Raw genomic sequence first — 72,089 nt, forward strand, 5'->3', positions numbered from 1 at the left:
GGGAATTTCCTCTGATTGATCTTGGTATGTTCCTCACATAAACAGAAATCAGGTTTCCTTTCTATTTGTTTGGAATATAGACGGAGGGGTTGCTATGGTAAACAAGACACTTATGTATGTTTTCCAATATATTCAGAAAATGAACCTTTGGGATTCGTGGAAAATGAAACCATATAGCTGACACTTTGTGATCCTGGTTTTACATCAGTGAAATTTCAGTCAAAAGCGAGCACAATATACACAAGCACAAAAACAGAAGAAGCACTTTTGTCGGCTTTACAAAGGAATGGTATGGCCACAACCACTTCTTCAAACTGATATCGCTCTGTTTTGATGGTTTTGCATGAAATCATGCAAATGGTAACGATGAGGCTCCTGTTGTGAAGCTCACGAAAAGCTCAACATTCAGCTATGAGCAAGCCTGGCACAGGTTAGCTGCTTTATATACTGTTCACAAAACCTGGCACTTCTTAAATATAGTAAGAAGTGTTATTTCTGTAGCTTACAATATTCCTTACATCAGTATATAAGATCGTCAAATATTGTCTTGATCTGCATAGTGCAAAATTTACAAATACACTAAATTGTTCGACATGCTTTTGGATTGCTCTTGTATTCCTTCTTGAACATGTAGCGACCAAATCCGTTATGCTTTGGTGCAAAATTGCTTCACTTTAGTAGTATGTATACGATGATGAGGTTTTGACATTATTAATTTGCAACGGAATAAGCATAACAAGGTCACTAGAACAAAGTGGTGGAAGCTTAAAGGGGATGTGGCTCAAACTTTCAAGGAGAGAGATATCGAGGAGGGCCCTTGGGCAGAAGAGGGAGACACAAACATCATGTGGAGGAAGATGGCGACATGCATCCAAAAGATAGCTTCAGAAGAGTTTGGGTTGAGTCAAGGAAACAGAAGGAAAGTTAAAGACACTTGGTGGTGGAACGAAGATGTCCAAAAGGCTATCAAGGAGAAGATAGATTGCTACAAACGCTTACATCATGACAAGTGTGCAGACAAAATAGAGAAGTACAGGATAGCGAAGAAGTCTGCAAAGCGAGCGGTTAGTAGAGCTCGGGGTCAAGCCTATGACGACCTTTATCAACGGTTGAACACAAAGCAGGGAGAAAAGGATATCTATAGGATGGCCAAGATACGTGAAAGGAAGACAAGGGATGTCAACCAAGTCAAATGCATCAAGGATGAAGCAAACCAACTATTAGTGAAGAATGAGGAGATGAAGAACAGATGGAAGGAGTACTTCAACAAATTGTTCAATGGAGGGAATGAGAGTTCCACAATAGAATTGGACGAACCATTCGATGACAACAACAGGGGTTTTGTACGAAGGATACAAGAATATGAAGTTAAGGAGGCGCTAAAAAGGATGAAGGTAGGAAAGGCGATGGGCCCTGATGGTATCCCTATCGAGGTATGGAGATGCCTTGGAGACATAGCGATAGTATGGGTGACTAAGCTTTTCAACACCATCTTTCGGACAAACAGAATGCCCGACGAGTGGTGGTGGAGTACGTTAGTACCAATCTTCAAGAACAAAGGAGATGTTCAAAGTTGTACTAATTAATCTTATTAATTAGTGTAATGTGGTGGGCCTTGGAAAAACACAAAGCATCAACAAAGTACATTAATCTTATTAAAGATATGTACACTAATGTTGTGACAAGTGTCCGAACAAGTGATGGAGACACCGATGACTTTCCAATTAACATAGGACTACATCAAGGGTCGGCTTTGAGCCCTTATCTTTTCGCTTTGGTGATAGATGAGGTCACAAGGGACATACAAGGAGATATACCGTGGTGTATGCTTTTTGCCGATGATGTGGTACTTATTGAGGAGATTAGGAGTGGTGTTTCGCAAAAGTTGGAATTGTGGAGGCAGACGCTGGAAGCAAAAGGTTTTAGGCTTAGTAGGTCTAAAACAGAGTATATGAAGTGTGATTTCAGTGCCATGGGGTATGAGGATGGCGATGTTAGTCTTGATGGGCAAGTGGTACCCAAGAAAGACACTTTTCGTTACTTAGGATCAATGCTTCAGAAGGAGGGAGACATCGATGATGATGTCAGTCATAGAATTAAAGCTGGATGGTTGAAGAAGCGGGAAGCTGCATGTGTCTTATGTGACCCCCGGGTGCCACACAAACTAAAAGGCAAATTCTACAGGACAGCAATCCGGCCGGCTATGTTGTATGGAGCAGAATGTTGGCCCACTAAAAGACGACATGTCCAACAACTAAGTGTGGCAGAGATGCGTATGTTGCGCTGGATATGTGGCCACACAAGGAGAGATCGAGTCCGGAATGATGATATACGAGAGAGAGTAGGAGTGACGCCAATTGAGGAGAAGCTTATGCAACATCGTTTGAGATGGTTTGGATATATCCAACGAAGACCTGAAGAGGCACCAGTGCATATCGGAATAATTAGGCATCCCGAGAATGTGAAGAGAGGTAGAGGTCGACCAACCTTGACGTGGACAGAGGCTGTGAAGAGGGACCTGAAGGAGTGGAATATTGATAAAGAGCTCGCCGTGGATAGGAAGGGGTGGAAGTGTGCAATTCACGTGCCAGAACCCTGATTTGTAGTTTCGCTTTTCCTCAATCGTTTGACCTTTTCTTGTGCCCCTTTAGATCTTGCTGGTTCTTGTGGGTTTTATCTCTTTTTATGTGTTTCCCCGTTTCGTCGTTTTTCGGTTCTCCTTTGCCTTTGTCTCCCTTTTCTTTTCTTTGGGGGTTGAGCTCTGAGGTTTTCATATGGGGTTTCATCTCTAGCCTACCCCAACGTGCTTGGGACAAAAAGGCTTTGTTGTTGTTGTAATCAGAATTCAGAACACTCCATTAGCTGAACATCTACAACCAAACATGCTTAGTCTGGCCCATTTGGAAAAAAGGGACAAGAAGCTATGTGATGACCTATGCTATGACTATCAATTTTCTCTTTGTGTATATCTCTATTCTGGGAACTTGTAAGTGAAGAAACAAAATAACAAGCACAATTTCTTGTAAAGTTCACCATAATTAGTAACGACCAAGCCTCATAGTATTTTTGCTATATCTCTCAATGACATATTTAAGCTGATAACTTGATGATGTAGTACTCTGTATGCATATCTAAACTGCAGATTGATCTACTTGAAAGTTGCAGCTATGGATGATGGACTAAGTGCAAAAGAAAGGATATGCTTTGTAAGTGATCTTGAATGAGAATATTGCCAAACTAATTGCTACCTACATGTTTCAATTCGTCTCCTGAGTTTTCTTCAGAAATATTAATTTTATTGGAAGTACCTGTTCATTGCATCTCTAAGATAAAAAACATATCGTTGAACCAATTTTTTTCCGAACGCGCAGGAGAACTGCGCCCCATTATATATTAAGCAGAAAAAAGGAAAAAAAGGTCTACAGAAGACCCTCCTTACGGAGGCCAGAAACAGGCATACAAATATAGATCCAATAGGGGATAAAAAACATACTACTCAATTCTTCCTAAGGCTCTGCCAAGGGTGCAACCAAATGAGCGAGGCCTTTTGCACCGGCTATTTCCCATCTTCTTTCCTCACCAGCAGCTCTGAGACTTAAAGATATACTTGGATTACAGCCATCAAAAATGCATTTATTCCGATGATTCCATAAAGTCCAAGCTCGCAAAATGATGAGAGAGTCAAGTCCTTTTTTTGTAAGACCATGTACTGCTCCCCCCGCCACTTCCCACCATCCCAGGAAGGAGTTTGCAGCCGGCTGTGGTGCAAGTGAATGAAGACCAAATTTCCTGAGTAAAAGGTACCAGAATTCTCTTGAGAAGGAACATTGCACAAGGAGGTGGTCCAAAGTTTCTTCCTCTTGATCACATAAAAGGCACTTCTCCGGTTGATTTAGGCCTCGCTTTGCCAACCTATCAGCTGTCCAACACCTCTTATGGGCAACCAACCATATGAAAAAAACGACATTTTGGCAAGGCCCAAGACATCCAAGTTCTTTTATAGGGTTCGAATGTCACAGATCCCAGGAACAGACCTTCATATGCTGATTTGGCTGAGTAGACACTATTCGGGGCAATACTGAAGATATGCTTATCCTCAACCTTGGTCTGCTGCTCGATGCCAGAAATCAAATCCCAAAGCTGAAGGTAATCTGTCAAAACCCCCACTGACAAAACTCCTCTGATACCAGAAATCCATTTGGCGCTAACAATTGCTTCCTGAACTGTCCTACAATTGATTACCCGCTTCGGAATTGTGCTGTACAGCCTTGGGAATAGATCTGCAATTCTTTTTCCATTCAGCCATTTATCCTTCCAAAATTTGGTATTGGTTCCATCCCCTACTTCAGTGGTCACTACTTTAGAAAAGAAAGCTCTAGCCTTTTTAGGAACTTGTATTTGAAGACCAGACCAGGGGCGGGAGTGATCAGTCTTTTCTAGCCAAAGCCATCTAAGTCGAAGTGCCCAACATAATTCTGGAAACTAGAAATACCAAGCCCTCCAAGGTCTAGGGGGCGGCAGACTTTTCCCCAGGCAACAAGACAATGGCCACCTCTAGCTTCTTTGCGGCCTCTCCACAGAAAACCTCTTCTAATTTTATCAATAGCATCCAAACCCCACTATGGGATATCCACTGCCATCGCTAAATAAACAGTCATTCTTGTATTGTAAGAACATGTTGAACTTGCACTCTTCTTCCGGCCCTTGTCATTAGGTCAGCCTTTCAATTAGGGAGCTGATCATCTATCTTATCAACAAATGGTTGGAACTGTTGCCTAGTCAACTTGTGTAAGGATAAAGGGAGCCCCAAATAACGACAAGGAAAGGTTGAAATTCCACATGGCATCAAGGTTTGAACTTCGAGCACCTCATCAGAGCATCTGATAGGATACTGATATAGTTACCCTGGCTACGGAGGTTGTATGAGTGGCTAATGGTTGGAGGGTTGGAGGAAGAAGTGTGAGAGATTGCCGTGGTGACGCCTGACCTAGGGTTCAAGCGCAACAATGGAGTTGAGAACAGCAGGGAGGCAAGACTCAATCTCTTTCTTTGATTGGTCTTTCCTGATTACAGACTAAAGGCATAGAGGGCTTATATATTGCCCTGGCCTAACAAGACTTCCTCCTTTTAAGGGGATCTAAACAAACTACCTTTATTTAAGGAAAATCTAAACAACTCTAGCTATCTTATTTGAGTACTTATCTGCTCAGTCTAGCTTATCTTCCCCTGGCTGCTTAGGCCGGCGCCAATATACTTTTCCAGTCATAACAGATACACATTTGACTTTTGCACATTATTATGTAGCCTAGAGGCATCTCCAAACAATTGAAGAATGTTAAGAGTAAGGTCTATATCTGCATGTGTTGGGCATAAGAAAAGGACCACATCATCAGCATACATGGAGACTCGATGGAGCTTTTTTCTACTAGAAAGCTGCTCAAGCAAACCATCATTTTCTGCCTTTGAAAACATGTAGACAAGAACATCCATAACTACAATGAATAGCATGGGTGAGAGGGGGTCTCCCTGACGGAGTCCCCTTCAATGCTTAATATGGCAACATGGAAATCCATTCAATAGAATCTAAGTAGAGGAGGTAGCCAGTAGGCCACATATCAAATCCCTCCAAATCTGCCCAAAACCTAGCTTCTTTATAACCTCAATCAGAAAAGGCCAAGAAACAGAATCAAAAGCTTTTGTAATATCTAATTTCAGCAGCAAGCTGGCCTTGTTTTGTTGATGAAGCAGCCTGGAGGTTTGTTGGACCAGCATGAAATTGTCTTGAATGAATCTCCCTTTTATTAATGCACTCTGATTAGGTGACACCATCACATTGAGCTTGCTGGCCAATCTATTAGCAAGCATTCCGGTGACCAACTTGGCAAAACTATGCACCAAACTGACAGGCCTGAAATCTTTAATACTATCATCTCCATTTTTTTGGGGATCAAGGTGATATAGGCTGTATTAAGGAGCCCAAAATTGGCAAATTTCTTGCCCCAAACAGCAGAGATGGCAGCCATAATATCAGGCTTAATAATTGTCCAGCAAACCTTGTAGAACCTTCCTGTGTTACCATCAGGGTGTTACCATCAGGGCCTGGAGCCTTATCTGAAGGAAGGCATTTGATGGCATCCCAGACTTCTTGTTTTGAAAAGGGGGCTTCCAGATCGGCTAGATCATAACTAGGCATTCCAAGAGCCTCCAACTCAATCGCCCGTTCCCTATCCATACTGTTCCCCAACAGATCGATGTAGAATTGGTCCACACAGGCAGCTTTCTCCTCATGACTGGTTAGGACTTGTTCCTCATCAACCAGCCTTGCCACATTTTTTTCTATTATGGTGACGGGCATGAAGGTGGAATAGCTTTGTATTAGCATCCCCATCTTTGAGCCATGAAATTCTTGCTCTCAGCCTTGCTATAGTTCGCTTGAAAGAGGATAATAATAATGCCTGTTTCTTGAGTCTGAATTTGAGCCAGAGTTCAGCAGGGCTGAGCACTCTACCATCCTGGGCTATTTCCAGCATATGTAAGATTTCTTTGGCAAGAGCAAGTTGGGATCTCACATGCCCAACCTGCTTTTCGCTCCAGGCCTGCAAACTTTTTGCTGTTCCTTGTAACTTCATTTCCAGGGTTTTAAAAGGACATGTAGCCGACTCAAAAGAATTCCATGCGGCAAGAACAATATCCTGGAACCCCTCGAGCTTGGTCCAGAAGGATTCAAAGTGGAAACGCCTTCTTCCAGAATTATTATCCCTAAGCCCCAGAATTAGAGGACAATGATCCGAATCCTATGAGGCAGTACTCTGAAGAACATTGGGGAAGAGCAACTCCTAATCCACTGAGCAAAACACTCTATCTAGCTTGACCAGAACCGACACATTCTGTTGGTACTGTCTGCCATGCAAGGGAATTTCTTTCAGGGCCATATCCTCAATTAATCTTCGAAATCTACCCGTCATTGCTCTGTTGAAATTATTATTGTTCTTATCTGAGTCTTTATAAATGAGGTTGAAGTCGCCAGCCAACATCCACGGTCCAAGACATTCAACCCTAATATCCCTGATTTCTTGTAGGAACATAATCTTCTCATTGTCTCCTTGAGGACCATAAACACAGGTCAGCCACCATTCATTCCCCCTTTCATTACAGAACTGAACTGATATACTATGATTATCTAGTCTTTTTTGACCAGTGAAACCCAAATGCTGCCTCCAAGCCACTAGAATGCCCCCAGGTGCCCCAACAGAAGGAAGGTAAATGAAGTCACTAAAGTTCGTCCCAAGCATGGAAAGAATCAATCGACTTGAAATAACTTGCATTTTGGTTTCCTGCAAATAGACCACCTCTACCCTTGAGGAATCAACAAGTTCTCTCACGGAGTCTTGGCGCACATAATAATTTAGACCTCTAACATTCCATACAATTTTTTTTGAAGGATCCATTAAATACATTAAAAAAACAACAAGCCACCAAAATATCAGACCTTAACAGAACACCAGATCAGGTGGAGTGCTCCAGCCAAACAAGGCTGAAAGGGCTTCAATATGACATTGAGACAGAGGATGAGTGAAGAGTTTTTTATACCCTTCGATTGCTTCTTGGCTAATTCCTTTAGATTCTGTGATGATTTGTAAAGTCCTCATAGCTCTCTTTGTTGATCTGCCCCCCAGGTCCTGCATCTGAAATTCCACCCCAATACCAGCCACCCGACGACTTCTTCTCGGAGCAGAAACAAATGGGGAGGGAGGTGGCTGATGTCGTTGTGTGATGTTGTCTGGAACCGGCAAGATACCTAAAGGCCTTCTGCAAATGTTGTTGACAAAATCCTCCCTACGTGATCTCCCCGCGAGCCCTTCATCTTCAACATTCTGAGCCAATCTAGAGGGCGCCAACAGAGCAGGTACCCCAGTTACATCACCGTCTTCCTCACAATTTTCTTCTTCAAAAAACTGATCCGCTTCCTGATCGTGCTGCTGTTGATGCTTCGAACTCTTCCTGAAGTAGACTTTCAAAGGAGCAGATACCTGAGCCATGATAGAAGACGGGGGGTGGGGGGGCTCCTCGGAGCTGGGGGGAGAGAAGGAATTGCAGCCGACAGAACCATTGCACCAGGCAGGGGCGAGCCAGGTCCAGGCCTCTCCAGCAACCCATTAGGCATATCCTGCTGGGGTGAAGAAAGCCTACCCAGGCCCAACGTCCCATTCACCAAAACGTCGGTAGCCAGAAGAAACTTACGAGGCGAGCTCAAAACGGTTTCCTTCTGCAGCCCAGCCAAAGAGATTTGTTGGGGCAAAGGTGGCCTAATAGAGCCCAACGACTCGGCAAGAGGAAAATCCACGTCACTAGGGGCCTGGTGGGGCGAGCTAGATCCAAAGGTATTCAACGGCCCAGCAGACACATCCAGCTGAGGCGTCCATCGAGCGATCCAGCCCCGCGGCCCACCAGGGCGAACATTGGAGGGACTCTTTAGCTTCTCCACCGACCTCTGGTCGACAACATCGGGAATAGGCATCTCTCGCCTGTCCGCCGCCATGCCTTCCTCGTTTCCCATCCAACGCAATGACTGCGTCTCGTGCCCCTCAGCTGTCTCCTCGTCTCCGTCTTTTCCTGAAACGCGAAGCGGTAGCGCCTCGTGCCCCTCAGCCGTCTCGTCATCTCTATCATCTCCCGAAACGCGAAGCGGCAGGGGGTCCTCCACCCTAGACACATGCACGTCGTGCGCACGGCCCAAGGGGAGCCGTGGGCCTAGGTGAAACTGGATAGGTCGCCGCGAATCCCCAGCATCACCGTGACGACGAAGATGGGGATCCAGATCGTTGTGATCCTGATCATCATCCGATCCCCAGAAGGGCGCCGGAGGTGGAGGTGGAGGAGTAACAGAGGTCGCCGTATGGAGGTCGACCGGGCGACAGGAGATAGCAATCTTATATGTTAAGCATCTCTTCTCATGAATAGCATCCCTAGGCTCAATGATATGTAAATCCAATTTTCTGCACAACCTTTCAGGGTTTAAACACCATGCACGCACCCAAAAGGATGCAAAATCTCTCCCACACACTGTATTGTGATGTACTTCTGTTATCCAACATGAGTTTCTCAGAATATGCTCCGCCGTAGAACGAAACCATGCATGCTCTAGGATGCCTCTAATCTCAATATCCACTAATTTGGACAGAGAAGAGGCAGAAGCATGAGCAAATCTCGACCATTTCTTGAACAACAAAGTGAAAAGAGGCCCCCGCAGTGCCTTTCCATCATTGAAAACCTTAGATGCAGCATCTTCATTAGGCAGTAACAAAAGGAAGTCTTCAGGCATTGTCTGATGAATCGTCATGTCCTTCACTGCATATCAAACTGGCGTGCAACTTCTTCCACAACTTCTGAGCCAAGGACCTCTGGCTGTGTTCCGGCCATAGAGACAAACAGAGCACGTCGGAGAGCAATTTCCTCCCTCGCCAGATCATCCGAGAAGTCCAAAACGCAGGAGGAGTTGAGTGCGAAGTCAATCTCCTTAGAATTGTTGACAAACAACAAGGATGGAGCCGGGACTACCGCTCCATCAACAGGAACCAGAGATATTTGCCGAGGGTGATCATCCGTCGTCATCTTTCCCCTTCCGCGCTTGGAACGGTTCCGCTTCCGCGTGGATCGTAAGCCTTCATGGCCTCCACCACTAGGACCTTCAGCAGGTGCAAATTCTGTCATCCTAGCCTCCTGCGGTGGGGAGATCCTTTTCCAGACCGACTTCCTCTGCCATGAGCCCGAACCATCGTTCCTTAAAGGAGCATCCCCCTCCATCCTTGTCAGACGCTGTCAGATAGGAATTCTGTCTACCTTCTTTTCGTGCTTCAGTCCGCCAAATCGCTTCATACGAGCCACATGTCTCGTAGGGCAAGAGCTCACCTGATGCCCGAACTCAAAGCATCGAAAGCATCGAGTAGGACGACGACACACTGCAGCAAGGTGGGAGGAGGAGAAACAGTTGAAGCACCTGCCTCGGAGATCCACAAGGGACCCTCGACGAGGAAGGTGCACATTCTGGATCTTCTTCCTGCGCTCAACCACTTGCCAACCAAACTCGTCCCGATGCAGTGCCATAGGCTGACTCTGCACCACCGAGGACACACCGACCTTCTCCTTCTCCTTCACAGCCTCTGGAGCTCTTGAGCTTGTCGCGGTATGAGAAGGAGCCTGGATTGGGGTAAGGAGGCGCCTAGAGCCAGACACGAGGGCATCTTTAAAGGAGCAAGGCGCCCGGGAAGAACCACCAGACGAGGAGTCATGATCAGCGTCACTCCAACGTTGTGTCTTTGAACGCCCACCTTGTCGAGCTCGGTAGCTGAAAGGTCCTTCGCCTTGAGAGGTACGCAGGGAGGTTGTTGGGGGTGGTCGCCGAGTCCGGAGTGGAGGTCAGCGAGAAGCCTTGGCTACGGTTGAGAATTGGGAGGTGAGGGGTTGGAGATGGCCGGAAGTGGAACATGGTGGGGGGGAGGGGGGTGGAGAAACCATTTGGGCCACCAATCGTTCACTGCGATCTCAAGCCAAGCAACACCATCGTTGAACCAATAATATGTGAATATGTTATCAAGCACTGCAACAAGGATTGCTATTTCCCTAAAAAAACAAACAAACAAGGACTGCTATCCTGCTGCTTTTCTCATTCCATTCTAAACTGATATTATCCTACCACTTTTCTCTTTCCATTCTAACTTCAGTCTCTGATAACCACTGATTGTTTATCATCTTTTTTATCATTCATTTTTATACGCCCAAATCTTGTTAGCCATTTCTTATGAGATGGGAATATCTTTTGGTTTACTTGCAGCTTAATTCCATGATGGATCTTGGAAGCGATGTTCAAGTTCGTGCTGCTGGAGGTCTCCTAGCAATATTAGACAATGAGAGACTTCTTGACACCATTGAGCAGATGGAAGGTGGAGCATCCATTGCGATCGATTCTGTGGTACAGATCTCATTTTATCCTCTGATGGAGATAAATTGAACACACTGATGTGTTGAGATTTAATTATATCTTCTGTCATGGGCTGGGCTTATGGCCCCAGATGGCAGTATGCCAGATCAGATCCGACCTTATATACTTCTGCTGCCCTGGCCGACCGCCCGTACCCAACAGATTGCCCATGACAACTTTCAGTGGCAGTCTAGTTTGTAATCAACAAAATTATATACATAATTTATTTCCTACTTTCAAGGATATAGTTACTCTCACGTGTGTATCTCTAGATTTATGGTGTATATGGTCCGACGAAGTGTATATAGACGGAGTATATGATCATACTAGACCATCTATAGCAGTATGTATGTCAAATATGCAAGTATACATAGAGCATATGGCATGTTGGGATTAGGGTTACGGAGGTCATACGAGTGGTAGGTTTGGGGTCTAGGGCTAGGACCCCGATGCTTGGGCGCCGTCGGGCTATTGGCGGAGAAGCCGCGGTATTGTCTACGCGTGAACAGTAACGCCGATGAATAGTAGATGAGTTGGGGGGGAGCATGGGCAAGATACTTGCCTGTTTGCTTCTTTCTTTAACCAAAGGGGTATAATATATAGGCTGTGATAGCAACCCCTAACAAACTAACTAACTCTATCTAGGAGTTCCAAACTATTTTTTTTCTCGAACGCGCAGGAGAACAACGCATCATTATATTGAGAGAGAGAAAGGTCCGAAGTGGACCACAGTACAATGCCAGAACAAGGCACAAAAAACACAGGAAAACAAACAGAAAAAAATTTTCTATCCTTCTAGTTTTGATTAGCAACCACTCTTCCCTCTTCCTCTAGTTTTGAAATGAAATTTCTTTTCTTCCTAAATCGAGCCTGCATATGGAAGAATTTAGTATTTGCATCACCCTCTTTTAGATACTTGATTCTGGACCTCAAACGTGTAATTGTTCTTTCTATAGAAGCATAAACAAAACAATGTTGCTTCAGCTTTCTTAGCAGCCAAAGTGTATCTTCTGATAAAACTCTGTTGTCCTGCGCTGTTTCCAGCCTATGCATCACCTCCCGAGCAAGGTCCAACTGGTTTCTCACATTACCCACCTCTTTATGCCCCCACGACTGCAAATGTTTAGCGAGCCTTTTAAGCTTTTGGGACAGCCTCACCAAAGGGGGCAGGACGCCAGAATTGGCTGATTCCAGGAATCAGCCACCACCTCCATAAATCCAGGAAGTTTGGGCCAGAAACCTTCAAAGTGAAATCTGCGCTTCCCCCTACAATCCTCTCTGAATTTGAGGGTTAAAGGGCAATGATCAGAGCATTCAGTGGCGTTGCTATACAACAAACAATCAGGAAAAAATTCCTCCCAACTAGCAGTGCAGAAAACATGATCAAGCTTCACTAGGGTGGGTTCCTATCTCTGATTCGACCAAGTAAATTTCCTACCAATCAAAGGAATTTCCTTCAGCTCCATGGAGTTAATTAGGCTCCTGAAATTACCCATCAAAGTCCTATTGATATTGGTATTATCCTTATCCTTTGGCTTAAAGATCAGATTAAAATCACCACACAATAACCATGGCCCAACACAAACATCCCTGATCTCCCGTAATTCCTGTAGGAAGGATAACTTGAGACTGTCCTGATGAGGCCCATACACACCTGTGAACCACCAAGAAGCACCAGACTCATCCTGAAATTGCATTGAAATTGAATAATTTTTTTATAACAGACGCAACTGAAGAAAAGGAACCATCACGCCAAGCAATCAACAACCCCCCTGGATCCCTGAGCTGGTTTGGAGACAAAGTTACTGAAACCAGACCCAGGGATGGAGAGAATATCAAAATCTGATATGGCACTTAATTTGGTTTCCTGTAAACAAATAATGGAAGGCCTAAGGTCAACCACCACTGATTTAATAGAATCTCTTTTAGCCCGGTCATTAAGGCCTCTCACATTCCAAATCAAAAAGCAGCGATCCAACTCCAAACATCAAAAAGGCCTAGCATTGCCCAACTAGAGGCACTTCCCAGCCAAAAAGCGTTGCCACAACAACAATATGGTTACTTGAGAGCCCATTCTCGAAGAGCTTTGCATAACCACTGGCATCTTTGAGAGAGATTCTCATTTTCATCACAGAAACCCAGATGTCTGCAGACCTGGGTAGCAGAACTAGAACCCAACTCTGAAGGAAACTTAGCCACTCTCCTGCTGTGCCTGGGTATGAAGTTACTTGGCACGGTCCTCTTCCTCCTACTGGTGATCCGAGGGGGGGGGGGGGCAGCAATCCATTAATCGGTTTAGTGACAACACTCTTGAACTCTTGCAACGGCGATGAAAGCTCACCCGCATCATCCTGAACCGGCTTCAAACTAATTTTCTTTCTCCTGGTATAAACCTTGAGGCAGGGAGGATTATCCTTCCAAGCACGTTCCAACTGGTTGAATAAAACCGAAGACAATCTGCTCAGAGATTCTTCTGTCCAAACATTGCACTGTACAGAAACCCCAACCTGAGTAAAAACATTCACACTGACAGGATGAGCCCCAACCTCATGATTCCCAGGAACAGGCAGTGCAACTGAAGAATCAGCAATAGGATTCAGATTATTCCTCAGGGGAGAAGAAGGCGCCAAATAAACAGTCGATCCCTCACGTGACCCATTTAAAACACCAGAACCTAGCTGATCAACAGGCACCAACACATCATCCGAAGCAGCCAAAGGAATAGGAACATTGGAAACTGGAGACCCAGGAGCCTCCACCTCTGCAACCGAGACCAACGGGAGAGTATGGGCATCAACTGGATCCCGAACCACGTCCGGATCAATGGAGACATGAGATCCAGGAGCCTCCATCTCTTCAACCGATGTCATCGGGAGAGAATGGACATCAACTGGGTCCAAATCCAGGCCAGGAACAGATACCACCGAGGTAGAGGGCACTCCCAGCAGGGGGGCACATGTGCCACCCTCTCCACCGAGGCCGTCAGAGGGGAAATGGCATCGACTGGTCCGCCACCCGCCTTCGCCGAAGTAATGCGCGGACCTAGCCGAGAGAGCGCAGAGACCCTAGCAGATGAAGTTGGGGGATCTTGCAGGTGTGGCCTCCGCCTACGGCGATCACGATCATCTTCACCAAAATCAGGTAGAAAGGGGGGTGACTGGTCTTCACCCGAAACGCCCCCAGAACTAAGAATCTTCACTGCAACCTTGAACACCATTGAACGTGGAAACCAAGACCCATCTTCAACACTGACCCTTGGTTCAACGGCATGGAGATACAAAACATCAGGCAGTGATTCCGACGAGAAGCACCAAACCCTCAATCTGAAAGCAAACATATCTGTGTTATCTGAAGAACCCAAGAGCAATCCCTGAACCAAGCAGTGAGCACTAAGCAAAGCTTCTGCAGTCTCCAACTCCCAGAGAGCAGGAATCCCCTGGAGTTCGATGTCGACAAGCACGGGCAAGGCACCTCCACCAGAAGCAAACGCATGATGCGACCATCTTCTAACATGTAAACGGAAAGGGGGCACGAGAATCGACTATCCATTTTCAACAACTCGCTCCGCCAATTCCACCGAAGGGAAGAAGATGAGGAAGGAGTTTGGCGCAGCACGACAGAGATGGAGCGTATCTGCCTGAAGATCAAATTTCAAGGCCAGCGCATCCATAATCTCCATGGCGCAACCATGGCCCTCCTCCCCAACAACCGTGACGATCAGCGCACGACGAAGCTCTTCCTCCACGCGATCAATCCTTCCCGAACGTCAGATGATACATACGTTATGAGTGGACTGTAACCGCACCCTATAGGGTTTGTGCCCGTGGGCACGCGAGTAATCTGTGTCCATTGCCATCCCTAGCTGCCGGGGTGAAGGTAGCAGCCGCTGGCCCGGCCGACGGTGCCCGCGTAGGGGATGGCGTAGCCAGTTGTCGGGTACCATAATTAGGGGTACCCAGATCACAATCCTAAAGTGCCTAGACGCTTGAGTAAGAAGGGGTCATAAGCAAACACGCTCCCAACCTTACAAAGGTCCGAGGGACCTAAGTCGCAACTCGCGCGAGGCCAACCCTGGGCGAGTGCCGCAGTCACGCCTCGCCCGAGGCCAACCTTGGGCGGGAGACATTCACGGCTCGCCCGAGGCCAACCCTAGGCGGAAGCTGCAGTCACGACTCTCCCGAGGCCAACCCCGGGCGGGAGACACAGCCACGACTCACCTGAGGCCAACCTTGGGCGGGAGACACAGTCATGGCTCACCCAAGGCCAACCTTGGGCGGGAGATGCAGTCACGGCTCGCCCGAGGCCAACCCCAGATGAGCAGTGCATTTTCGACTCGCGCGAGGGCGTCTCGTGCGACGCTCAGGGAGCTACCTGCCTCGGCCAACCACTTCGATCCCAGAACGTGCGTCTGTACGTTCACCTGCCCCGCCGAGGGTACCAAAGTCAACAAAGGACGACACGACTACGGTCTAATCTACCTTTACCACCCACGACGATGGTTAGGGCGCAAATACGGGGCACTATTCCCCCACATCGACCAATGTTTCAACCACCCTGACTACATGTAACATCTAATCCCGACATCGGTCTTAGGAGAAATCTCCAGCTCGCTCGAGCCCAGCCTCAGCCAATTGCCCCAGCAGGGGAGCACGTGCATTGAATGCCACCTACTCTCCCGCGAACCTCGTAGAAGACCATGCCAAGCACTGTTTCAACCACTCAGACTCGACACACTTGGGAAAACGTCTCATCCGAACCCTGTACAGGCTAGGGCTTGGACGCATGCCCATGCTCTCGAACCCATCCTCGGTTCTCTACCGAGTCAAAGGAACATGCTATAGGGATCGGGCGTCCTTCTTCTGACCAAAAGACGACACAAGGACGAGGGCCATCTCGCTACAGGGATCTGACACAAGGACAGGAGCCATCCCGCCGGCCATGCCGCTACAGGGCTTGGACACATCTCCTCTGACCACAACAACATCATGATCACCACTGTACTCCTGGGCCTCCTTGCGACTGTAAAAGGAGGAGCCCGAGGCCTTATATGGTAGGACTTCATGGCACACGACTCACCTCACTCCTGATATTGGCACTCGCCTCAATCATACTTAGAGACTTGGGACTCACTCCTCTCGACTTGCTTGTATCCCCTACTACGGGCACTTAGGTGCAAGATAATACAAGTCTCCCTCCCCCGTTGGATGTAGGGCCTTCTCTTGCCCGAACTAGAATAAACCTTGCGTGTCTTCTTGCATTAACCATCCGGGACAAGAGCACACAACACAAATGTACTAGTTGGTTAGGACCCTCGGGTCAAAACACCGACACCGGTAGACGCGTAGATGAGTTGGCCAGTTGGGGGCAAGCATGGGCAAGATACTTGCTTGCTTATTTCTTTAACCAAAGGGGTACAATATATAGATTGTGATAGCAGCCCCTAACAAACTAACCAACTCTATCTAGGCCTTCTAAACTAAGGCTTATCCATTTAAACAAACTAATTGATACTTATCCATCTAAACAAACTAACTGATGCTTATCCATCTAAACAAACTAGCTGATTTTATTAGGGCTGTTGGGCTGCCGGTCATAACATGGCACTACTTATTTTATATATTACTGTAACAATGTTATGATAACATATTAAAAATATGGACTCTTGCGCAAAAAAATCACACGGTAGAATTTAAAGTATCTTAAAATAAATATATGGACATACTCAAAATGATAAATAATTATGGATATATATATATATATATTATAATATTATGGAAATATGCATTGAACACATTTTTAACAGGTTGACTTTCTCCTACCTATTTTTAGCTAGCATTGAATGCCTTGACTTATACTCACAGAGACAAGTTCCTTAAACTTGATGCAACTGCTCATGAAGCACTACAGATTTTTCAAGTAGATAAACACCCTAGTTACATGGGAATTGGAAGGGCTAAAGAAGGGTAAGAATTTTTCATGGATTCAAGTTTTTTTGTGCTAGCTTTTGGCTGGCATCCAATTTTTAATAATATTGACGCACCACAGGTTCTCAGTTTTTGGCATGCTCAACAAGGTAAAATCTCTTTCATGTTTGTTTGGAAGTAAATTATTTTCATAGTTTCTAGGCAATACCATGGCTAAAGGAATGCTGTAGTATTTTATACTATGAGGTGTTTGGTTGCGTTTTTCAAAACCATGATACCATGGTAATTTTGGAGTATTGGAAGCTACACTCTAACCCAAAGTTTTCATAATATGGCTAGCTTTTGTCTAAATACCATAATTTACAATGTTGTATCCAAACAATAGGGGAGCTAGCCAAGACTATGGTATTGTCATAACAATTGCAAAGTATAGTATTATAAAACCATGGTTTTGAGAAACATTATTACCAAACAAGCCCTTCTTTGTTTACTTCTTTTCTGAAAAGCACTGACTGTATTTTGAATTTAGTGTGTCACGCCAATGGGAAGACGCCTCTTGAGGTATCTCTTACCTCTGATAATAATGATTGCAATAATGGTAAATCAAGTTTGTATAACTATTCCATTTTTGGTGTCAGGGCATGGTTCCTACGTCCTATAATTGATATTGATGCCATAAATAATCGCCTCAACACAGTATCCTTATTCACTTTCTCAATTCTTGATGCCCAATTGCCCACTAGGCACCATTAGTTTTCTGTACTGTTTTCCTAGAAATGGCAGATAACATTCTTTCTTTGCTGTGAAGAAGTAATGTCTGCATTGCGTGAGACTTTAAAGTCTGTCAGAGATGTTCCCCGCATGCTTCAGGTTGTAAGCTGGCAACACATACAAATTTTAATGTGGTGTTATTTGTACCTTCTTTGGTTGTGAACTTATAATACAATCATAACCCTTTTAGGCCTTTACTATGTCAATATGTCATAGAAAGACCCTTTTCAAAGATAAACTGAATATTGATCTTATAGCTTTAATTATGCTCTCTTTATGAAAAATTGGCCTCAAATTCTGCTTCTGAGTTTTTTTGGGTCTTGTGGTAGTTTCACCCTACACTTGCTTCCAAATTTTTCCGTGGTCTGATTTTCTTTGCCCACCCTTTTCTTGCTATAATATTGTGAATTTAGCATAAATAGTACACATTTTGTTTCTCATAATGAATAGTGAATGAAGACATTGTTTTGGTTTATAGATTGTAAAATTAAAACCTGATATTGTGCTTATTCTTATGAGTGTCTCCAAGCATGTTGATTCAGGTTTAGAGCTCTTAATACTCATGCCTGATATTTGTTTTTTCTGTAGAAGTTCAACTCTCCAAATTCCTTCTGTACAAGCAGTGATTGGAACACATTTCTTAAGGTACCCCAAAAATCTTGATTCGAAATGCCTACATTTTAACCTGAAAGATAGAAGACAGATGTCTTCTAGTTCAATAGTACTTTTATGCCTTGCATGCTTGTGCAGTGCTTGTACCATGTTTGTTATAGAAATTTACCCAATCAGTTTAATCCATAGCTTTGTGATGTTGGTGATGAAGATCTTAGCAAATAGGTTGGCTCCTCATTTGGACACATTGGTGGCAGCCAACCAGAATGCATCTATAAAGGGGTGCTGCATTCATGACAATCATCTCATGGTCCGACAAACCATCAAACACCTTCATAATAAAAAGGCTCCTAGTATTTTAAAACTGGACATCTCCACAACTTTTGACTCGGTCTTTGGCAATTCTTGCTAGAAGATTTAAGACATCTAGGATTTTTTCCCATTTGGTGCAACATGGTCTCTAATTTGCTTGGCACTGCCTGAGCTCGCATCCTTCTTTGTCAAGGACCCCTTTCGCCAATGATGTTTGTTATGGTCATGGATGTCCTTAATAGCCTCTTCCTTAAAGCGGGAGACTTATACCATGGTTCTCCTTCCTAGCAAGTTTACTTTTTTGAATAAACTATGACTGAAGTGTTGTATATTCAGTATGCACATTTGTGTCATCGTAAAAAAAAATCTGCCTTTTCCCCATTTACTTATTGTTGTATATATGTTTCCCCCTTTTTTCAGTGTATTTGCTCTCTGCTGCATATAAACAAGATTTTTGAAGTAGGAATATCAGAGCATCTGGCAATTAAGTTGCAACATATGAACATTGATTTGATTGGAAAGGTACCAGTCTCCAAGGGAGAACCATCAGTTCCACCAATCCAATATTAAAATCTGGACAAGTTTTATGTGTTTATTGTATCCTTTTCCTCATTGTGCATCCTTTATGTTTTCAGGCAAATTCTTCTATTACAGCAGAGCTGGATTACATGTCAGACCTGGTCAGTTTAAAACTTTGTCAGGCTCCATTTTGGTTCGGAAATATTGCGATCTTTATTTGTATGTTTGATAGAAAAATATGCACAAAAGTACTGATGGGCACAATAAATGGGTTGACTGCAAAACTTCTTGAGCAACACTTGTTTTTTTATCAGGTGGTGTAATGATCTAGTCTTCTCCCGCTCTCTCTAGAGATCTATGTCATATCTTATCTTGTTTTGTGCCAGACTGCCACTGATACAAATATCATTACACACTATACATGTAGTGTGATTTTTGGGTACTGTTAAAAAGTTCATAAGATAATTATTTGTGAAACTTGTTGCTTCAGGATTTAAGACTGAACAAACATTACACACTTCGACACATTCTTCTATCAGGCCCAGTCCCAGTCCGGCGAAAGGGCCTTTAGTGTAATGGTTAAGGCTTCCGAGTGGCACCTCCAGGTCCCGAGTTCGATCTCCCTTGGGAACGAATTTCGGGCTTGGTTAAAAAAAATCCCCGCGTTGTGTCCCACTGCTGCCGGGTTACGTTCTACGCGCCACCCTCCGGCTGGGTCGTTGCAGAGTGGGCGGTGACAACCCGCTAGTGATGGGGGGAGCCCGCTAGTGATGGGGGGCCAGGGTTCGTAGATTTTCTCGGCCGGGACCATGTTTCAGTCTCTTCTTAATATAATACTATGAGGGTAGTCTTTCCCTCCCCGGCCGATTTTTATTAGGCCTAGTCCACCGCATGTTAGAATACAAGTGAAATGTCCATCTGTATCCATTATCTTAATCTCTTGGGTAGAATTGGTCGTGTTGGAATACAAACCCATGCCCCTAACCAGGGATGGGGAGTAGTATTAATAGACTTGGTAACTGGGCCAGGCCCATTACAGAGAGGGGTGAGACGGTAATTACATGGGGAACACCTCAAACCCTAGAATCCTAGACGGGTAGTCTAACACCCCCCGCGGTCACAACTCTATCCTGTACAGATGTTGAGACTGGATCGAAAGTCTAAAAATACACTCGACGGTAGTCCCTTGGTGAAGATGTCGGCGAACTGCAGCGTGGTGGGGACGCTGAGAACCCGAACGTCACCGGCAGCGACACGCTCGCGGACGAAGTGTAGGTCGATCTCCACGTGCTTCGTGCGCTGATGCTGCACGGGGTTGGTGGAGAGGTAGACCGCACTGACGTTGTCGCAGTAGACGAGTGTGGCGCGCTGAAGAGGACTGTGGAGCTCATGGAGGAGCTGGCGGAGCCAGGAGGCCTCTGCCACACCGTTGGCCACGACACGGTACTCGGCCTCAGCGCTGGAGCGAGAGACGACGGGCTGCCTCTTGGCGGCCCAAGAGACGAGGTTGGCGCCCAGGAACACGACGTAGCCGGAGGTGGACCGGCGCGTGTCGGGACAGCCAGCCCAGTCAGCGTCGGTGTAGACCACGAGCTCCGACGTCGGGGATGGGCGGAGTAGGAGGCCGTAGTCGAGGGAGCCGCGGAGGTAGCGTAGAATCCGCTTGAGCGCAGTGAGATGGGGCTCCCGCGGAGTGTGCATATGCAGGCACACCTGCTGGACGGTGTAAGCGATGTTGGGCCTGGAGAACGTGAGGTACTGGAGCGCGCCGGTGAGGCTCCGGTATGACGTCGCGTCGGCGACCGGAGGCCCGTCGTCCTCAGAGAGCTTCGCCTGAGTGTCGACAGGCGTGGAGCAGGGCTTGCAGTCAGACATGCCAGCCCGCTCCAGGATGTCGATGGCGTACTGGCGCTGGTGGAGGAAGAGACCCTGAGGCCGACGTTCGGCGGTGATGCCGAGGAAGTGGTGGAGGGGCCACAGGTCCTTCATCGCGAACTCCCGCTGAAGGGCGACGATCGTGCGGTGTAGAAGGTCGGCGGTGGATGCCGTGAGCACAATGTCGTCGACGTAGAGCAGGAGGTAGACGGTGTCGTCGCCGCGCCGGTAGATGAACAGGGACGTGTCCGACTTGGCCTCGACGAAGCCGATGGAGGCCAGGTAGGAGGCGAAGCGACTGTACCAAGCCCGTGGCGCCTGCTTGAGGCCGTACAGGGCGTACAAGGACTTGTTCAGCCGGCAAACCAGATCCGGACGGTCAGCGTCGACGAAGCCGGTGGGCTGGCTGCAGTAGACAGTCTCCGTCAGAGTGCCATGGAGGAAGGCATTCTTGACATCGAGTTGATGGATCGCCCAGTCGCGGGAGAGGGCGAGGGAGAGGACGGCGCGAACAGTGGCGAACTTGACGACAGGGCTGAAGGTCTCGTCGTAGTCCACTCCGGGGCGCTGGGTGAAGCCCCGAAGGACCCAACGGGCCTTGTAGCGGTCGAGGGAGCCGTCCGAGGTCAGCTTGTGGCGAAATAGCCACTTGCCGGTGACCACGTTGGTGCCTGGTGGACGCGGCACCAGGTCCCAGGTGTGGTTGGCCAAGAGGGCCGCGTACTCCTCCTCCATAGCACGGCGCCAATGTGGGTCGGCGAGGGCAGTGCGAACGGAGGAGGGCACCAGGGAAGCGTCGGGTGGAGTGCTAGTCGTAGCAGCTGCCAGGATTAGCCGGTCGACGGGGCGGAGAACGCCAGCAGCGCGCCGAGTCACCATCGGGTGGACGTGCCCAGGGTCGCGGTGGATGGCGACCGGGTGGTAAACGGACGACTCGGAGTGAACCGCCGGAACGTCGGGAGCGGCTGGTGGGGCCGGCTCGCGGCGGTGATAGACGACGGCGGGGTCGGCGAATCGGGCCGCGCTCATCGACGAGTCCGAGTCGGGGGGCGCCGAGGTAGTGGCGTGGCCGCGGCGATGGTAGACGAGTGCGGGGTTGGCGAAACGAGCCGGAGTCGACGGGGCCGCGCGTGGCACAGGCGGGGTCGACGGGGCCGCGCGTGGCGCAGGCAGGATCGACGGGGCCGCGCGTGGCGCAGGCGGGGTCGACGGGGCCGCGCGTGGCGCAGGCAGGATCGACGGGGCCGCGCGTGGCGTAGGCGGGGTCGACGGGGCCGCGCGTGGCGCAGAAGAGGTCGTAGTGGCCGCACGAGGAGCAGGTAACGGCGCAAGACGGGGAGCCGAAGGTGGGGGAGGAATCGGATCGGACTCGAGGAGGGAGTCAAGATCGGTGGGTGGGGTGGAGCCAGCAAGGGGAAACACAGCTTCGTCAAAGATGACATGACGAGAGATGATGATGCGGTGGGAGGTGAGGTCCAGACACCGGTACCCCTTGTGGTCAGGGGAGTAGCCAAGGAATAGACAGCGGGTGGAGCGAGGAGAAAGCTTATGTGGAGCGGTAGCGGAAGTGTTAGGGTAGCAGGCACAGCCGAACACGCGAAGGTGGTCATAGGAAGGGGCTGTGCCGTATAGGGCGAAGTGAGGGGTAGGGTGGCGTACCGCCTTCGAGGGAAGACGGTTCAGGAGGTGGGTGGCAGTGTGCAGGGCCTCTGCCCAGTAGCTGGCAGGGAGAGACGCCTGGAAGAGGAGGCAGCGGAGCATATTAGTGGTGGTGCGGATCATGCGTTCGGCTCGGCCGTTCTGTGCAGAGGTGTAGGGGCACGAGAGACGCAACTGGACGCCATGAGTGAGGAAGAAAGAGCGAGAGGCGTTGTTATCGAACTCGCGGCCATTGTCACACTGCAGAGCACGGACCGGGCGACGAAACTAAGTGTATACCCAGGTGAAGAAGTGTGTGAGGGTGGTGAATGTGTCCGACTTCAACCGAAGCGGGAAGGTCCAGAGAAAATGGGAAAAATCATCCAAAATCACCAAATAGTATTTATAGCCAGAAAGACTGAGTACAGGGGAGGTCCAAAGATCACAGTGAACCAGGTCAAAAGCCTGCTCAGCCCGAGAAGAAGTAGTAAATGGGAGACGAGTATGTCGGCCTAACTGACAAGCATGACAGAGACCCTCAGAATGTCCCCTACTACATGAAGGATCTAGACTACTGGTAATCTTGGTCATGACGTCGGGTCCAGGATGGCCGAGACGTCGATGCCATGTGGTGGAGGAGGTGGTGGAGACCAGGACAGGGGGTGGAGACACGCCGACGGTGGAGGGCTGGAGCGTGTAGAGTGGCCCCGAGCTGTCACAGCGGGCGAGAAGGGTCCTGATGGCCAGATCCTTCACAGAAAAACCAGAGGGGTCAAACTCAATGGAACAGGAGTTGTCAGTGGTGAATCGACGAACAGAAAGAAGGTTGTGAGTGATGTGGGGAGCTACGAGAACATCGTTGAGGTAAAACGGCCCAGGGAGAACCGATGCACCTACTGAGGTGACTGGCAGAGTGGAACCGTTTCCAACGACGATCGAGGATGGGTGAGAGGGGAGGGGGGGATGAGAGCGAGAGAGCGTGCCTGCTGTGGGAGTGGTGTGGTACGAGGCACCGGAGTCGATCACATAGTCGGAGGGGGGTGGGGTCATCGCCATGGTGCTGAAGGCAGCAGCGAGGGAGGCGCTGTCCCAACCACCGGCCGGCGGGGACCAAGGAGTCGAGGTGTGGGTCCCCGGGGGCAGGAGCGCGGGCGGAGCCTGCGGCACGATGGGGACACCGTAAGGAGGCGCGCCGTAGTGAGGTGCAGTCAGGAGGGCCGACGCCGGAGGACGGGAGGTACTCGGTGCCTGGCCCGGCCACATGGCGATGGTCCCGGTCCAGGGGTTGTAGAATGACGGCCACGCGTGGCCGCCACCCCGGCCGGAGGGACCACCACGAGAGGAGCCGCCGCTCCCACGGCCGCCCTTGCGGGAGCGACGACCCCCGTCGGTCGTGGAAGTCGGACGAGGGGCCGCCGGGACGGCGGGTGGAGGGCGGGTGGGAGCCCCGGTCGACGGAGTACTATAGAGAGCCGAGGCAGGAGTGGGTGTCTCATTCGCCATGGTGAGCTCCTCAAGGAGAAGCTCGTTCCGCACGGCGTGGAAGGTGGGGAAGGGCACACTCCGCTTGATGAGAGCCTTCAGGTGGCCGTAGCGAGGGCTGAGGCCACGCAGGAGGTTCAGCACCACGGTACGATCGGCAACGGGCTCGCCGAGATCGCGAAGAGAGTCAGCCAGGCCCTTCATCTGGCGGCAGTATTCGCCCACGGAGAGGTCCCCCTGAGAGAACAGGTGGAACTGGGCGTCGAGGTGGAGCGCCCGCGCATCACGATTCCCGAGGAACTGATCCTCGAGAGCGAGCCACACCTGGCGCGCAGTGTCCGCCTGGTCGCGGATGATGTCCTGGAGCTCCACGGTGATGGTGCCGTGGAGCCACGAGAGGACAACGCTGTCCATGAGGCACCAGGAGCGAGGCGGCGGAGCGTCGTGGTCGATGAGGACGTGGTCGTCGAGGACGAACCTCCGCAGCGTGAGAAGGACCTGTCCTCGCCAACGGGGGTAGTGGGGAGACGCCGGATCCAACACCACGGACACGAGAGCCCGTATGTTGTGCAGACCAGCGGCTTGAGCGTGGAGAGCAGCGATGAGGTCGGCGTCGAGGTCAGAGGCGAGGGGGCCCTCCGGGGGTTCCACAGAGGCGACCGGCGGGCGGTCGATGAGGCGCTGCGTGGTGGCCATCTGGGTGGTCAGTGCGGCACCCAGGGCACGCTCACGCTCTAGGGCGAGGGAGGCGGCGCGCTCACGCTCCCGCGAGGCCATCACAGCAGCCTGGATCGTAGCGAGGGTGTCGCCGAGTGTGGAGTCGGTACCGGGGGGTGCCGCGAGGGCAGGAAACCCCGGTGGAGAGCCTCGACGGTGGGTCGGGGAAGAGACGTCGCGGAGGGGCCGGAGGCCGACGATGTAGGGAGCCTCGGCATCTGCCACGGAGCGGCTGGGGCCCATGGGGTGGGTCTGGCCGGCAGCAGGGAGGCCCAGGGAGGCGACGCCGGCGGCCAGGGAAGCGGGGGCCGCGCCCAGGCCCGCGGTCAGGGGCGGGTGCGCCAGGCCGTGCGCCAGGCCGGCGGTGGGCGCGTCCGGGGGGAGGTCCGCCATGGGCAGAGAGCGCGGCGGCGGGCAGCAGGGGGCTGCAGGCGGCGGCGGCGAAGGATGAGGAGGGCGCGCAGGCTGTAGCGCGACCGGCAGGGGAGGAGAGGCGGGCGCACGCGGATCTGGCGAAGGGGGAGGAGGGCGCGACGGGGGAGGAGGGCGCGCAGGCTGGTGCACGCCGGAGATGGGGGGGCGCGGCCGGGGAGATGGGGAAGCAGAGAGGACCGGCGGCTGCGCAGGGGCGGGCGCGCACGGAGCTGGCGGGTGGTGCACGCCGGAGATGGGGGGCGCAGCAGGGAGGGAGGGGGAGGAGAGGCCGGCGCAGGGGAGCTCCGGCGGCTGGGTAGGGAGAAGCCCCTGGCGGCGGCTGGGGGCAGGGGGCCGGCGGCGGCTGGGCAGGGAGAAGCCCCTGGCGGCTGTAGTTGATAAGACCTAAACCTAAACCTAATTTGATACCATGTTGGAATACGAACCCATGCCCCTAACCAGGGATGGGGAGTAGTATTAATAGACTTGGTAACTGGGCCAGGCCCATTACAGAGAGGGGTGAGACGGTAATTACATGGGGAACACCTCAAACCCTAGAATCCTAGACGGGTAGTCTAACAGGTCGGTGCATGCAATTCAATATGATATTAAAGTCAAGGGTCTCGAGTTCGAATCCTGGTTAGCACAATTAAATAAAATAATTGTTGCTCACTCATATCCATGTCTGAGGCCTGAGAGAGACTCGACGTGACGGAGAGTGTTAGAATATAAAGTAATGAAAAATATATGGCACCTTTAGTATCTAGGTCGTTGCCTGAGATTGCTAAAATTTGTTTGGCCAACAGGCTGTGACGTGTTTCTTCCTTAGTTCCTCCACCTTCCTCGCCTCATGTTCCTCTGCCCCCATCCCTACCTCCTCGTGAGAGCTGCCTCCCCATGAGCACCGTGTCTATGACTGAGAGTGCGCCCATGCTTGAGGTCAAGGGATGGTGTGAGAAGCCGCCAGTTGATCCTTCATCCTTGATTTGGTAGCTGCAGCCAGGAGACAGGGGGGAGCAGAGGAAGTCATGGGGAAGCGGGGCCATGGCTGGCGTGCAAGTTGTTGTCTGCGAGGAAGCCAAGTGGTGAGGAAGACAACCTGTTTTCTTTGGTCTGTTTCAGTTAAGATGGATGCTCCAGATAAGGAGGGCGCCAAATCTACTCTCATGAAGTAATTGAAAAATAGGAGGAAAAATATGTAACAATCATTCTTTTGTTTTTTCTTTTTGTCTCTGTAACATTTGTTGTGTACAATTTCATTTTAGATGTTTGGGTGACCAATGATAGCTCTCTGGCTTTTGCCAAATATTTTGGTTCCGGCTGTTGTTACAATTGCTGGAAATGGCTCTACTGATGATTTTTTTTCTTCTCGAAGACGTGGCTCTACTAATGAATACTTAGAGCTTTTATGGATCTGTTTTTACTTTCTCACACATTGTTAATTGGTAATCATATCCTTCTATTATGATAGGTAGTTGGTGTGATTGATGTTCAACGGGGTAAGGAGAAAGGCTATGAAACCATGGTGAAAGAAGGGTTATGTGATGAGGTCAGACTTGTCTTTTCTATTATTGAGTTGTATTCTATTGTTTCTTCTTAATGAAATGATACACAACACTCATGCATGTTTGGAAAAAAAATCTATTGTATAAAGTCTTCACTTGAAAAGAAGTGTGGAAAATCCCTGCCTCTTCTTTCAATGGCAGTGCATAACTAGAATGTGTGTGAAGTTGCATAAATACAAGATTTTTGTCTCCATCCTTATCGGATGGTGTAGGTTTATGTTGTATTTTGCTATTTTATTAAAGAGTTAAATGCATCATTGGTCCATTAACTTATGCAGGTGTTTTGATTAGGTCCATCAACTCTAAAATTTGAATCTGAAACTTTTTAAGTGATTCATCGAGACCGTCACGTCATCGACTGGGTCGCCATCGTCGTCGGAGACCTTCGCCTAAGTGTCAATAGATATGGAGTAAGGCTTGCAATCGGATATGCAAGCCCTCTCTAGAACGTTGATGATGTAATGGCCTGGTGAAGAGGCCTCAGGGGTGGCGCTCTACGATGACCCTGAGAAAGTGTGGAGAGAGCCCAAGTCTTTCATCGTGAACTTGCGCTGTAGGGCGGCGATCGTGTGCTGGAGGAGAATGACACTGGACGCCGTGAGCATGATGTTGTCGATGTAGAGGAGGTAGACGGTGTCATCGCCACATCGAAGGATGAATAGGGATGTGGCCAACTTGGCTCGATGAAGCCGAGGGAGACCAAGTAGGAGCTGCCAGGCACCTTCCTACGTCGCCCCAGGCACCTGCCTTCGGCGCGGCACCTACCAGCAATTGGTCACCCTTGTCCGGCAGTTGGGACCAGCAATCTTTTGCTATTTTCTTTAGCACGACGACCCTCCACCTCCTGCCTCAATCACTAACTGGGTTGCAGACTCCGATGCTTCCAACCACACTACGAAATATGCCGGTAACATCTCCTGACCTCATCCTCGCTTTGCAACCACACCATCTACTGTTCTCGTCGGTAATGGTTCCACTATCCCAGTCACCTCAGTAGGGGACACGGTTCTTCTCGGACCCTTCTATCTTAATGATATTTTGCATACTCCTTCCATTATTCAGAAATCTCCTCTCTGTTCGTCGCTTTACAACTGGCAACTCTGTTTCTATGGAATTTGGCCCTTTTGGCCTCTTTATGAAGGATCTGGCTACCAGGAACGTGATCATCTGGTCCAATAGCTCGGGTCCTCTCTACACTCCACGCATTCCTGAGTCGTCTCCCTTGGGCGCTGCTGAGCCATGCGCCCTGTCAGTCATTGCCACTTCCACCTGGCATCGTCGTCTTGGTCATCCCAGCACCGATGTCTTATCTAGCCTATCCCGCGCTGCAATTATCCGATGTAACAAGAGTCTTCATGATTTTTGTCATGTCTGCCAGTTGGGTAAACATTCTAGGCTACTTTTTGCTAGTTCTTTGAGTCGGTCATCTACGCTGTTTGAGTTAGTTCATTGTGATCTTTCGACATCCCCTATTGATAGCTTCTCAGGTTTCAAATATTATCTTGTCATTCTTGATGATTTTACCCATTACATTTGGACCTTCCCACTTCGGTTGAAATCTAACGCTCTCGCTACTTTATCCTTCTTCGCTTACGTCACCACTCAGTTCGGTCACTCAACCAAAGGCGCTCAGTGCGACAATGGACACTAATTCAACAATGCCTCCAGATGGCCCTTCCTCCTCTGTCATGGAGCACTCCTGCGAATGTCGTGCCCATAAACTTCTCCACAGAATGGTAAGGCTGAACGCATCATTCGGTCCATTAATAATGTCATTCGCTCCTTTCTGTTTTTAGGCCTCAATTCCCGCTCACAACTAGGTTGAAGGTCTCCACACTGCCACCTACCTCATCAATCGTCTTCCAAGCAAGGCACTTTCTGCCTCTAGTCCTCACACAACCCTTTTTGGCAAGCCACCTTCCAATACTCATCCGCGTGTCTTTGTTTGCGCCTGTTATCCTAACCGCTGCCACCGCTCACAAGCTTGCCCCTCACAGTACTCATGTTTTCCTTGGTTACTCCTCGGATCACAAGGGTTACTGCTGCTTAGATCGCTCATCCAACCGCATCATCATCTCCCAGCATGTGGTTTTCGATGAGGTAGCCTTCCCCTTCGCTGCTTCACACGGTCTAACTAATACCGATTTCTTATTTGAGATGGGTTCCACGGTCTCGTCCATTTGGACCCCTCTCTCCCCTGCAGGTTCACCTGGTATGCTACATGATAGCTGTGTTCCGTCTCTGGCACCCCTCCCGGTGCCTCGCGTCCCCCTGGGCTTTCTATCCTCGGGCTGCCCTGACAACGTCGCTTGCGCCATCCGTGCCACACACGACTTCAATGACGCCACCTGCGCCATCCGCGCCACGCGTGACTCCGACGCCACCACCTACACCATGCGCGACCCTGACGACGCCTGCCTCCACCCTAACATCTACGCCATCTACGACCCCGACGACGCCACCTGTGCCACATGCAGCCACGATGACGCCCTACCGCTTCGCTAAGCCCATTTGGGACTACCAGCATCGTCCGAAGGTTCCTCCTGTGTCCTCTACGCCCCCACCCCGATGGCAGGGGGCCTAGCTCGTTCGAGAACCCGATAGAGGTTCCCCAAGCGGCTGGCCACACTCATTCGATGGTCACCCAACACACCTCCGGGACCATCAAGCCCATCGAGCACAACGTCGCCTTCATAGCTTCCTCTACACTATCTCTAGTTTCGCCCTTGGTTCATCGTGCGCTCGCCGATCCACACTAACGCCGTGTCTTGGAAGAGGAGTACGTGGCCCTCCACGCCAATGGCACTTAGGACCTAGTTCCTTGTCCACCTGGTTCCAACGTCGTCACTGGAAAGTGGATCTTCAAACACAAGTTTTAGGACGATGGGACATTGGAACGCTACAAGGCTCGCTAGGTCCTTTGCGGCTTCACTCAACGTCCTGTCATCAACTACGATGAGACCTTCAGCTCGGTTGTCAAGCTGGCGACGGTCCACACAATGCTATCTCTGGTGCTCTCTCGCGAGTGGCCCATTCATCAGCTAGACGTGAAGAATGCCTTCCTCCATGGCACTCTCAGCGAGACAGTCTACTGTAGTCAGCCGGCTGGTTTTGTCGACATGGAGCACCCTGATATGGTATGTTGCCCGAAGAAGTCCCTCTAAGGACTTAAGCGGGCACCACGTGCCTGATACAGTTGGTTCGCCTCGTACCTCCTCTCAATGGGGTTCACTGAGGCCAAGTCCGACACGTCGCCGTTCATCCTTCACCATCAGACAGGGACCATCTACTTGCTGCTCTACATGGACAACATCGTCCTAACCACCTCCAGTACATCGCTTCTTCAGCAAACGATCGTGGCTCTTTAGCACGAGTTTTGCCATGGAGGATCCTGGACCGTTACACCACTTCTTAGGGATCTCCGTCGAGCGACGCTAGGGCGACCTTTTTCTCCACCAGCGCACATACACGACTGATATTATTGAGCGCGCCGGCATGGCAGGTTGTAAGCTGCGTGATACGCCTGTCGATCTCCAGGCCAAGCTCGCGGTTGACTCCGACTGGAAGCAACAAGACTCTTACTCTCATCGAGAGGATGACACTACGAGTTGGTGTAATTTTTCGTTTATTTCTCATACACTACTCAAATGCCATACCCATCTAAGGGTTGGGGACATATTTATAGCCCTAGGGGCTGCACTATACTACACACTACACAAAAGGTGTTGTTCTCTAGTCTGCAACACTAGAGATGATGTTGTCCTTGCTATCCTCTAGATGCTAAAAGAGATGCTGTTGTCCCTGCTGTCCTCTAGATGCTAAAGGAGGACAGTCAAAAAGCTCCTTCTGTCCTGTAGATGCTAAAGGAGATGTTGTTGTTGCTGTCCCTGAGATGCACGTTGTCCTCGCAGTCAAAAAGGAGCTGCAACAAGAACTGCAGTCCTCCACAATAGACCCACAATGCTCAAGACTTATTCCATCACCTACCCTCCGGTGGACGATACTACTCACTTCGGGAGCCTCGCTGGTGTTCTGCATTACCTGACCTTCACTAGACCTGGCATTGCTTATGTCATTCAACAGTTCTACCTTCATATGCATGATCTCCGGGAGCCCCACTTGACGCCTCTCAAGTGGGTCTTGCGCTATCTTCAGGGCACTCAATGTCATGGTCTTCTTTGCCGATCATCGCAGAGCTCGTCATCTACACTGATGCCGACTGGGCTGGCTGTCCTGACATTCGTCGCTCTACTTCAGGCTATGCAGTGTTCCTCGGTGATAGTCTGGTCTCATGGCCATCCAAGCATCAGAACACGGTCTCTCGCTCGAGTGTCGAAGCAGAGTATCGCGCTGTTGCAAATGGCATGGGCGAGGCCTGCTGGTTGCGCTAGCTTCTCCAGGAGCTTCACACAGCTATCACACTGAGCACCATTGTCTACTGCAACAACATCGACGTTGTCTACCTCTCCGACAACCCAATTCAGCATCAGTAAACGAAGCATATTGAGATTGATCTCCATTTCGTCCGCGAAAAGGTTGACATCGGACACGTCCGCGTCCTCCACGGTGTGACAACGTCGTAGTTCGATGACATCTTCACGAAGGGCCTCCCCTCCACGGTGTTTTCGGAGTTTCGGTTCAGTCTCAACATCTGTTGCGACTAGAGTTCGACTGCGAGTGCGAGGGGGTGTTAGAATGGACTGGTTTGGGCCTTAAGGCCACCTGGCTCCTAGGGGCTTGCGTCCTCCCTAGGGGCTGCAGCAGCCTCCTCTGGCGGTTAGGGTTGCTAGGGTTCTCCCTTTCCTTGTGAATGGGGTTGTGTCCTCTATATATGTAACCCCTCCTGCATATCAATCAATCATTCAATTTCGTGGCATATCTCTCTAACAGGAAGGAGACATGATTTTAGGCTTGATACCATGTTGTCTTCTACCTTCTGCCTGCCGTTGACCGCTGGACATGCACACTCATGACCGACCCGCTGCTAGCCTCCATCGGGCAACTTAAAACCACCTTTGGGTACCCGGGTGAACGGGTGAAGCTCGCACTCCCATCCATTGTTGTTGACGAAGGCTCCCTTTGCTGAATCCTGCTCCTCCCCGCCATATGCCTATGTTGATTTGGGGAAAGAAAGATGAAAGAAATAACTCATGGGACACACGCTACATGCTGCCACTAAGGGAACAGAGCAAGAAGAGAGGGAGGAGGGGCTAATTGCATATTTCATGCCATGCTGGCTGTTTGCTCCACATGCCATGTTAGATCTAAGTGTCAAATGAAGGATGAAATTTTATGGCTCTTCAATGGCCAAGGCTTTGTATTTTTGAATCTGAACTGCTAAAGGAGCACTATTTGCTTGAAATATTTATATGTTGTTATTCATTTGTTTTTATATCAATGGTAAGAGCTGTCTCACTCAGTCAACAGGTCACATATTTGTAGTGGCCTCCCCGCATTTGTGGAGGGAAGGCTTGCCTCGGTTTATTCCTTTCTCAGACCCCACTCATGTGGGATCCTCCGGCAGTGGGTCTGACCTATTCATTTGCTTTTTCTACATGTATCACAAAACATGCATTTCTAGGCTGTCATGTAGTTGTTATTGAAGTTATGGACACACTTGTATAATTCAATACCGTCTCTTTATATGGAACAGCTGGATGAGCTGAGGATGGTGTATGAAGGTTTACCTGACTTTCTGGAGCAGGTGACAGGTCTTTCAAACTCAGATTGAGTTGGAAACATCAAGTCTTTAAGTATTTATTCAGTAATTTCTGACAGTTCAATTGCGTCTAGGTGTCAGATAATGAAAACGCTTCTTTACCTTTCTCATTTGGATGCAGAATACCTCCACTAATAGTCTATGTACACCAAATAGGTAGGGCTTCCTTTATTTTTAATTAGAGTGTACTCCTTTTTTTCTTTGATTTCCTATTACCTAGCCTTCTGTTATGTGAATTGTTTTGAATTACTACTATGTGATCAAACTTCGCCTGATTCGTTTTTATTTCTTATAGAAGTATTCTTTTTCATCTATGTGTATAACAGGGATTCTAACTAAATCCCTTGAACTTCGACTAAACCCTATTTCCAAAATGTCTATCTATATTAAGAACTTGAATAATGCTCTAGTTGTTGATTTTTATTTTTGATGCATGAGACATTACTTAAATTAAGCTTGTTCTATAGTTCTATACTTAAGATCAATGTACATATCTTCTGACCTTGATTTGAGGGATGTTTATATATCTTTGTGATAGGTTGGGGTCATGGTTAAGCTGATGATGTTTTATACTAGCATCCGTATTATGTTCAAATATTTGATGTCATTTTTTGCTTTAAGGAGACAATGGCTTGGTTTCTTCTGCGGAGAAATTCAAATTTTAAACAATTAACATAGTTATTACTTAATCCTGGTATAATTTGTGTGTCATGATTTCTATGTCATCACATTTGCTACTTCCAGGATACCTAATGTGCTTTTTCGACGAGAAGATTAGTGATGCCTTGTTGGCAGGACTTCCAGATTACGAATTTGCGGTATGCAGTGTCTTTATCCCTTTTCTAGTTTAATTTGTTGCTAGGCAATAAATTTGTGTGCATCAGTTTTCAGAGGAAGGTGAGGAGAGAAGGTTCTACTATCATACTCAAAAGACTAGAGAACTGGACAACCTTCTTGGAGATATTTATCATAAAATTCTTGGTAGCTTCTGCGCTCCTTTTACTTCTTTTTTTAATCTTGTCATACTATTGTAATTTCTTCAAGAAATTCCACACATGATTGCAGTTTATTTTATTCAAGTAAAAGTCCTGGAATCTATAGTCTCTGTACAAGTCATATATGTATGCATGTAAGGTTATCTGCACGATTTAGGGCTAGACGTAAAACAAAAATAGCTGGAGTTTGTATAATTTAAGTTTATTTCAATTTGATCCATTTTCTTTGTCGAAGTCAAGTTTATTTCTATTTTCTGCTTTCTGGACTATTAATCTTGTTTGGGCCCATGCATGGTGGGCCTTTTTATGCTTTTGAAAATGTACTGAAAACTCACAAACATATTGTCTCATAGCTGTTCATATTTCATACAGACATGGAGAGAGCTATCATAAGGGATTTAGTGTGTCGCGTCCTTCAATTTATACCTCAACTGACAAAAGCAGTGAACTTTGCCGCAGAACTTGATTGGTATGTATGTTTTTACTGGGAATACATATAGTGTAGAACATCTTACGGACAGTAAATCGGTTAATGTGCTCTTCTTGATACTGTTACATCAGTATTTTATCATTAGCAACTGTTGCCCACCAAAACAATTATGTGAGGCCCATCTTAACTGAAGATTCAATACTCGAGATACATAATGGCAGGTTAGTATTTATTTTGTTGACTTACAAATTGCATGATAGTTAGCTGTGGTCTTTAGTTTTACAATCATACAATGTATACAACCTAAACTTACTCCAGTAGCATTTAGACATGCTTTGCAGGAAATGACTGTTGATACCTTTATTCCAAATGATACCAAAATTCGTGATGCAGGTGAATAGTGCCTGCGAGATTTACGGACCTTCATTCTTGTGGCACCTATAATTATTGCAAAACTTCTGATATAAGATATTTTGTTTAGGAAGAATAAACATAATAACTGGGCCCAACTACTCAGGAAAAAGCATTTACATTAAGCAGGTAATTGACTTTTATAATACTTCCTCTCTTATAAAAAAACAAATTATAGGAAAGATCAAGTTGCATTGGATATCTCCTTTCAGGTGGCCTTGATAGTCTTTCTTGCTCATATCGGAAGCTTTGTTCCTGCTGATTCTGCTATTGTTGGATTGACAGATAGGTTGGTCTAACATATAAGCACTTGTATGTCACATGGTTTATATGTTATAAAAGATTATGTATTATTATTGTAGACCAAAAAGCATATGTATGTATGTAGTATGTACACACATGGGTTTGGACCGAATCTTGACACACTCAGTAATCTTTTGCAGGATATTCTGTGCAATGGGAAGCAAATCCATGACAACCGAACAGTCAACTTTTATGATTGATTTACATCAAGTTGGAACAATGCTCAGGTATCGTGGTAGTGACCCTGAAGCTTATGATCTCATCTTTCAGTTGTAGGTTTGATGCTTAATTTGTTTTTCAGACATGCAACATCGAGGTCACTTTGTTTGTTGGATGAATTCGGTAAGGGCACCCTAACGGAAGGTGAGAGTAGGACCACAGGAAATCTAACTCCTTTCTCTTCATCCTCAACATGGCTCAAGATAACATTCATGTTTTTTTTTTCCTGATTATTTGTAGATGGCATTGGTCTGCTTGGAGGTACTATCAGTCATTTTGCAAACTATGGTTCCCCCCCAAAGGTTAGATAGCTATCTTGGGAAATGTTGTTTTAGAAATTCAATCTGATAGGTTTGCCAGTCTGGTCTTGTGGGCTTCCTTTCAATCACTTTGAATTTGTGAACTTCATTGCAGGATATGCTTAGCTCAAAGTTTCAGCAGTCTAATTTTCTTATATTTTCCTCCTGATTCGTTTCAGTTCATTTAGTAAATCGATGTTGTTTTTCTGCTTAAGTGGAGAATTGAGCTGCGAATGTAAAAAAACAGCTTAGACTAGAAAGGCAGATTGACTGTAATGTGTATGAATAGGAAAAAGTTATCAGGCCAGTTTCTGAAATCATATCATTTCTCCGCATTCCTTCATGTTCATTTCATTCACGATGCTTTTACACAAAAAAGCATATTACATTTCTCAGGCATGAGTAAAATTATTGCCCTTGCACATGCAAATGCTTGCCATAGTAAATGTGACATTAATTTGATCAATGAGTAAAAAATACATCAATTAGACATTGTTGGCTCCTTGACGCCTTGAATATCTTCTGTATTATGGAAGGAATTATGTGGTTTTGTGTCACACCTCTGGCCCTACATCCTGTAACATATTAACTATATAATAACTTGTTTTCTATGTCGTTTGCCATGCTGAATGGGGACAAAATAAATTGGTGAATTGCTGATTGACTCTTGTAGATCTCGTAAATGGTTTACCCATACATGGATGGCCAATATATTCGATGATGGTTAAAACTAGCTAGCCTAGCATCAAAATTTACCAGTTCAGTATGTTGTGTTATTGTCTAATTACTGCAGGTCCTTTTGTCAACACATCTGACAGAGATCTTCACCGAGAATTACCTACCACAGGTTAATAGTCAATGTCCATTTGTGATGCTTAGAAACAATTGTTTTCTTTTTCAGTCAGTCTTGTCTAGTCCTGTTCATAAGTCATAACATGAAGAAATCTGAGACATTTGCAGTGTGAACATATCAAATGTTATGCCATGAGTGTTCTGAATCCTGATGGACAGACGAGCAATGAAGATATCACATTCCTTTATCGGTAACTACACAAGAAACCAGCGATGCTTTATTCTTGTTCCTGTTTTGTTTTCCTTATGTATTATTTTTTTAATTTGTAATGCACATGATGAAGACTGGTACCTGGGCAAGCTCTCTTAAGCTTTGGTAAGCTTACATACTTTTCTATGGATCCTTTTGGATCAGTTACAAGGTAACAATTTTTTTATTTGCCTTGCAGGTCTGCATTGTGCACAGCTTGCTGGTACGTACTTTGGACGAACTTCTAATCACCACGGCTACTTTTTCAGTAAAACTATAAACTACTGTACTATTTTGTTCAGATTGGTGTTGCCAATCATTGTTTTGCTTCAATTAAAAGTTGTGATTCGTATTGAAGTGATTGACATGTTAATTTGGCATGCGATCTAAAATTTACCTACAAGTCGCACTGTCACGTGGATGGTCTCCAGAGATGGTACAAGGAAACAGGATATCATGTTACTCTAAACTGCGATTTAAATATGGTCCTCCTGTTTGCCTGTTATCAGGTGTTCCAAATGAAGTCGTCCAGAGAGCTGGCATTGTTTTGGAGGACATGCATTCCAAGAAACCTACGAGGCGCGTGACCAGTGAGAAATTAACAGCAACAGACAAGCAGTACCAGGTGCATGACTTGGTGCACAATGACATTTTACGACAAAGAACATCTATTCTGCTGTTACATATAAACTGGGGGTGAAAAGATGTTTTAACCGAATGTGATAATATTTGTTGAATTTCAGGATGCAGTGACTAAACTGATGGCCTTCGATACACAGAAAGGTGACCTGAACAGCTTCTTCCAGGAACTATTTCCCGTCGACTTGTAGCTCTGGAAATCAAGACTTGTCGCCAGCACTGGAACCTAGTAGAGGAAAAAGAGTGAATTCCATGTAGCGCCGTTAGCAGCTTTACATGTCTACTTATCGTGCTTGTTTCAGTGTTGTTCGGATGCCCATCCTGTCAAGCTATCGCGTGAATGGAACGGTCAGATCGGTTTGTAGTTTTAGCGCATACTCCGTATTGATGTATCTGAACTCTCGTGGCTTGCCGCTTGGATTTACGTATGACACAATGGAGCGAGATGCCGAGGTTACAGTATAACGTTTCAATACCTTCTTCCTTCACCATGTACAGTATAGGACTACAGGTTGCCTTGGACTACAGGTTCAACTATGCGTGGATCCCAGTTAATTTGATGACTCGCGGATGTCACAGAAATGCAATGCACGCAACTTGCTGTTGGGCACCAAAACAGACGGTCCGCGTGAGGCCAGACGTTCCGCGTGCACGGTCCGTGCGCGTAGAATCAATTAGGGTTTCAAGTTTCTTGTAGTATTTGTTAGGTCAGACGGTCCACGCGCGTAGAATCAGTTAGAGTTTCGAGTTTCTTGTAGAATTTGAGTCAATAATCCATTACATTTTATTTTTACCTTATGTATTAGGAGTGGTTCTAGTTTAGCCTTTCTCTACCTCAAATATTTATCTCTCTTCGGTTCTACGTCGACTAGAGGCGTTTTGGGCGGCTCGTTGATCCTAGGACAAAGTCTAGGGTCTCTCCTTGACGAGGTCCCTCCTGGGAGCGAGATTCAGGCTCTGCCGGTGAACTCTGCCGTCCCTGTGCACGCATGGACCATTCGGTCACCAGGTGCGGACCGTCCAGCTCGTTAGGCAGGAACTTGAGCCCTACGTCACGTTGCGGACCGTTCGGCCCTTGGCCGTGGACCGTTCGTGCCTCCGCAGAGAGCATCGCTGCCGGTTCTCACCGCAGTGATTGGCATCCGGATTGGCACCAACACACTTTTTTGGCGACTCCTCTGAGCAATTTGCATATAGACCTATCAGATCGGCCTTCAGTGGCCGATTTAAAAGATAGCTATGACGTTTCCACCAGCAGTATCATAGAGCCGACTTAGGAAACCTTATCGGCTGAAGAACAACTTCAATTCGAGGAGCACAAGGAGCAGCTGATCCAGAAAGCAAAAGCAAAATTCCTGGCCAACTGCAAAGTGGACAGGACTAATAAGGACGTTCGACAACGGGCGATCGATCTGGCCTCGCTCCGAGCCATTACAGCTACCCGAAGGTAAGCGACGCAAACGAACTCCAATCTCTTAAGGCTTACATAGATGAGCAGCGAGAACATATGCAACATATCGTAGGGGTATACAAAATGATTATAGAAGGCTAGTGCGTGTTTTTGATAAATCTACTATCGCAAATTTTTCTTCGCATGAGGTTGAATTGGGGGAAAACACACATGATTCATCGGCTACGAGTTGTCATGACCAGTCACAACCACTGTATGGGATGCCGATAGACACGTACCCTCGACAACCACAGCCTCCTACGCACATCGGCGGTAAAACCGCCAATCGGCGCATGTCCGGACCGTCCGCACGTGAGTGCGGACCATCCGGACCAGCGATGACCCGTCCTATTTTTCGAAATGAATTACCAAGACCGAGAGATGCACTCGAGCCGCCGCATACTGTGCAAACCCAAAACCACCTAGTCGGACCATCCACATACTGCGACGGACAGTCCACATACAACAACGAACGACAGCGTTGAGCAGCGCGCTCGCGCGTGCCTGTGCATGCCGGCGCCCGAGCGGCGGCTAGAAGGGGAGGAGGCGCAAGTGGGGCCCACCTAGCAGCATGAGGCGGGGTGCGGAAGGCCGCCCTGATGGGCCTGACTGGACCGAAATGGCCAGCCGACCGATTAGGGTTTCGTTATAATATATATCTTTTATCCTTATTTCCCAAAATATAAATAAATATATTTTTAAATATTTCTAAAAATTCATAATAATTATACCAAAAATATTACCATTAAAGTATTTATTTTTGGACCAATTCTCATATTAATTAATTGGGTTTTCATATATAAGGAATTTTATAAAAAATCATCAATCAATTATGAGCAAACAAAAATTATTCTAAAGATAAATAAGACCAAACACTTGATTTTAAAAAAATCCTTATTATACTCACTACTATAATTTAAATACATTATTTTTAGTTGATGGTTTTAAGGTGTTACAAACCAACCCCCTAAAAAGAATCTCGTCCTGAAGATTAAGGAACTTCTGAAAATAGCTAAGGGAATTCTACTCTAAGTTCATCTTCTCTTTCCCAAGTGGCCTCATCTTCCGAATGATGACTACACTGAATTTTGCACATGTTGATAACTATACACCGAGTAATTATGCGAGATGTTTCCAAAATTCTAATAAGATACTCCGAATAAGTCAAATCCTCATTAACGTTGAGTTCTTCCATGGGTAACTGTTCCTCCGGTACTCTTAAACATTTCTTAAGTTGTGAAACATAAAATACATCATGCACGTTCGATAAACTGTCGGGTAGCTCCAAATGATATGCTACTTCTCCTTTTCTTTACAAAATTTTGAACGGACCAATATAACGGGGAGATAATTTACCTTTAGCCTTAAATCTTTTCATTCCTCTCATTGGAGAAACTTTAAGATATACAAAGTCTCCAACTTCAAAGGTCAATTCTCTTCTTATATTGTCAGCACAACTTTTCTGCCTTGACTCTGCTGTTTTCAAATTCTCTCTAACAATCCGCACATGCTTTTGTGCTTCTTGGAGAATTTCTGGACCAAATACTTGACTTTCTCCAGTTTGATTCCAATATAGTGGTGTTCTACATTTCCGTCCATAGAGTGCTTCAAATGGTACCATCTTTAGACTTGCCTGCTAACTATTGTTATACAAGAATTCTGCATAAGGCAAACTCTTATCCCAACTTCTACCATGCTCTAAAGCACAAGCTCTTAACATATCTTCTAACACTTGATTTGTTCTTTTCATTTGTCCATCTGTTTGTGGATGACAAGCTGAGCTGAAATTTAGCTTAGTATCCATAGACTCATGTAACCTTTTCCAAAAGCCTGAGGTAAATTGGGTTCGTCGATCTGATACGATCTTCTTTCATACTCCATGTAGACAAACAATTCTTGACATATACAGTTCTGCTAACTGAGCTCCTGAGTAAGTTGTCTTCATAGGTATAAAGTGCGCAACTTTAGTCAACCAGTCTACAATAACCCATATGGAATCATAGCCATCACGAGTACGGGGTAATCCAACTATGAAATCCATACCAATTTCTTCCCATTTCCATTCAGGTACTTTAAGAGGTTTTAGCAAACCTGCTGGTCTTTGATGTTCTGCCTTAACTCGTTGACATATGTCACATAGTGCAACATAAGTAGCAACATCTCTTTTCAAACCGTACCACCAATATTTTCCTTCAGATCCTGGTACATCTTAATACTTCCAGGGTGAATAGAATAAACTCAATCATGAGCTTCTCTTAAAATAAGTTGGCATAGGTGCTTGATTTATGGTACACAGATTCTCTTTTTAAACCATATTGTGCCTTGTTCATCTTCTATGAAATCTGAGGTCTTTCCCAAATTAATCTGTGTTTTAATTTCCTTGATTTTCTCATCAGATTCCTATCCTTTACAAATCTCCTGTTCCAAAGTAGATTACACTTCCATAATTGTTGCTTCCATATTATTAAGCATACCAAGGTTGAGTTGTTCCATTTCCCAACATAATTTCTATGATATCAAATAGGTAGTAACATTGTTCACTTGATCTTTACAACTCAAAGCATCTGCCACTACGTTTGCTTTTCCTGGGTGATACTGTATATCCAGATCATAATCTTTGATTAACTCAAGCCATCTTCTTTGTCTTAGGTTGAGTTCTTTCTGAGTGAATATATATTTCAAGATTTTGTGATCCGTTAAGATTTTGCACTTATTACCAATCATGTATGTAACACCCCTGGTGTTACTGCAACTAAAACTTGAGCATGACATCATAAGCATTGACATTGCATATGTTTGGCACACCTAGAGTGCATTCACTAGGTAAAAATTTCAAACAAGTTGTATTGTTTTAGTGTTTTGCAAATAGAACCCTGGATAGGGAACTTAACCCTAAAAGGGATTAAAGGGGGTAAGACATAACCCAAGTTGAGAAAACCTAAAAGCTTTAGGGGAAAAGTCATTAATTGACCCCAAGAATAAATGAATCACCTTTATACCCCTAAGGTACCAAAAACCCTAATTGGAACCCTGGAAAACCCTAAAACTAAAACCTAGGGGCTTATGTGCAAAATTGATGCACATTTGGAATAAAGTGCAAAAACCAAGTTAATAAAGTATCTTAAGTCACTTGGTTCACTAAGGTGTGAAGTTGGTAGCCAAACCCTAAGATTTGGATTCATTTGCAAAAAGGCCCCTAGTTGTGATTTCATCCTAAGTCTGAATTTCAGATTGGTGAGCTCAACTTTGGAGCCTTGCAACTTTTAAAATATAGGGTTTTTGCCCTAGGTAACCACATCAATATTGTAGATCCACGGAAGGAGCACAACTTTGCTATAGAACTCATGCCTTGGTACCATGAAGAATTCTGAGATATTTATGTCCAAAGTTGGACTGTCAGACTGATACAGTCTGAACTTTAAGTTGACAGTGACTTTGATCCAAGTTTGAGAGCTATTTCCACTAAGATCCAGTGAGAACTTACCCAGGGTTGCTCTAAAAAGTTGTAGGGCTACTATACATGAGCAACTTTGATGCAGACATCTCCTGCTGTTGTTATACAAAAATTGGAGAAAAATCTACTCAAAGTCGCTCTGTCAGATCTGGATTAGAAAACTGAAACTGAACCCTAGGTTAGAAATGGTCCCAGTGTGGTGAGGCCAAGTTTGAGGCGCCATATTTTTGAATCCATTCGGTTTTAGCCCATGAATCCTATAGCTAGTTTGTAGGCTGATACATGGTGAACAAATCTTAGTAAAGGATATTGCTCTGTTTCTAGTAAGAATCCGGAGATCAAGATGGGAGAAGAGGGTCGGTTCTGGCGACTGAAGAACAATCGCCATGGAATAGTAACTGAGCAGATCAGAACGCCAGCTCAGCTCGCCGACGTTGATCGCCGCCCGGATTCGTGCACGGTATTGGGTGGATAACGCCGGAAAAAGGGTGACTCATACGTGGCGCTATCTCCCGAGCTCGGCCGGAGTGATTCACCGGCGGCCACCGCATCAGTCATTTCCGCCGCCGTGTCACTCGCATCTCAATTCTACCTCACTGTGCTCCTTTACTACGTGGTCATCATGCGTTGGCGACGTGTTTCGTGACCGCGGATAGTTAGCCAGGGCGTCGTGCCTTCAAATAGCGCTGGGAGCTGCGGCGAGGTACTCACATTTCTTCTGTGAGCTCGGGTAAAAACCAAAATTCGCAGTGTCTCCTCCCCCACTCTCCAAATTGGTTGTACGCGGGGAATCAGTGGTTCTTTACGGCCGTGTAGCCCCAATCCCATCCCCCAATTTCACCCAGAGTCGACGCGACATCATTTTCCCCTTTTCTCTGTCACCAGTAAGCACAAAACTCCGCGCTCCGTGGCCGGACCGCTCTGGTAAGTCACTACCCGATTCAAGCATTGTTTTAGTAACTATGAGTACCCTTGGTGCTCATCGTAGCAGCCAATTGGTCAATTAAGATAGGATTGACTGGGAACGTGAGATCGACGTCCCTGCTTCCGCCACGAGCGTGGACAGAACACTTTCTTGGTGTGCCAGTCGAAATTGATGGATGTTCTCGGATCGCCTTAGGTCGGGAATGTCCATTCCGTAGCCATTTTAGACAGCCACCGCCAATCGTGGCTGGAACAAGTCGCATGGTGCTCGGCGGCGAGCACGCCGTGGCCAGGGGTACTCGTGGGGAAGAAATAGAAACCTGAGGACATTTCTGCAAACCGTCAGTGACTTAGTACAATAGTGAATGGACCTATTTCGGTTTAGCTGTTAATCCGAGGGCTTTTCTGCATAATATCCAGCGGGCGCGCGGGCGCGGGCGTACGCAGGCGCGTGACCTTTTTCCCTGTGTTGCTGGGCCGCCTGGGCTAAAGTGGCCCAGTACTGTTGATTCATTTTTCTTTTTTCTTTTTCTTCCAGAAACAAATAAATTGTAGAAAATTACAGAAAATTCCTAAAATTGTGAAACCAATTTTCCTAGGCTTCTTATTTTCCCTAGGATTTAATAAAAATAGTTTTATGATTTTTAAAGGAAATAAGGAATTTTGAGGCATTTAAACTAGCTTAAACCATTAGTTCTGGATTTTTAGAAAATAAATGGTAAGTCCAAAATTTCCCAAACTTTTTATATGAACTTAAAACATTAATTAAAAGCCATGGGTAGAATTTGATTTGATTTAGACCATGTTTGATAACTAGAACCCAAAACCCTACCCCTGCCCTTTGAACTCCTTTACTGACTCCGGAAACCCTAAGTTCTCGGAGTTCCGTGAAGGAAAGTTGTATTCAAGACTTAGTTAATAAATCTTTATTATCTTTGCACTCTCATGAGCATTACATGACATTCATTCTTATATATATACCTATATGGTTATATTTAGAAAACGGAGAAGAGAGTGAAGTGACTGAAGAGAAGACACCACCACCTTTGGAATCTCAGGCAAGGACTTGGCTCTACTTCGACATCTGCGGGTCCGAGCCTGACTCACCTATGAACGAAGGCAAGCCCCGGTGCATGCAACCCTTTCCTTGTGTTTTTAAATAACTTTCGCACACTTTAAGTCTAGTGAAATGTGCATTAGGTTTATAGGAATTGCTTGAAACCCTTTGATGCATTGCTTTCCTTGATATCCATACCTTTATAGATACTTCTGTGAAGTATCAAAATATGATTTACAAAAATGCTTAGCCCTGCTTAGATCTTGTGGATAGAGGTTGTCCTTAGCCTAGCTCGAGAAAGGATGGCTTCTACCTGCAAGAATATTTTCATTTGGAGCAATGGTGGGATCTTACTGCAAAGTTCCCTGTGATGCTCTTTCATCCTAAGGAACAGAAACAATCCTAAGGATGGGAATACGTAAATTGAAACTTAGGTTAGGAACAGGTGATGTTCTACCCAGGTTGATTAAGGATTGATGCGTATGTAGGCTTGATGATCGAGGACCCTTTAACTGGTCACATGCCTCGTCATGGGTAAGCCTTGCCTCGGGCAGACTAAGGTCAGAATAAGATAACACGAAATGGGTGTGGAGCGATGGCGAGAGTAGCGTGTACCCTCCGTGGCAAGAGGCTGGACGGTGGTGTATCTGTGCTCTCGGTTTGCGTGAACCTGATCTGGTCTTAAGAACCCCGGTGGCGGGTTGACATATGCAAGGGTTAAGTGCTACATATGTCGTGTGATTGGAGATCCTCAGCTGAGTATAATCGATTCGGATCGCCGTACCTTCGCGGTTATGAAGACTTGGTCACTGCCCTGCAACCTAAGTCAGGATGTGAACATTATGAATAAAAAGGATGTTGTATTGATGAGATGATGAAATTAGACTAGATGCAAACAGAGTCTATTGATATTTAATCTGGCGTTAAAATATTGAAAGTAAGGATTCACTTTAGTAAGCTATTTCTGCAAAAGTATCTAAGTTGATTCTTGCTAAGCCTCTCCTTGATTCCTATTTATCCAGCATACCGTTGAGAGTCTTTTCCTTAGTCGGGTAAGACTTGCTGAGTAATTCCATACTCAGGGTTTATCCCTTCGTTGTTTTTAGGTGAGGAAGCGACAAATTTTTGTTGCTTTTGCTCCAAGGTGGTATCAAATGAAGAAAAACAAGAGTGAAGATGCGGGAGGACGTGGTCCTCCATATAGGACTTTTTGTTTTAAAACTATCGGGAGGAGTTTTTGCCTCCCTTGGTATGTGTAATAATACTACTCAACACTCGCTTTATACCTCTGGTCTGTAATAAGTAACTTGATCTTACTTTCTAAATAAATGTAAGTTTATGTAATAGCTTCCGCATTTCTTTATCTCCGATGTTCTGTAATGTCTGCAAGACGGGTGAGACGTTCCTGGAAAGGTAAGGAAAGATACCGAACTTGTCAAGTGACTTAGGAACATCTACAGGGTGTCTGATGTCTGTTAGACAAGGACAACTGTAGGTGGGCCTAATTACTTGGGAGGTTCTACAGCTGGTATCGGAGCGTAGCCCTTCTTTGTAGATATTATGAGGCATCTTCAAAAGGATTTTTCTAAAAGTCTTACCTAGAAGCTCTCTTCTCTTCTTACCTAAGTATTCTGAAGAGTCTATCTTAAAGACCAGATAGGAAGAGTGCAATGTATAGAAGGTTGAATCAACTAAGGTTGATTCTGTAATTACACATGCATCATGCTAAGAACTATACTAATAAGTTTTCCCCCTTAGAAAGATGTCGTCGCGCACCAGAAAGACTGTGCGCAAATCTGCTAGACCCATTGGCATATCCTGCCATTAAACTTGCCCCAAGACATGAAGAAAGTAGCAGTGGTAGCAATGATCCTATCGGGGATCTGGAAGCACAAGTTGAACTGTTTCAATCAGAACTCCGTCACAGGAAGGATCTATGGGTCGCGGATGCAGCCATCCGCTACTTACAAGACCAACTCGCGAAACGAGATCTAGCGCTCGATTGGGCAATTAACTCTCGTCCATTCGCCCGGGCTAAGGAAGCCAAAGCTCGAGCCCGTGTGAAGGAGCTTAGCTTAGCCATGGATAACTTGTAGGTCTGTTGTAATACACTACATGAAGAAGTTCATGTGCTGTATTCGCAAATGCACCCCAGTGAACCTGCGGATCATGTCGGGATGGAAGCCGGACCTTCTCATGTAGCGGGAGAAGCACTTGATGGTGCACTGGACCTTTTCAGGCCCCTCCCTCTATGAAGTTGGTTGACGAATGGTCTTCTACGCCCGACAGTAAAGCTACCAAAAGTAAAAAGAAGTGGCTTATCAGGTGCCCGTAACATTGGCCGGATGGGACTTTCCTACAAATATGATTGTTCTAAAAGGCCAAGACATAGATGTCATCTTGGGCATGAACTGGTTAGCCCAGCGTAAAGCAATTCTCAACTCTGATTTGAGAACCATCAGGTTGAGTTATGGCCAATCGTGGATTGGTGACTTGATTGCCTAAACCCAAGAATTAGGCTATATTAGTATTTAGTGAACCATGACCCGACCCAAAGTTGAACTTTTCGTTATCACTCCATGACCACACCCATACAAATAAATGCCTAGATAATTTCCTTGTTGAACCTAAAGTGTACCTGGACTTCAAATAAGGATCTCAAGTCGTGTCTCCTTTTAGAACCATTCTCTTGTTTAGCTGATGCAGGTTGAAGTCCCTTGTATTTGGCCTCTCCTTGCGAATCGCCATGTTGCTTTATTAACCTAACCTAGGAAAGACATGTCCGACCATTTTCTTGAATTTGATGCCTTTGGTTTCTTCGAAGGCATACCAACTTAATCCTTGACCTTGTGATCCCTATGATGGGCATAGAAATATGCTTGGGCTGAATTAACAGTCTCCCATCATACTTCTTTCATCAAGTTTAGGTTATGGCCATGCCTTGTTCACTTCCTTGGGCCATGATCTATTTGGATCTCTACTTGTAATCGTTCTTACAGGTGGAGTCTCTTTTGTACCTTGTCATTCTTGACCAGTCTATTTGTGTTGTGTGAGATTCCTTATTGGTTATGTCTGGTATTGGCGTTATGACTAAAATTGATGATGCCGCGCCAAAACCGAGGGCCTCTTGTGGGTATACACACAAGGTTGTGCTGCTCGATGCACGCTTGTATCACAGTTAGTAGTCATAATCCATTATGAGATTATATCAATATGTTATCTCTACACAAATTGTTCTTACCACGTGAGATCCATTATCGGTGCCAGTTTTGTAATGGTTTCATGGTTAAGAACTTATGGTACCGCGGCGAAACTGAGAGCCTCCTGTGAATGTACACACATGATTTTGCTGCTTGGCGCATGCCGGTACCAAGGTCTCTGGTCATGATCCATTGTGAAACTACACTGATGTGTGATCTTCTGTGGACTCCTTCCTTAAAACAATTTCTATGTTGTTTGTGAGGAGATCAAGCAACATCTATCATCTCTGTTAGATTAAAAGGGCATACCACTTTCATGTGTGGTCTTATTTCTTTTGATCTTGGTAGTGACTACTCATATAAGTTCCCTTTACATCCTTTGTGTAAAGGTGAAGCCTTGGAGCTTTTTAGTGTTGAACAACAACTGATTAGCTCCCAAAATGGAGACTGGTTTTCCCTGCTGTTGAGATGCAGGAGTTTGTTCATTCGCTTTCCTATTTAATCCGTGTATTTCCTAACCAAGTCGGTTCATCTTGCATGAAGAAACGGATGAACAACATGACCAAATGGATTTTTACCCAAGTGCATGATCAACTGTTAACATGAGTGAACTCTCGACCATTGGCTTACCGATGGTACTCAGAGAACTTGCTCAATGTCAAAAGTAGTTCAACAAGTTGGTTTTTGACTAACTTGTAATTGCCCAATGAACAAAGGCTGAGTTTAGAGGTCGTTTTATCGAGTTGTCTAAACTCACTTTGGTTCAACCCACCCTAAAGAAAGTGCTTACCAAAATCAAATTAAGTCGACCAATAACCACTTAATTATCGCTCTAGTCACGCCTCGACCGTCTCACGCATATTTTTCCTGCATGGGTGATCATGCCGATCCATGACTAGTGCTGGATAAAATGGACTGGTTACAAAGTCCGTATTTACAGATCCCTCCGCTGGTGATTTTTCCTGAATCTATACCACCTTCCGTGGGCTTGGATTCCTTGGCTAACACGAGTTATCCGTGATGTTATTCGACATTCACACCCGTCTCGTGTGCTATGAACTTACTGTAACCACTTGTTGGTAAACCTCTTTTGTGTTTTACCCAAGATGGTGCATCTGATTCTATTTGGGTAAAGTTGCATAATTGCCACCCAACATACTCAGATAGTACAGTGTCATCAGAAGAAGCAAATTGCACATAGGGAACCTTATGTGTTCTTCTGGTGGGCAAAGATGCAAATTGAAATTGCACGCTATGTGGCTAGATGTGACACTTGCAGACGTGTCAAGGCCATATACATGAAGACTGCTGGTCCATTACAATCTTTACCTATCCCAGTATGGAAATGGGAAGATATTAGTATGGACATATTGTGGGATTACCCAGGATTACAAATGGGTATGACTCTATCTGGGTTATTGTTGACCGACTTACGAAAATTTCTCATTTTCTGCCAGTCAAGACAAATCACCCGGTTACTGTCTATGCCCAATTATACATTGCTCGCGTTCTTAATCTGCATGGTATTCCGAAGACAATAGTGTCGGATCGTGGACCTCAATTCGTATCCAAATTCTGGGAAGAACTCCATAAATCCCTGGGTACTAAACTGCTCCACAGTTTAGCCTATCATCCTCAAACCAGTGGGCAGACTGAGAGGGTAAATCAAATACTTGAAGATATGTTGCGGGCATGTGTTCTGGAATTTCCACAAAAATAGGATGAATGTTTGCCCTTAGCGGAGTTTTCATATAATAATAGATATCAAGAAAGCATCAAGATGGCACCCTTGAAGCTTTGTATGGACGACGATGTCGTACTCCGCTAAATTGGTCTGAACCAGGTGAAAGGTACTTCTTCAGGCCTGACCTGGTAAAAGAAACTGAAGACAAAGTTCAGAAAATAATGCATAATATGAAGAAAGCTCAAACTCGTCAAAAGAGTTATACAGACCAACGACGACAACCCTTATGCTTTCTCGTAGGAGATTATGTCTACTTGAAAGTTTCACCAATGAAGGGTGTATCGCGTTTCGGGGTTAAAGGGAAGCTTGCACCTAGGTACATTGGTCCATTCTTGGTACTTGAGCAATGTGGACCAGTGGCGTATCGACTGCAGCTCCCCGAAACATTGTCTGCCGTGCTTAATGTGTTCCATGTGTCTCAATTGAAGAAGTGTCTTCGGATTCCCGATCGAACCGTTGAAGTGACAGATGTTGTCCTTGAACCGGACTTGACATATTCTGAGCATCCCATTCGAGTCTTGGATCAAAAGGACAGGGTTACCCGGAGAAAAACTCTCAAGTTTTATAAGATACAGTGGAACCAGCATTCTGAAGATGAGGCTACATGGGAAACTCAAGACTTTTTAGATAAGAATTTCCCAGGCTTTTTAGCCTCTTGTAAATTGTAAAGCCTATATAACTGTGTAATAAAGGAGTAAATTCCCAAACCACTCCTGCCTTGTACCAGAAATAAGGAAATAAAAATGTGACACATTTCCTTTTCCATTACTTACCCTAGGACTTTTAATCTCGGGACGAGATTCTTTTATGGGGGGAAGGATGTAACACCCCTGGTGTTACTACAACTAAAACTTGAGCATGACATCATAAGCATTGGCATTGCATATGTTTGACACACCTAGAGTGCATTCACTAGGTAAAAATTTCAAACAAGTTGTATTGTTTTAGTGTTTTGCAAATAGAACCCTGGATAGGGAACTTAACCCTAAATAGGGATTAAAGGGGGTAAGACATAACCCAAGTTGAGAAAACCTAAAAGCTTTAGGGAAAAGTCATTAATTGACACCAAGAATAAATGAATCACCTTTATACCCCTAAGGTACCAAAAACCCTAATTGGAACCCTGGAAAACCCTAAAACTAAAACCTAGGGGCTTATGTGCAAAATTGATGCACATTTGGACTAAAGTGCAAAAACCAAGTTAATAAAGTATCTTAAGTCACTTGGTTCACTAAGGTGTGAAGTTGGTGGCCAAACCCTAAGATTTGGATTCATTTGCAAAAAGGCCCCTAGTTGTGATTTCAGCCTAAGTCTGAATTTCAGATTGGTGAGCTCAACTTTGGAGCCTTGCAACTTTTAAAATATAAGGTTTTTGCCCTAGGTAACCACATCAATATTGTAGATCCATGGAAGGAGCACAACTTTGCTATAGAACTCATGCCTTGGTACCATGAAGAATTCTGAGATATTTATGTCCAAAGTTGGACTGTCAGACTGATACAGTCTGAACTTTAAGTTGACAGTGACTTTGATCCAAGTTTGAGAGCTATTTCCACTAAGATCCAGTGAGAACTTACCCAGAGTTGCTCTAACAAAGTTGTAGGGCTACTATACATGAGCAACTTTGATGCAGACATCTCCTGCTGTTGTTATACAAAAATTGGAGAAAAATCTACTCAAAGTCGCTCTGTCAGAACTAGATTAGAAAACTGAAACTGAACCCTAGGTTAGAAATGGTCCCAGTGTGGTGAGGCCAAGTTTGAGGCACCATATTTTTGAATCCATTCGGTTTTAGCCCATGAATCCTATAGCTAGTTTGTAGGCTGATACATGGTGAACAAATCTTAGTAAAGGATATTGCTCTGTTTCTAGTAAGACTCCGGAGATCAAGATGGGAGAAGAGGGTCGGTTCTGGCGACTGAAGAACAATCGCCATGGAATAGTAACTGAGCAGATCAGAACGCCAGCTTAGCTCGCCGACGTTGATCGCCGCCCGGATTCGTGCACGGTATTGGGTGGATAACGCCGGAAAAAGGGTGACTCATACGTGGCGCTATCTCCCGAGCTCGGCCGGAGTGATTCACCGGCGGCCACCACATCAGTCATTTCCGCCGCCGTGTCACTCGCATCTCAATTCTACCTCACTGTGCTCCTTTACTACGTGGTCGTCATGCGTTGGCGACGTGTTTCGTGACCGCGGATAGTTAGCCAGGGCGTCGTGCCTTTAAATAGCGCTGGGAGCTGCGGCGAGGTACTCACAGTTCTTCTGTGAGCTCGGGTAAAAACCAAAATTCGCAGTGTCTCCTCCCCCACTCTCCAAATTGGTTGTACGCGGGGAATCAGTGGTTCTTTACGGCCGTGTAGCCCCAATCCCATCCCCCAATTTCACCCAGAGTCGACGCGACATCATTTTCCCCTTTTCTCTGTCACCAGTAAGCACAAAACTCCGCGCTCCGTGGCCGGACCGCTCTGGTAAGTCACTGCCCGATTCAAGCATTGTTTTAGTAACTATGAGTACCCTTGGTGCTCATCGTAGCAGCCAATTGGTCAATTAAGATAGGATTTTCTGGGAACGTGAGATCGACGTCCCTGCTTCCGCCATGAGCGTGGACAGAACACTTTCTTGGTGTGCCAGTCGAAATTGATGGATGTTCTCGGATCGCCTTAGGTCGGGAATGTCCATTCCGTAGCCATTTTAGACAGCCACCGCCAATCGTGGCTGGAACAAGTCGCATGGTGCTCGGCGGCGAGCACGCCGTGGCCAGGGGTACTTGTGGAGAAGAAATAGAAACCCGAGGACATTTCTGCAAACCGTCAGTGACTTAGTACAATAGTGAATGGACCTATTTCGGTTTAGCTGTTAATCCGAGGGCTTTTCTGCATAATATCCAGCGGGCGCGCGGGCGCGGGCGTACGCAGGCGCGTGACCTTTTTCCCTGTGTTGCTGGGCCGCCTGGGCTAAAGTGGCCCAGTACTGTTGATTCATTTTTCTTTTTTCTTTTTCTTCCAGAAACAAATAAATTGTAGAAAATTACAGAAAATTCCTAAAATTATGAAACCAATTTTCCTAGGCTTCTTATTTTCCCTAGGATTTAATAAAAATAGTTTTATGATTTTTAAAGGAAATAAGGAATTTTGAGGCATTTAAACTAGCTTAAACTATTAGTTCTGGATTTTTAGAAAATAAATGGTAAGTCCAAAATTTCCCAAACTTTTTATATGAACTTAAAACATTAATTAAAAGCCATGGGTAGAATTTGATTTGATTTAGACCATATTTGATAACTAGAACCCAAAACCCTACCCCTGCCCTTTGAACTCCTTTACTGACTCCGGAAACCCTAAGTTCTCGGAGTTCCGTGAAGGAAAGTTGTATGCAAGACTTAGTTAATAAATCTTTATTATCTTTGCACTCTCATGAGCATTACATGGCATTCATTCTTATATATATACCTATATGGTTATATTTAGAAAACGGAGAAGAGAGTGAAGTGACTGAAGAGAAGACACCACCACCTTTGGAATCTCAGGCAAGGACTTGGCTCTACTTCGACATCTGCGGGTCCGAGCCTGACTCACCTATGAACGAAGGCAAGCCCCGGTGCATGCAACCCTTTCCTTGTGTTTTTAAATAACTTTCGCACACTTTAAGTCTAGTGAAATGTGCATTAGGTTTATAGGAATTGCTTGAAACCCTTTGATGCATTGCTTTCCTTGATATCCATACCTTTATAGATACTTCTGTGAAGTATCAAAATATGATTTACAAAAATGCTTAGCCCTGCTTAGATCTTGTGGATAGAGGTTGTCCTTAGCCTAGCTCGAGAAAGGATGGCTTCTACCTGCAAGAATATTTTCATTTGGAGCAATGGTGGGATCTTACTGCAAAGTTCCCTGTGATGCTCTTTCATCCTAAGGAACAGAAACAATCCTAAGGATGGGAATACGTAAATTGAAACTTAGGTTAGGAATAGGTGATGTTCTACCCAGGTTGATTAAGGATTGATGCGTATGTAGGCTTGATGATCGAGGACCCTTTAACTGGTCACATGCCTCGTCATGGGTAAGCCTTGCCTCGGGCAGACTAAGGCCAGAATAAGATAACACGAAATGGGCGTGGAGCGGTGGCGAGAGTAGCGTGTACCCTCCGTGGCAAGAGGCTGGACGGTGGTGTATCTGTGCTCTCGGTTTGCGTGAACCTAATCTGGTCTTAAGAACCCCGGTGGCGGGTTGACATATGCAAGGGTTAAGTGCTACATATGTCGTGTGATTGGAGATCCTCAGCTGAGTATAATCGATTCGGATCGCCGTACCTTCGTGGTTATGAAGACTTGGTCACTGCCCTGCAACCTAAGTCAGGATGTGAACATTATGAATAAAAAAGATGTTGTATTGATGAGATGATGAAATTAGACTAGATGCAAACAGAGTCTATTGATATTTAATCTGGCGTTAAAATATTTAAAGTAAAGATTCACTTTAGTAAGCTATTTCTGCAAAAGTATCTAAGTTGATTCTTGCTAAGCCTCTCCTTGATTCCTATTTATCCAGCATACCCTTGAGAGTCTTTTCCTTAGTCGGGTAAGACTTGTTGAGTAATTCCATACTCAGGGTTTATCCCTTCGTTGTTTTTAGGTGAGGAAGCGACAAATTTTTGTTGCTTTTGCTCCAAGGTGGTATCAAATGAAGAAAAACAAGAGTGAAGATGCGGGAGGACGTGGTCCTCCATATAGGACTTTTTGTTTTAAAACTATCGGGAGGAGTTTTTGCCTCCCTTGGTATGTGTAATAATACTACTCAGCACTCGCTTTATACCTCTGGTCTGTAATAAGTAACTTGATCTTACTTTCTAAATAAATGTAAGTTTATGTAATAGCTTCCGCATTTCTTTATCTCCGATGTTCTGTAATGTCTGCAAGACGGGTGAGACGTTCCTGGAAAGGTAAGGAAAGATACCGAACTTGTCAAGTGACTTAGGAACATCTACAGGGTGTCTGATGTCTGTTAGACAAGGACAACTGTAGGTGGGCCTAATTACTTGGGAGGTTCCGTCACAGCAGTGCCTCCAAATCTTCAAAGCCTACACTATGGCAGCTAAATCCAGATCATGCGTAGAATAATTCTTTTCATGCTTTTGCAACTGCCTTGAGGCATAAGCTATTACTTTTCCTTCTTCAATTAACACACATCCAAGTCCTAGGTGTGTTGCATCGCAATACACGTCAAATCCTTAGTGAATATCAGGCATTACCAAAACTGGTGCATTGGTTAGCTTTTCCTTTAATTCGTCAAAACATTTCTGACATGCTTCATCCCACTTAAACTCTTTACCTTTCTCCAGCAGTGAAGTAAGGGGTTTCACTATTTTGGAGAAGCCTTCAATAAATATTCTATAATATCATGCTAATCCAAGAAAACTCCTGATCTTGGACACATCTGTTGGTTGCTTCCAATTTAATATTTCACTTATTTTACCGGGGTCTACCTTGATACCTCCATCTGTGATAATATGACCTAGGAAAGCGACTTCCTTCAGCCAAAAATCACACTTTGAGAATTTTGCATATAACTGATTGTCACGAAGCTTCTGCAAAACTAGTCTCGGATGATTTTCATGTGCTTCTTCATTCTGAGAGTATACTAGTATGTCGTCAATGAATACAACCACAAACTGGTCAAGATATTCCATGAATATTTTATTCATCAAGTTCATAAAGTAAGCCGGTGCATTGGTTAATCCAAATGACATAACCAAAAACTCATATAGTCCATATCTTGTAGTGAAGGCTGTCTTAGGTACGTCTTCAGTTCGAATCTTCAACTGATGGTAACCTAATCTTAGATCTATTTTTAAGAATACCTTTGCTCCTCTCATCTGATCAAACAAATCTTCAATCCGAGGTAACAGGTATTTGTTCTTAATTGTCACTTCATTCAAGTTCATGTAATCGACACACATTCTTCTCGAACCATCTTTCTTGTTCACAAATAAGAACTAGGGCTTAAGGAGACGAACTTCGGTGAATAAAACCTTTTTCTAGTAAGTCTTCTATTTGTTTCTTCAGTTCGACTAAATCCTTGACATCCATTCTATAAGGTCTTTTTGAAATAGGTGCAGTTCCGGGTAATAATTGAATAGAGAACTCTATATCACGATCAGGTGGCATACCTGGTAATTCCTCTAGAAATACGTCTGGGTATTCACACACTATTCTAATGTGTTCCAAAGATTTCTCCAATTGATTTACCATGGCTTCTGCAGGCATACTAACATTGACTTCAATTCTTTCTCCTTGTGGACTGGTGAATGTAACCATCCTCTTAGCACAAAATATTACTCCATCATACTTGGTTAAGTAGTCTATTCCAAGTATCACATCAATTCCACTCGATTTCAAGATTACCAGCTCTACTAGAAATCTTATTTCTCTAATCTCAAGCTTAGTCTGAGGGCATGAGTGAGTGGCTCTAAATTCACCTCCTGGTGATCTAATTAATAGTTTTCTCTTCAAAGGATAGTTTGATATATTATGCTTTTCCACAAATGGCTTTGTTACAAAAGAGTGAGATGCTCCAGAATCAAATAAAACTGATACAGATATGGAGTTAATAAGGAACATACCATACACCACGTCGGCATCCTCTGGAACTGTTTATGCTGTCACATGGTTAATTCTTCCCTTACTCTGGTTCTGCGGAGTCTTGTTCTGTGTAGTACCACGAGCAGGTGCATTCTGATCAACTCTTTGACTGTTGTTCCTCTGGGGTGTCTGTGGGTTACGCTTAGGGATATTGTTGGCATAATGGCCAAGTTCACCACACTTGAAACATCCACTAGGTTGGACTGGTGTAGTTGTATTGTTATTTTTGGCTGGTGTCTTCACGGTGCTCCCTTGACTATTCTGTTGATAACCACTAGACCTTTGACCGGTCTAAGAATTGTTCCTCTATTGGTTCTATATTGGTTGTCTGTCCTTGCTGTCTAGAGCGTTGCATTTGATAATTATTATTTCCACTCCGATTTCTAGAGCGAAACTGAGAACCTTGAGAGTTGTTTTGTCGGGTGTTTCTGCTAGACTATCTTTGGAATTTCCTCTTGTGATATAACAATTCCCTTCTTTTGCTTTCTAGGCCAACCTTGTTAAGTAGAGTCTGAAAATTGGGAAAATTGTGGCTTTGTAGCTAATAGTTCAATGGACCGATCAAGCCTTCTAAGAATCGCTCTTGGCGCTTCTCATCTGTGTCAACTTCCTCCGGTGCATAGCGAGAAAGTTGGGTGAAACGATCCCGATATTCACTAATGGACACATCTTCTTAAGTGAGGGATAAGAATTCCTTCTTCTTAAGTTTCTTTATTTCAGAGGGAATATGGTGAGCATGGAAGTTCTCCTGAAATTCCTGCCAAGTTATGGCGTCTGCATTCGCATGTACCACAGTGAAGGCATCCCACTAGTCGGACGCGGTGCCTTCAAGTCTTCCAGAAGCATACAAGACCTTCTCTCAGTTGTTGCACTGTGTAATGTCTAGCTTCTTTCCTATGACCTTAAGCCAGTCATCGACATCCAATGGATCAACCGAATGAGAAAATGCAGGGGTATGATGAATCATAAAATCTATGTGCTTGTCCCGAGCTTGGGGTGCATTCTCAGGTTGGGGATACTGTTGGTTCTGTTTGATTTGCTGCACTGAAGCTGTGAGGCCTTGGAGAAGTTGCATCTGTGCGGCAATGAACTGCTCCATGGTTGTGTTGGGTGGTGGTGGTGGCAACTGCTGACCAGCATGCTGATTACGGGTGTTTCTGGGATCTAGGCAATCGCTCACCATTTGGTTGGATAGAAAGTGCATCCTTTAGATAAGTGAAGAGTAGAGAAAAATTCTAGGGGGGAATAGCTTTTAACTAAAGTTAAGATTATTTGTTATTTTTAAATGTTCTTATGGCCATCATTCCATAAGATCATTGCACTCAAGCAAAAATCCAAATCAAACATTATGCAAACATTACCATAACATGGTTGTTATTATAATCAGAATATCATAAAGAGTTTTGTTGTCTAACGCAAAATCGAATTATTACAATATGACTTATAAATCTAGAGTAGCCTGGTGATAAATCCATAGCGAATCCTCTTGCGGGGCAGGGACACAGCTATGACAGGGACTTGGGCTTGAGGTGGATTTCTTCCTTCGACCTGAGCTTCGAGGGCTGCATGTACCCTTGAGAGATCTAGGGTAGCACTGTCGAGATTAGTGTTATGACCTGCCACCACACCTACAAGGGTGTTGAGGCAATCTTCTCCAGCTTCACCTGGAACAACACTGGTCTGGCTTTCTCCACGAAGACGTAGAGAAAGATGCCTGCACCTTGTGTCGTGCAGCTGCTGCCGATAGGTGTGACTGAGAGACCACAGAGCTCTTCTAGCGGCATTGCTGACCGAAGCAGCGTAGGTAGACAACGACGTGAGAGACTCATGGGCTGATAGAGTCCCAAAACCCCTATCTCCTACATCCATCACTCTAATATGCACGCGAATGATGTAGTAACAAGCCCGAGGAGGCTTAGATACTCGCCTTGTGTGATATAGAGGTCGGAAGTAGGTTCCTAACGCATGCAGTACATTCTGTAGCAGGTTTGGGAAGTGTCCTGTTTCAGACATTGAGGTGTAATGCTCAGTGACAGGCTATATCCCAACAAATTTTTCCTCCTGATCATCGTTGACTTCTTCATTGTTGTTTTCCTCTTCTTTTTATTCTTCATCATCATCTTCTCCACCATCACCAGAATCATCCGGATCGTCGCCTCCAGGAGCCGGGCTTGAGCTAATGGTGCTGGCGGTGCTGAAGATGAAGCTCCAGCTGCAAAGGCTTGTGACTCTGACAACAAGGTGGGTGTCGCCATAATCTCCTCTGAGTTGTCCTCCAAGATCACTCCATTCTCCACATGAAGGTGGTGAAGATCCATAGGGACTTCCTCTACTACCACTGGGTAGACGTGAGCCTGTCATGACAGAGGGATATAGTTGGTGTTCACACGAGTGGTCTAGATAGTACACACCATCTACAAGAGAAATTTCTAACTTAGTTGAATTTTAAAGAGGCAAGATTAATAAAATAATTTGTAAGAGCAAAATAAGTATATTTTGAACAGACTAGGATTTTCATTTCTAACTAGTCTAACGACCTAGAGTCAGCATAGTTCTGATACCACTTCTGTCACACCCGGTTTTAGAGGCAAAACCGAATGCATAGAATATGTGTTCCAGGATCCATTTTCCACATATATGTTGACGTCACAAGTGTAATGAATCAAAAGACAATGCAAAAAATGTAAAGAGAGTATAATAACTTTATTACATCATCCATACATAAGTGTCTTAAATATCATCATTATCAAAGTACAACAGATATAACATGGGCGATCTTCCACAGGAAGATGACTCGCACATCGTTAGACTTAGTACTCGTCAACATCTTCGGCAAAGTCTTCCTCATCACCCTCTGATCAAAATATTAGCAAGGGGTGAGCTCACTTATGGTTAGGGCTCGGCAAGTGGGAGGAGTAATGCAAGTTTAACAAGGTAGGCTATGGATAAGCGGTAAGCATTTTAGTTGGTCAATATTTTATTAACAACGCCTGACTTACTAGTTGTAAGTGTATCCCAAAATTTTCAATTAAACATAAGTACATGATTATATCTCAAAAACACTTAAGTGAAACCACTTAAGCAAACCATTTATAAATTATCGGATCACAATTTATTTTCCATCTTTAAGTTCAATTATCATGTGAGGGTCTAGGTTGCTCTTAACCGTGAGCACGACTGACATATCAGTTTTACACTCTACAAAGGTGGTACAACTTTACCCACAAGCCATGTATCCCGTCTAGCCTGGGTTGTATGGACCCGTAAACACTGCCGAGGTGAATGGCTAGGGATCCATTATGAGGCTTTCACAAAATATCCATAGTATAAAGCCACCCGCTAAGGTTTCTACGCCAGTATTGATGGCCCTCTGTGCGAGGTAATTTAGCCAAGACTACCACCCCATGTTGACATGAGCTGCCACCAAACCACTGCCACCCCCTCTTGCCCATCTTTTAGGTAGGGTTGCTAAGCACTAAGTCTACAGAGCTAATTACCAAAGCCAGAGCCATGATAACACTCGTGGTTGCACTGTTATCCTGGGTGGTCATGCAATGTTCCGTTTAATACGAAATGATCTTGTTTAACCATCAGATTAACATCATAATACAAATTTCATTTCCAGAACAATAGTATCATTAAAGAGTGACATCATAATTATCAAATTGAGCAGTAGCACAAATTGCTAAGCATAGTATTTATCCCATGGTAATCAAGGAATATGGTTGGTATTTCTAGGAAATCCTATTTAGGCAAATCCCATCAAATTATGCAAATATCCAAAAAGTAAACATTATTATATGCATTACTTGGGTACATGTGATACCCGATTTGCAAAGAAGAGAAGTTGGGGGTTGTTCTTTTTGTTTTTTTCCTCATCCGGTTGTTGTTTTGGGGATTTGGGATTTTGTGGAAAACATTCACAACTAGGGCAGTAGAATTTATTTGATTTGACGCTTGCGTTGCGGTCGGGAGCTGTCGCGTGGGTTAGTTGGGCCGCAATTGGAGTTTCGGCCCATTAACCCTCCCAAACCCTAGCCGCCTCCCTCCTAACCCCCTCCCCCCATGTGCAGCCGCCCCCCCACTTCTCTCCCCCCTTGGCCGCCGCCCCCCTGCCCATCTCCTCCTCTCTCCATTCTTGCAGCCACCAAACCCTAGCCCCCCCCCCAATCCCCTCCTCCCAAGGTGACAATCCTTGCCGCTCGGATCATCGTCGTCGTGGTGCGAGTCTTCAATCGTTTTGGTGGAGGGAAGAAGGGAGGAAGGAAAGGGGGAGAATCCAAGGTGATTTTTGTGTTCATCCCTTGTTCATTTGCGCTGCAATTTAATTGATTAGAGGTTGCGTTTGCGATTGGGTAGAGGGGGGCTGTCCAGAATTTTAGGTGGTGGGTGAACAGCAGTAGTCTAGCAGTTTCTGTGTTTTTTTCGTGAGGAATTAAGGGAAATCAGTTTGGGGATCATGTAGAACTTTACCTTACCTTTCCAACGAGTATTTATGCGCTCAATTTGGAGTTATAAATTGAAAGTTATCACCGTTTGAATCCGGGTATGTGGCTGTCCAAAGAAACAGATTTTCAGGGGATGAACAACAGCAGTATTAGCAGTTTCTGGGGATTTTTCGGGAGTAATTAGTGTTAATCAGTATGAGAATCATGTAGGGATTTATGTTATCTTTCCAACAAGTACTTATGCGCTCGATTCGGAGTTATAATTCAGGAGATATCGTTGTTTGAATCCGGTTATGTTGCTGTCCAAAAAAAAACAGATTTTTCAGGTGGGTGAACAGCAGTGGTATTAGCAGTTTCTGGGAATTTTTCGTGGGTAATTAGTGTTAACCAGTATGGTAATCATGTAGGGATTTGTCTTATCTTTCCAATGAGTACTTATGCGCTTGATTTGGAATTATATTTTAAAAGATATCGCTGTTTGAATCTGGGTATGTCGCTGTCTAAAAGACAAAGAAAAACAGATTACAGGGTTCACCTTGTGGACTGTTTTGGGCTAATTAGATATTGGAATTTAATTATAAATTGTATACAAAACTTGTGGGGAATTTTATGTAGATGCCTCTGGAGTTTTTGTTTGTTACCACTGCTGTCATAATTTTAAAGTTATGAAATTATTAGGCAGCGCCGCTGCAGTTTGGTGGGTGTAGGGAGAGATGTAACCCGCGGCGGGGTTTGAGTTGTGCGTAGGTGCGGCGTCGCTTATGAGCCTGATTATGTGAAATTGGTGTACTAAGTTGGGTGTGAAAAGCAGGTGGTGGACTTCCGGATCGTACTTAGGGATTTGCCCGAACTTCCGGTAAAGGCAAGTAAATACAGTGGTGGTTGCTACCGTTTGGTTTGCATCCTATTCCCTGTCATTGAGTATGCATAAGTTTTAATTATGTTAATCATTGAATTCTATGATGAAGTTTATTTGTTTGGAAGTATTAATTCTCAATTGTCTAATATTGTGGATGATCATAATTTGGTAATGATATATGTGGTTGATTCCCATCTGGATGAAGTTGAAGTGTCTTTTTGAATCATGTTATATGAAGTGTTGTAGGCATGACATGCACATCGCATCATCCATCTTGCATTTTGAAGTGATGTCGTGATCTTATGGTCCGACCGTACCGGTACATTTTTAGCATCGTACGTTGCCCGAGGAGGGGTACGATGCGGCTTCATATCCTTAGAGGTATGAAGGCAGAAGTCATCCTTGCATTTGCAGACATTTGCACTCATGAGGAAATATATGAAGTGTGACATTACTATGTTACTATTGTGGTTTCTACCTGCGAGGTGTGGTAACTAGGTGCGTTGTACGTTGTATACGTGCTGCACCTTCGTAATAAGAAGGTTGTGGAATCAAGTGGTGGTAAAACAATGTTCTTATGTGGTTAAACTGTTTGATATTATTTTACTTGCTGAGATGTGTCATCTCACTCTTGCATTACTCAATGCAGGTACTTGATACATGTTGGGAATGAGGGGAGTAGCAGCACGTCCACTTTCACTCTCACAATAACGCTGCCCAGGCGCAGCCATGATTTAATTAGAAACTTTTTGTCAAAGGAAGTTTGTTTATTTTTTTTATATGGTCGTGCGCACTGGTTAATTCAGTTCAGGTCGTATGTTTATCTTTCCTTGCTGGCCGAGTAATAATACTTAGTATGTTTTAGTCATGATATATGTTTATACTCTGTTGCTCCCTCTTTTATGCAATCTTGCAAAGGGGATGCTGCCGAAATTTTATATATGGACGTCGGAAGTGTAGTACAGTAGCATTCCGGGTTGTTTGTGGAACCATGGAGTGTTACAGTTGGTATCAGAGGATAGGCTTTAGATTCTACGCAATTTGAAGATAAATTTGACACACTTGCACATATAGGAAGGGTATGGGTTCATATATCTTTCATATTAGTATTTTATTGTATAGATGACTAGAATTTCCTTACTCCAAACCCCTTTATGGTTTGATGAGGTATGTCGTTAACGACGTAATGCTTGATATGAAATGTTACTTCTATTTAATATTGGTTTCTTTATGTGGTTGTTATTGAAATTATTATGCGAGTGAAGCTACTAATGTACTTGTTTTATGTACATATCGTCATGATGTTGTTTGGGATGCAATGTTTACTAATCTCTGAGCTATTACCATCATATATTTCTATATGCTTGACTGTGGATGTTTTTTTTCCCAAAAGGATTCTTGGGTTCTAGTACTTGTAGGACCGATTGTTTATTGAGCTTGTGTATAGAGGATCTAATCCGACTTGGTGTAGTGTGAAAACACTATACAATGAAGTTTTATGGTGTTGTTGAGTTTGATTGACTGTTGGGTTACAACCCAACTTATCAATGTAATATTTCCATGGGTGCAGTGCTTTACACCTCACCTTTTTTTTGGCTAGTGTGGCTACTTGCCAACTTGATCTTAGAGTACAATAGGTTTGTCTCCATAGAGCAAAGGCAATGTTGTACTGTCTATGAAATCTTGAGACTAGAAGAACTCAAGTGAATTTGCAAGATGACGTGGGTAGATAAGTCCAACCATGTTTACATGATAGGTTTTCTTATTGTGTGCAACCTTATCTTTAATAATAAATAGGGTGATTTCAAGTGGATTTTATGTCTATATTATAGTTGAAGAGGCATGCATATTTTCCTTCTATGGTTTGTTTCTATAGCAAAAAGGTTATGCATAATTTTTATTTGTTGGAGGCTAGTCGTGCGGACGATATGGACAACCCGTTTTATATTGTTTTTAATCGCCGATGATACATGGTAGTTTTTTTATATGATCAGTTCTCTATGCATGCTTGTGGAATTATTATTTGGACCGCTTTATCTTAAACAAAGTCAATGTTTAACTGGAAGTTGCTTATGTTTGTTAGTCATCTACCTCTATAATGATGTGGCTGTTGCATTAGATGGAGATTTTTATTATATGAATGATGGTTTGATAGATCATGTATGTCTACTACTTTGAATTCATCCTATGACATCACTAGGTACAAATTGTTCAAGTGCAATAATAGGAGGTATTGTTGTATGTGAGGTTAATCAAAGTAGTTGGGTTAGGTGGATTATCTTATTGAAGTCCAATTACTCCTGTTGAGCATAGTATCGTGTTATTATTTTAGTGTTGAAAGTAATATTTATGAAGCTTTTGCATGAGTCTGTGTCAAGAAGTACATTAGGTTTTTCTTGTTGTTATCCCTCCATTGCTTTATGAGTATTGCAAATTTTATCTCTTTTGAGAGGGGGAAAAGATGGTATATGACATGAGCACCATTTGCTTCACGTCAACAGAATAGTTTTGGAGACTTCTAGTAGTTGGATTCTAGTGTAATAACAACCATGTTTTATAGAGCTAGAGACGGGTATGTCAGGTGTTTCATACATTGTCGGTACATGGATGTTTGACCTTAGTGGCATTAACAAACGAGGTTGTTGAATTCATTGATTGTTGTGCTTAGTGTTCTAACCTATTTGGTAGAGTGTTATTTAAAGACTTTGTGGAGTTGCATCCCAGTTTGGTAGTGGAAAATCCTAGTGTTGATGGCACCTGCCATTGACTTGGGTTTCATTTTATATTGTTTTTTTTATTATTGTTGATAATGTGTTGTTTGGTTTCGGGAGGCATTTTAAATTAGTTGGAGGCTGAATCATGCTTCACTTATCTAGAATGTTTTGTAGTATGTTTCTGCATCTTTCCATAGGATGCTTAATCACCATGTTTGGTCTAAACATTTGAGAGATATGGGTTTCTTAAAACATCTTTGTTGGTGTCTCTAGCAGAGTGAGTCTTTAATTTTGTACGGAAGAGTAGACATTGAAGACGGTATAATTTGGTCTTTGTGGATTATGAAAGTTTTAGTAATTTCATGATCTTTTCAAAGAGTATGGGTTTCTAATTCTCATTGCATATAATTGGAGTTAGGTTGCTCTGAAGTTGTTGCACTGTTGTGTCTGAACTTTAGGCGTCGTTATAATCACCAATAAATCGACCGCGTTTTGATAGTTGCAGAGCACAAATTTGCGAATTCTCTTTAAGCAAAACTTGTAGGTATTTTCAGTACCCTTTTAATGGGTATTTACTTGTAACTGTCTGTTAAATAGATTTGGAGAGGTGGTTGCCCGGATATAAGTCGAATCTCTAATGTGCAGTATCTCAGGCTGAGTTTAGCTGTAGGTCATGCAAAGTTGTGGGCTATAAGGATAAATTTGGGTGCAACTTTATTGCAAAAGTCGTGGACAATTTTCAAAACTTTTCCAACGCGTGTTCGTTGTAGTTTAAGTTGAGTATAGAAGGAGTTATAGGTTTTTGAATTTTAGTTGTCCATTGTTTCAATCTTATCAGTTTTGAAACAAAAGAGTTGCATTGTTTTATCGGTTTGGAAACCAATTCCGAGACACTCATTATAATAAAAGTTCTAAGGAATGTTATAATCTTTTCAGTGAGTTTATATTTGCAAAATTTTGTTAGCTGCAGGGAGTTATGATATCATGTATAGAATGTGCTTGGATGAATATGTGGGCAGACATAACATGCTTAAATTGATTCTTGTTTGCATGATGTGAGATTAGGCTTAAATGATTTAAAAGGTTATCATATTGCTTCTATACTTATATTTGTTCTAGGTGTCTCGTAATGAAGAACCTAAAGTTATTAGTCTTTCAATGACCGCTTAATCTTAGAAGAGTAATGAACCTGATAAAATCTATTGCTTGCTATTGGTACTACATGACCAATTTTAGTTATGCAGCTAGTTCAGTGAAGTAAACCATCTTTTCTGGAGAGATGTTATTTATAAAAGTTGTAGCCAACTTCTTTATCTTACTTGTGTAAAAATTTCATGACCATAGGTCTAGTAGTTTGGGAGTTATGATTTTCTCAAGTCCAGTCTTGAAATCTGTGCAGATTCTATACAGATTTCGAAGCTGACCTTGTTTGCCCAATTTAAACTTCGAATAACTATTTATAAATTATAAATAAGTTGTAGTACTTTTCTTAATCGTTACAACAAATTTTGGATTAATTTTTTTTGGAGATCTATAAGTTAAGTTACAGCTGTTTTAAGTGTGATCTCTGAATCTGTCCAAATTTGGACAGCAGAGCCTTTCTCGTGTCTTTTGACCTTAATATGCATTGAATTAACTTGATATGTTTATAAATGAATTATAGACAATTCTACTAGCTTTCTAAAAAGTCTGGGAGCTCCTAAATTGGATGATTGAGACTCCAATTATGGATTTTTGAATTGAGTAGTTGAATTATGTCCAAGTCTGGACAGAATTTACGTTTAGCACTGTTTGACCTTTCTAAGTGTCAAATCTTGTTGTGATGATAATACCAAGGGTATAGTGGACTTTATAAGTTTTCCATAAAGTCCTAGTTTACTAATTTTCGATGCATATTTTTGTGAGTTAGGAGCAAAACAATTAACCGTTGTGCTGCTATCTAGAAATATGCAAGCATTAAGTTGCTCTCTTGAAGTTGCTCTTGTGTGGCTAAGTTTGGTTTAGCCTATAGGAACATTATATGCCTTGCATTCATATATACATTCCTTGAAGTACTTGCATATGTCAATGATTGATTTGGTGTCAGGAAAGCTTGGTCCGAGGTATATAGGACCGTCTGCTATCTTGGCCGAGTTGGCAGCTGGGCTTAGCACATGTAATTGTCGGAATCTGTGATCAGAGTACACCAAGTATTCCATGTCTTTTTGTTGAGGAAGTATTTGCGGAATCCAGACCATCAAATCGAGCTAGAGCCGATTCCTGTGTAGCAAGAGCAGACTCTAGAGTGTCGTCTGCTGCGTATCTTAGAATCCTAGGAGCTTGAGGAGCTGATGCGGCAGAAGTACTCGAACTTTTCTTTATGTGTGAGTTTTGTTGATTCATTAACCTTTCTTTTGTTGTTCCGATAGAAGCGTCAGAATTCGAGGTCGAATTCTTTTTAAGAGGGGTAGAGTGTGATACCCGATTTGCAAAGAAGAGAAGTTGGGGGTTGTTCTTTTTGTTTTTTCCTCATCCGGTTGTTGTTTTGGGGATTTGGGATTTTGTGGAAAACATTCACAACTAGGGCAGTAGAATTTATTTGATTTGACGCTTGCGTTGCGGTCGGGAGCTGTCGCGTGGGTTAGTTGGGCCGTAATTGGAGTTTCGGCCCATTAACCCTCCCAAACCCTAGCCGCCTCCCTCCTAACCCCCTCCCCCCATGTGCAGCCGCCCCCCACTTCTCTCCCCCCTTGGCCGCCGCCCCCTGCCCATCTCCTCCTCTCTCCATTCTTGCAGCCACCAAACCCTAGCCCCCCCCAATCCCCTCCTCCCAAGGTGACAATCCTTGCCGCTCGGATCATCGTCGTCGTGGTGCGAGTCTTCAATCGTTTTGGTGGAGGGAAGAAGGGAGGAAGGAAAGGGGGAGAATCCAAGGTGATTTTTGTGTTCATCCCTTGTTCATTTGCGCTGCAATTTAATTGATTAGAGGTTGCGTTTGCGATTGGGTAGAGGGGGGCTGTCCAGAATTTTAGGTGGTGGGTGAACAGCAGTAGTCTAGCAGTTTCTGTGTTTTTTTCGTGAGGAATTAAGGGAAATCAGTTTGGGGATCATGTAGAACTTTACCTTACCTTTCCAACGAGTATTTATGCGCTCAATTTGGAGTTATAAATTGAAAGTTATCACCGTTTGAATCCGGGTATGTGGCTGTCCAAAGAAACAGATTTTCAGGGGGATGAACAGCAGCAGTATTAGCAGTTTCTGGGGATTTTTCGGGAGTAATTAGTGTTAATCAGTATGAGAATCATGTAGGGCTTTATGTTATCTTTCCAACAAGTACTTATGCGCTCGATTCGGAGTTATAATTCAGGAGATATCGTTGTTTGAATCCGGTTATGTTGCTGTCCAAAAAAAACAGATTTTTCAGGTGGGTGAACAGCAGTGGTATTAGCAGTTTCTGGGAATTTTTCGTGGGTAATTAGTGTTAACCAGTATGGTAATCATGTAGGGATTTGTCTTATCTTTCCAATGAGTACTTATGCGCTTGATTTGGAATTATATTTTAAAAGATATCGCTGTTTGAATCTGGGTATGTCGCTGTCTAAAAGACAAAGAAAAACAGATTACAGGGTTCATCTTGTGGACTGTTTTGGGCTAATTAGATATTGGAATTTAATTATAAATTGTATACAACACTTGTGGGGAATTTTATGTAGATGCCTCTGGAGTTTTTGTTTGTTACCACTGCTGTCATAATTTTAAAGTTATGAAATTATTAAGCAGCGCCGCTGCAGTTTGGTGGGTGTAGGGAGAGATGTAACCCGCGGCGGGGTTTGAGTTGTGCGTAGGTGCGGCGTCGCTTATGGGCCTGATTATGTGAAATTGGTGTACTAAGCTGGGTGTGAAAAGCAGGTGGTGGACTTCCGGATCGTACTTAGGGATTTGCCCGAACTTCCGGTAAAGGCAAGTAAATACAGTGGTGGTTGCTACCGTTTGGTTTGCATCCTATTCCCTGTCATTGAGTATGCATAAGTTTTAATTATGTTAATCATTGAATTCTATGATGAAGTTTATTTGTTTGGAAGTATTAATTCTCAATTGTCTAATATTGTGGATGATCATAATTTGGTAATGATATATGTGGTTGATTCCCATCTGGATGAAGTTGAAGTGTCTTTTTGAATCATGTTATATGAAGTGTTGTAGGCATGACATGCACATCGCATCATCCATCTTGCATTTTGAAGTTATGTCGTGATCTTATGGTCCGACCGTACCGGTACATTTTTAGCATCGTACGTTGCCCGAGGAGGGGTACGATGCGGCTTCATATCCTTAGAGGTATGAAGGCAGAAGTCATCCTTGCATTTGCAGACATTTGCACTCATGAGGAAATATATGAAGTGTGACATTACTATGTTACTATTGTGGTTTCTACCTGCGAGGTGTGGTAACTAGGTGCGTTGTACGTTGTATACGTGCTGCACCTTCGTAATAAGAAGGTTGTGGAATCAAGTGGTGGTAAAACAATGTTCTTATGTGGTTAAACTGTTTGATATTATTTTACTTGCTGAGATGTGTCATCTCACTCTTGCATTACTCAATGCAGGTACTTGATACATGTTGGGAATGAGGGGAGTAGCAGCACGTCCACTTTCACTCTCACAATAACACTGCCCAGGCGCAGCCATGATTTAATTAGAAACTTTTTGTCAAAGGAAGTTTGTTTATTTTTTTATATGGTCGTGCGCACTGGTTAATTCAGTTCAGGTCGTATGTTTATCTTTCCTTGCTGGCCGAGTAATAATACTTAGTATGTTTTAGTCATGATATATGTTTATACTCTGTTGCTCCCTCTTTTATGCAATCTTGCAAAGGGGATGCTGCCGAAATTTTATATATGGACGTCGGAAGTGTAGTACAGTAGCATTCCGGGTTGTTTGTGGAACCATGGAGTGTTACAGTACAAATAGAAATGCAGAAGGAGAATCCACTTGTCATGCTCAAACGTGTCCTGCTGGTTGTCTTCGAACATATTCAGTTCTTCTACCACACAGTCAGCTTCTAATATAGATTCGTATATCATACATACAAAAGAAATCATTCACCAAATAAATAGACATACACCTTTATATGAATAACATTCACCATTACATGAACAAACATATACTATTACATGTATAGACATATGTCAACAAATCATACTTATAAAAGCGCCTAGAATAAAACCTAATTCATAATCATTTTATTAATCCACTATAACTCTACCTTGGTTTGTTACTAGTGGAAGCCATATAAACATTTGACTACGAAAGTATTTTAGCTAACATAGCTTAGATGAAACCAATCCTACGAAGTAAATTAATTACCAATTAATTATTTATATTATGAATAATGATATCCTTTTAGTTTTATCCTTCTTTCCAAAAGAAAATGTCATCATAATGATCAGAGGTCAAAACATTTAATAATAAATTAAACCACTGATTAAACTATAACACTTGTATTATTAACAATTCTATACACTTATTAATTCCGTGTTAAGAAAGTTTCCATTATTTATTTAGTGAGCCTAAATGAATCCTTTGATTATAACTTCTAGATAAATTCTAAAATTCATCATAAACCAAATTAACTATGAAATTACATATCTAGTGTTTTTACTACTAACACATGTCTACCAAATTTTTTCATATTTCTTTCTAATCCAACATTCTAAAATCATTGTAAACAAATAACATGACTAATAATAATTCACTAATTCATCGCATATAAACCCAATAATTCACATACACATTAATTCCAAATCACAACATTCCAATATTACAATAATAATTACAAAATTCATAAACTAACTCAGAACGTGATTTTAAGAATTAATAAAATTATTCTGGGTTGTCTCCAAACTTGCAATGAGCAGACGACGACGAGGCAGGGGCACGGTGCGATGAGGCTCGGACGAGGAACAGTGGCGTGGGTGCGACTCTAGCGAGGCAGGGGCACGGTGCGGGCGGAACGGCAAGACTCGACTCGGCCGCGGACGGTCCGGTGGCACGGGCACGGGCGTGGACGGTCCGACGAGCTCCGGCGTGGGCACGGCTGGGAATGGGGCAACGACGGTGGCTTGGAAGAGGGAGATGAGGGCGAGCTTGGCAGGGGTGAGGGAGAGAGCTCGACTGCCCCTTTTATAAGGAGAATAGAGGGAGGGTCGGCGCCGGGGAGGGGAGAGGTCACGTCGGACGGCCGGCTTCAAGCGCCATTGATGCCATTGATGGCGGCGACGGCTCATGAGGCGAGAGGAAGTGGGGGAGGGAGAGGAGGAGGCGACCGTTTCCAGTCCGGGGAGAGGAAGGCGAGCAACCGTTTGGCTGAGCTGAGGTGGGGAGGTGAGCGGCTGGGCCGAGCCGGGCGGTGGCGGCGCTGGGCAGTGCGCCCACCCGCGCCTGGGCACGCCCACGCTCGAGCGGCGACTGGAAGGGGAGGGGGTCCTAGTGGGGCCCACCTAGCCGTGAGGGGGTCGCGAAAGGCCGCCCTGATGGGCCTGTCTGGGTCGAAATGGCCAGCCGGCCGATTAGGGTTTCGTGTTTTTATATTTTTTCTTTTATCCTTATTTCCAAAAAATATAAATAAATATATTTTTAAATATTTCTGAAAATTCATAATAATTATACCAAAAATATTACCATTAAAGTATTTATTTTTTACCAAAATTCTCATATTAATTAATTGGGTTTTGATATAAAAGCAATTTTATAAAAAACAATCATCAATCAATTATGAGCAAACAAAAATTATTCTAAAGATTAATAAGATCAAACACTTGATTTAAAAAAATCCTTATTATACTCACTACTATAATTTAAATGCATTATTTTTAGTTGATGGTTTTGAGGTGTTACACTCACCCTTGTTGGACCAGAGAGCTAGTGGTCTCCCACCGGCTGCCATTGATATAGTAACATAGGATATAGCCAGGGCGTTCCGAGATAAGCTTGGAGTTAGCATGTTCCCTGGGGCAGTCGTATCTGAAGCCTTACGATAGCCGATTCAACTATCACCCATATCCACAGGGAGCTAGGATACACGAATTTGCGAAGTTTTCGGGTGACCAAGGAAAGAACACGTGCGAGCACATAGACCACTTCCTAATTCTTATCACAGAGCACAGAGGCGTTCCATGTATATTTATTTTCATTATCTTTAACAGGAATTGCACTCGCATGGTATACCACACTCCCTTCTAATTCTATTTTGTCATGGGAGACTTAGAAAAATTCCATGATCATTTTTTCTCCGGCGATTACGAGTTAGATTTAGTAGGCCTAGTGGCCCTGCGATAAGGGAAAGATGAATCGGTTAATGATTACATTCGGAGGTTCCGAGATACAAGAAACCGATGTTTCCAAATTTATTTGCAAAAAAACAGCTAGCGAGATTAGCCTTTAATGGATTGCGTTATTATTTAAAAGAAAGATCAGAAGGCATCCAGTTTTTCACGCTAGCACAATTACATCAGAGAGCTTTAGCTTGTGAAAGACGAAGCAAAGAAACTGCCAAAACTATTTGTCATAATGTCCATATAGTAGAATACGACCAAAGTAGCTGAGACGATGAATCAAAAGAAGTATACGCTACTGAAATGGTTTGGCTAAAATAGACCAAATCTTCGGCTTGTTCCTCCTTACAGCCGGTTCAAAAGAAACAACAGGGTAGGTTAAATTTACATTTAATGTTGCTGTGTGACAAAATATTTGATGAATTACTCAAAAATAGCAACATTAAAAAAATCATACTGTTCCACCCGCCGACGAACTAAAACGTCGTGCATATTGCAAGTGGCATAACTCATTTTCTCATGCCACTAATGATTGTAATGTATTTCGACTACAAATCCAATCTACCATTAACGTGGGACGATTGAAATTTTAGGAAAAACAGGTGGACACGAAGCCCTTCCTAATAAATATGCTAAACTTGGATGGGAAAAAAGTCCTGATTCGGCCCAGCGCGACCGATAAGGGCAAAGGCAAGGAGGTCATCATCGGCGACACGCGAAAGGCCGATGAAAATAATAAAAATTCTTGTAGGAAAGTGGTGGCTGAAAAGACTCCTCATGGAGGAGAAACTCTGAAAATTACCATCGCTACCTCCAACGCCGGGGGGCAGGCGCAGGCGCAGGCAGGTAACCAGGCGCGGGTCCCTGTTCTGCGCATCGTAGACGGTCCGGTGCATAGACACAGACGGTTCGGGACATCATCAGACTGTCCGGATCATTTAAGCGTACGGTCCAGCAACGCCCAGGAACCGCGACGACCACGTACCTTCAAACCATGATGACCAAAAATAGGTACATGGAAAACTAACACAGTCAAGGCAGCTGGTTCATTGGTCAAATCTGGCTCGACCTTTGATCAATTATTGTCTAAATATGTGAAAAGAAGGCCTGCCCAAATGATCGGCCACCAAAGCAACCTCGCTCACCCACTCAGGAGCAACAGCAGGTAAGACTGATTAGCCCACCTCACCAATCGGAAAGGACGGGAGGTCATAATGTTCAATTAGACCTAACGTGCCTGCATGGACACCTCCACCCCCATATCCACCTGTGCCATATCAATATACATACATACCACCGCCATATGTCCCGAATCAAATATGGAGCAAGCCACCATATCCATTTAGGATGCCACATTACTCCGCTTGGGGGACACCCCAAACATCTGTATTCGATAGGTTGGCACCTCCAGTACTAGACCGA

At 44.6% G+C, this 72,089-nt stretch overlaps 1 protein-coding gene across 7 annotated transcripts; it reads left to right on the plus strand.

The window, feature by feature from the left end:
• Positions 1-357: 357 nt before the first annotated feature.
• Positions 358-37,352, plus strand: LOC100217093 (uncharacterized). 7 transcript variants are annotated; one of them, XM_035961328.1, is made up of 30 exons: positions 358-430; positions 3,143-3,206; positions 10,832-10,983; positions 16,840-16,941; positions 17,024-17,051; positions 17,432-17,463; positions 17,541-17,598; positions 17,686-17,772; positions 18,262-18,318; positions 19,018-19,119; positions 19,233-19,277; positions 26,714-26,791; positions 32,461-32,511; positions 32,601-32,682; positions 33,271-33,344; positions 33,411-33,507; positions 33,894-33,990; positions 34,083-34,172; positions 34,280-34,344; positions 34,433-34,491; positions 34,575-34,651; positions 34,806-34,892; positions 34,967-35,028; positions 35,125-35,186; positions 35,977-36,030; positions 36,144-36,226; positions 36,320-36,351; positions 36,425-36,448; positions 36,735-36,850; positions 36,969-37,352. In XM_035961328.1, the coding sequence occupies exons 2-30, from the start codon at positions 3,168-3,170 to the stop codon at positions 37,053-37,055; spliced, it is 2,079 nt and encodes a 692-aa protein (XP_035817221.1). In that variant the 5' UTR covers positions 358-430; positions 3,143-3,167; the 3' UTR covers positions 37,056-37,352. The 7 variants fall into 7 exon arrangements, with proteins under 7 accessions (XP_035817221.1, XP_035817216.1, XP_035817218.1 ...); XM_035961323.1 differs by having other exon boundaries at positions 364-430; positions 10,832-10,969; positions 16,808-16,941; XM_035961325.1 differs by lacking the exon at positions 358-430 and adding an exon at positions 7,677-7,906 and having other exon boundaries at positions 731-3,206; positions 10,832-10,969; positions 16,808-16,941.
• Positions 37,353-72,089: the final 34,737 nt, after the last annotated feature.

This window comes from Zea mays, chromosome 8 (assembly GCF_902167145.1).
Source record: "Zea mays cultivar B73 chromosome 8, Zm-B73-REFERENCE-NAM-5.0, whole genome shotgun sequence".
Lineage (NCBI taxonomy): Eukaryota > Viridiplantae > Streptophyta > Magnoliopsida > Poales > Poaceae > Zea > Zea mays.

What these genes read in the sequence shown, in the direction of transcription:
- LOC100217093 (XM_035961323.1), top strand. Translation starts at nt 3,168, where the DNA reads ATGGATGATGGACTAAGTGCAAAAGAAAGGATATGCTTT. An exon ending in AAGAAGGGTTATGTGATGAG is followed by an intron (nt 26,792 to 32,460) that starts GTCAGACTTGTC and finishes TATATGGAACAG; the next exon opens with CTGGATGAGCTGAGGATGGT. An exon ending in TTCCAGATTACGAATTTGCG is followed by an intron (nt 33,345 to 33,410) that starts GTATGCAGTGTC and finishes TGTGTGCATCAG; the next exon opens with TTTTCAGAGGAAGGTGAGGA.